Below are 72,089 nucleotides of genomic sequence, written 5' to 3' on the forward strand. Positions count from 1 at the left end.
GGTTGACTTTCATAAAGGAAGATGGGATTCTGGTAAACACTGGAGTCTTTTCTTTAATCAGTTTTCTTGTCTCCTATCTGGTATCACTTACTTCCCTCTGGGTCATTTCAATGAAATTAGACCTCACCATGCCATACTAAATAAAGCAAAAGAAGACTATGAATTAATGACATTTGGGTAATGTAATTCTTTTAATGAAATTCAGGTTTATTGCTTTAAATAACCTACGGTAATTAAAACTGGACTGAGAACTGCTTCATTGAGATTCAAATTTAATAAATAACTAAGCAATATTTGCAATTAGAATACATATCCAGGCACTAGCCCAAGTATTGCCAATCTCTGCTTATTTTGTAAATATATTTTTTATTCATTTATTCATTCATTCTTTCAACACAAACTTATTGAACATGTGTTATTTTCCAGGCAGTATGCTAGCTGGCAGGAATAGAATGGTTAACAGGGGAGAATTACTTCACCTGCTAGCTGCTGGTATACTTAGAAAAACTTTTCTTCTAATTAATCTTTCCCGTTATGATCTTATTTATATTACTCAGTGTATTTGTATAATAACAAACTCACAATTAAGTCTAAATTAATGAGGCTTTTTTCTACTTTTTTTTCCCCAAGGGCAGAAAAGCTGCACAGCAACTGTTTTTCTGCAGCTAAGTGTCTTAAAAGATTAAATGGTTTCTGAATATGTGTTCTTTTTCTCTAACTCTTTGCAGGAAATGGATGCCTTTTGACTAGAAATGACTTATCAGGTCAACCTATTCTTTATTTCTGCAATACAAACATTACAGGAGTTCTAACCAACAGCAAGTTAAGAGAAATATTATGAAGTCAAGCAAATACTGTACAGTAAAAATATGGTAGAAATACATTTTGACGGAAAGAAGCTGAAATCTCCAACAGTTCACAGAAAGACAGTTGCCTTAAGTGGCAAGATGACTTTAGAAAGTTAAGCACAGAAGGAAAAAGGCTTATAGGGCTCAGAAGTACATCTGACCCTGCAGCAGGATGCACTAATCATGAAGGTCACAGAGTCCTGGAAGGAGAACTGAGTCTAGTGGTCCCAGTTCTGCTGGGACCTTGGGTCAGTCCCTTCGACTCTTAGAGATACAGCTTATTCATAAACACTGGTGTTGAAGTCACAAATCGAAGCCTGATCGGATTTGTGACTGTGGCAAAGTTCCTTCTTCAGTGGGCTCTTATGTCAAAATGACAAGGTCAGACCAGAAGTTCTCTAAAGCAACCTCCAGTGTTATCATTCTTTATTTCTAGAATAAGAGTTAATCCTAGAGTTATTTCCCAGGTGGAACATCAAAAAAAATTGTTCTGAATGGCGCCTGTTCTACTCCCAATTCTCCTACACACCGCTCCTTTGGAGACCATCCAAGGGTCCAAGAGAAGGTGGCTACTTCATGTTATGGGTTGAATTGTACCCCCTAAAATTCATACGTTGGATCCTAAACCCCCAGTACCTCAGAATGTGACCTGATTTGAAGATAGAGTAAAAAGAGGTAATCAATTAAAAATGAGGTCATTAGAGTAGAAGGTGATTGAATATGACTGATGTCTTTATAATGGGGGAAATTTGGACACAGAGATAGGAACAGAAGGAAGATAATGTGAAGATGCAGGGAGAAGATGGCCAAGGAGAGAGGCCTGGTGCAGCACATTCCCTCACAGCCCTCAAAAGGACCCAATCCCACCTGGCTGGTTAGCTCCGTTGGTTAGAGCATCGTGCTAATAACACCAAGGTCCAGGGTTCGGTCCCTGCTACCAGCCAGCTGCTGAAAAAATAATAACAAAGCAAAAAATAAATAAAAAATAAATAAAAATTGTTCTGTTATGTACTGGCCAAAGAAAAAGGAAGCAATCCTGCAGATACCTTGATCTCACACTTCCAACCTCTACAACTGTGAAACAATAAGTTTTTGTCTAAGCCATCCAGTTTGAGATACTTTGTTACAGCAAACTAATACACTCCATTGAGCTAATCCCCAGAAAAGAAAAAAAAAAAAAAAAGAAAAAAGAAAAGTTCTATCCCAAATACTAAAAAGCAATGATTTGGATCCTCGACTTCCTGCCCCTTCTAAACACATAGGCCAATTTGCATGTTTCACTTTCATTGCATCTCTACCTCTCACTCCCCCAAGTTGTCCACAGGCACATTTTAAGTAGATATAAATAGGTCAATTTGATGTAGAGCATTTAAAACCTGATTTATCCAGGCTAACCCACCCTACTTCCCTGCCTCAGAATAGGGGAATCTTACCCCTCTCTCGTTTCTGTACTGGCCAAATTATAATAATTTGCCAAAAAAATTAATATTTCAGCTTCTGAAGTTGCCCTTAATCTATATAACAAGAACAATATTAGACTGATCATTAAATTCACACAGCCAATTTAAAGCAAAGCACCACACAATCAGAGTCCATTAAAAACAGCCAATCAACCTTAACAAATTTCGCCATTTGTAAATTATGGATTCCATTTGTATATTCATCCTATAGGACTGATCAAGTTTCTATTTCTTTCCCTGTGTTCTTAGAATTCATTTTATATAATGCATTTTATATAACCTAAAGAATCAGCATAGTCCCTTGCAAAATGAAGAGAAAATAAGCTTCTCATTTCTGGTTTCCTTCAAGTTCATGAAGAAAATAATCCCAAGAACTGTACTTTCTATTAAATTGAGAAGCGAGATGTGTAATGAGGAAAGAATGTTGTTCCACAATAGCAGCAGTGCCACATAGCTGACCAGCTGGCCCCCAGCCTGCTGTGGCTCCGCGGCCCTCCCTTCCAGAGAGAAGCCAGCGTGGCTCACAGAGGCGCCCTCACAGAGGGAGTTTGCTCTCAGACTCCATCCAAGAAGCCAGCCAGAATGAATGCGTTTATAAAACTCTTGTGATCTCTCTCTCATGCACTCTCACTTCCCAACTTCGATCTTTTAAGTCAGTTGTGTGGCTTCCACATGAACATTTGGGGTCTACCCAGGCTATCCTTGGATTTAAATGAAAAATGAGTTGCTTTTATTTCCCTGGGGACATAACTTACTCAAAAGAAGGGGATTACATTCTGACACTTTATCCTCATGAGGAGAGAGAGAGAGAGAGAGGGAGGGAGGAGAGAGAGGGAGGGAGAAGGAGAGAGAGGCAGGCCATTCTGAGACCAGCATTTCAACCTCTCCTTCCTGTTTGCTATTTAAAGCTCTTATTCTGAGTTGGAGAAAATGTAATATATAGTTCCTTAATGTGTTTAGTTAAGGACCTCATGAATCATGTGGATTTCTCCCCAACCTAAGTGGCTATTATGCTGACCCAAGGGTGTGCCGTTTTGTGGACACTTCATCTTTGCGTTCCTGTTTATTTGTAGCAAGCAAGTTCAGTTCTGTAAGACACTGATTAGAGGGACAATGGAAGTTGTTATCCACTGCAAGTTGCATACAGCAGAAAGCTGCCAAAGGTTGTTCACATAATTGAAGATGCTGAGTTTTCAGACTTGATTGTGATTTTTGGTTTGGGGCTTCCAATTCTAGCTCAGGGCTCTCAACAACGCTGAGACTCCTCCTTGCCCTGAATTATTCCTTTTCAGGAACTACACTCCAGCCATGAATCTTGGAGATTGCATACAAAAGAGTGGTTGCATTTAAAACCTTCTCTTTAACTACAACAGTCTTGTCCTTGGTCTTCCCAAAGCTAATGAACCAAAGCTGCTTCCTTTGCTTATCGCTGGATTTCAACTTTGCAAGGAATTTTACAAAGTGGAGAAAGGCAGTGGGGGATGGTATTGGCGGTGAGTTACTCAAACTGTGAGCTGAGCAGGAGGGAGATGCTGTGCCTTCTTTCCAGCTGTTATACATCAGGAAGAGACAGAATTTTGTAACCCTTTTTTGGCATGCCAGTTTTGAAACAAAAGCCAGACACTCCATTTTGATAAAGATTTTCTTGTGAAAAGATACACACAACACTATGAACTAATTCATATCTAAATATGATTAATAAAAGGGGACACTTTTTGTGTCTGTGTTTTGGATTATCACAAGAAAGTGTGAAAACAGAGGCATTAAACTGTTTTGATATCATTGACACCCAAATGCCACTGCTATTTGCTTCTTTCCCAAGGAAAGCCACTCTTTTCCCCTGAGTTGCAGGGAAAGAAAACACCACTCTGAAAAATATAAAGAAAAAGCAAAGGTTTGGACTTGTCCTTTGTCAAAGCCCAGAGTGTACTCAAATATGCTTCCCTTAAGGGTTAAGCACAGGGCACCTCCCAGAAAATGATAAATGGCCCCACAGCCAGCGTTCTGCTCACTCCCCTGCCCCCCATAGCCAGACTTCCAGACATCAAATAGTTAGAAAAAGTGTTTGGTTTGAGATCATTCCTGAGGTTTAGCTTGCCTCACAAACCACATTCTTTTACCCTCCTCCCCCAGCCCAGTGAAAAAAGAGAGAGAGAGAGAAAAGAAGGAAAAGGAAAATGCCTTGGAATGGGATTCTGATGATAGATTTTTGTAAAATTGTCCACGTTGCTTGCTGTGGCAAAAAAAAAGAAAGAAAGAAAAAGAAAATCTATCTAAAGTTACGACTTCTGTAGCTACTAAAACGTTAGTCTTCAATTAGAGATATTTGTCTTCCATTCTTTACATCTTGAATTCTTACCGTAGTTCTTATTTCACAATTTTTCATTCTAACAACTTAATTCCTTTTTAGCCCTACCCACATAAAGACATCAACAATTTTGTGAAGCTCAATGTTCCTGGATATCCCACAACTCCTAAGTCAGTCTGTCAGCATTTTTTAACCTGCAGATGCTTGGGGTCCACCAATTAAAAGCCTCATTCAGTAAGTCTGGTTTGGGGCCTTAGAAAGTGTATTTGGTTCCTCTGGTAATTTTAATGCAGAGCTGGGCTTGGAAAATACTTCTGCATCGTGTACACCTACACACACACACACACACACACACACACACACGTGCGCGTGCACACACACACACACACACAAGCACATAGTACTCCCCTTAATGACTTACATTGGAGAAGAACAGTCATCATTAAGAATTCTGTTTGTAATCCTATTGTAGACGATATCTTATTTTTTTCTTTATTGCTAAACTTCTTGAAAAAGTGGCCTGTCTAACCTCACTATTTCCATTTCCTAACCCCAGGGCCCACTTACACTGGGTACAATCTAGCTTCCTCCTAATAATTCCTAGATCAGTAGTTGATGACCTCAATCATAAAGTTCAATGGGCTTCTTTAGCCCCCTGCTTCTTAAACATATTTTCCGCATTTAACACTTGACCATCTTCATTTTCTTGAAGTTTCCTCCTCTTTTGGATTATGGAGACTAGGTCTCTTCCTATCTCTCTTTTGCTCTTTCTCTAGCTCCTCTACTCTTTCTGCTGCCAATAAATAAACAAAAAATCCCCTCCCCCAAATCTGTCCTTGGCTATTGTTTTGTGTGTTCCATCTGCACAAATTTTCCTCTGGCAAGTTTACTCAACCCCACAGCTTCAACTAGCATCTCCTCACCAGGAGGCACCCAGATCTACCTCTCTAATCCTGACCTCTCTTCCAAACTCCATTCCTCATCCCTTATTGCTTGCAAGACTCCTTTGCCTGGCTCTTTCACCATGCCTCCTGAGTAACATGTTCAAAAGGGAATTAATCTTTTCTCCCAAGCCCACCGTTCATCTGCTGTTTCATGATTCTGTAAATGGTAGCTCAATACTCTCAGCTATCAAGGATCAAGCTACAATATCATCTCTGACTGATTCCTGTCACTAGCCCACAACATCCAAACAAGAATCTAGCCTTGTTAATTATTCCATCCAAATATCTCCAATCCAGTCTCCTCCTTTCTATTTCTACTACCATACTGTAAATGCCATTGTATTTCAAAAATGGGGAAGAGTCTTTGAGGAATAGAGTATTCAAAGAAAGATTAAAATGCTCGAGATGAAACTTGAACAATCCTTGAATGGCAAGTAGGATTTAGGTAAGTCAAAGATGGATGGGATGGAATCTGTGGACAGATCAACATACGTAAAGGTCCAGATACAAGAATAAGCATGGCATGTGTACGTGTAATAAAAATCTGTTTGACTAAAGCCAAGTGTGTCAGCTGATCTTCAAAGGTTGCTCTCTAATGAACAATGCTTCTAGGTAATCACACCCTTGTGTAATCCCATCTTCTTAAATCTCAGTTGGCACTGTGGCTCTCTTTTTTATTATAGAATGTAGTGGCAGTGACACTGCATAATTTCCAAGGCTAAGATAGAAGAAGCTTTGCAGCTTCCTCTTTTCTGTCTTAGAACACTGTCTCTGGGAGCCAAATAAGAAATCTGACTGCTAGAGATGCCAGATGCAGGTGTTTCAGTCAACAGTCCCAGGTGAACCCAGCCTTCCAGTCACCTCTGTTAAGGCAACAAATATGTGAACAAAGCCATCTTGGACCCTGCGAACCAGACCAGCTGCCATCTGAATCCTAAGTGACCTCAATCAATACAAGGCAGAATGGGATAATTACCCAGCTAAGCCCTACTTGAATTCTTAATCCATAAATCAAGAGATATAATAAAATTGTTGTTGTTTAAAGCCATTTAGTTTTAGGGAAGTTTGATAGGCAGCAATAGATAACCAAAACACAAAGGCACATTTTGTTAGGTAGTAGAAAATGAGATTAAATATGTATGGTGGTTCCAAATTACAGATATTCTTGAAAACATCAAGTAAAAAAGCTTTTCTTGCTGATATAGGATAATAGGAAGCCAATGAATGTTTTTGAGCCATAGAATGATAGCTGTAGCATTGTTAGTTTGACAGAAATGCAAAATACACAGACATTTTGGGAGAAGTAAACAAAATAGATAGATGAACAGCAAGCATTCTGCAATTCGATTTAGAATACCTAGGGTCTAAAATTGACTATACGATTGTATTTGTCCATTTCTGTTGCTTGTAACAAAATACTTGGAACTGGGTAATTTATAAAGAAAAAAAAATTATCGTTTACAGTTTGGGAAGATTGGAAGTCCACAGTGCAGGGAACACATCTGGTGAGGGTCGGTGGTGACTGTGACACGGGGGTCTCACATGGCAGAAAATGGTGGAGCAGAGAGAGCAAGAGACTAACCTCTCATGTGCTCTTCTTTTAAAGTCCTCAGCACCATGCCCATCACTACTATTTGTAATCCATTAACCATGGCATGTTCCTACAATCTAATCACCTCTTCAAGGCCCCACCTTTCAATTACCTTAATAGGATTCCCCACCGTCTTAACACTGTCACAGTGAGGGTCAAGTTTTGGAGGGACACTCAATCTAAGGCAATGATATCGAGAAAGTTATTAACTTGAGCCTGCTACTCAAGGGACTACCGAGATTCTTAGATGGATAACATACAAGCCAATGCTCTGAAAACTTATTCTAAATGCTATGCAGAATAAATTCTTGTTAACAGATGAAGGAGAGACTAGAGGGATCAAAAGCAACTAGAAAGTTGGGACAACATTCTGGGTGTGGTGTGATGCATTTCTTGGTTAGGATGATGGATTTGGTCCCTCTCTAGTCTAATTTGCTGCAAATTTCTGCAACACAATTTGTACTCTAGCCATACTACTATGAACAATGGCTTTGGCATGCCATAGATCATGAACTTTTCCTTGATTTTCACAGTTTCGATTAATCACTCTCTCATTGGTGCCTCCACTGTACTTTGTACTTTACAATGATTCCATAGCACATTAAATGGCATTTGTTGGTTTATGTATCTGTCCCTTCACTAGTCTTACGCTCTGAGCACCTTTGATTACCTGGTATGTAGTAAGGTCTTAATACACATTTTCATTTTTTGTCTATTAACTGGAACATTAGGGGTAGCAACATAAAATGGACTGAAACAAGAGGCATCTTGAAGGTGAAGAAAATAGGATTTTATGATTGACTGAATTTGAAGGAAAAAAAACTATAGAAGGATCAGAGATGATCCAGAGGCTTCAGATGTGTGCAACTGTAAGAACGTTAGCGTAATAAGCGACTCAGCAAAAACAATAAGGCTTCTGGACATAATGGAAGAATTTTGGAAAGGTGAGATGTGAGTATGTTGAGTCAAGAAAACGACAAAACATTTAAATAGAAATATCCAGAGACAGTTGTATATATAGGGCTAACAGTGAGTTCACAGAACCATTCAAAATTAGTTGTGGTGCTTACATTAGAGTGATGATATTCACTATCTCTGATTAAAGGTCTTCTCCGAAGGACAGAAAAGAAAGAGAAATGAGGCCCATCTTTAAGGATCAAAAGAAAAAAAGTTATAGAGAGAAACTGAAATAGGTCAACATTAATAAGACTACTAATGGTAATGTCACAGAAGCCAGCAGCCGTTGCCTCCTAGTCAGTATCATGTCCTACAAAACATACCATGTCCAAATCTAAGTTCATATTCAGAAATCTCTTTCCTTTTGCTTTCCCATCTCTGTTAATGACACCATCATCCACTCAGTGTTCCAAAGGAAACTGAGGGATCATTCTCAATTCTTCCCTTGATCTGATATTCTCTCAACACAGTCTATGAACCCATCCCTGAAATATAACTCTCATCTTCCTTCTACCATCCAGCCCACCATGGCCATGCTCATGATGCCATTGCTTTTTAACTGCCTGCAGAAACAGCTCCCTACGGTCCACCCTTCCCACTGCCAGCACAGCTGTTCTAAAACATCAAGCAAACCACAGAAGTGCCCTATGAAGAATCCTTCAGTGATTCTCCTTTCTGTACAAGACACACACTGTCCTCCGTGGTAAGAATGCTGCCTACTTCTCCATTTCTTTTTTGATTCTTTACTGATTAGCCCATGTCTCAGCCGTGGGAAATATGCAGGTGTTTCAAACACAACATGCCTAAAAGAGAATTTATCATTTTTTCAAGCTCTCAAATCCTCTCCTCCACCATGATTCTCTGTTTCAGAAATGCTACCATGACAATGCAGAAGCCTGGTGCTCATATTTGATTTCTTGCTTCTCAGTATTCTCACATCCCAAGTCCACCTAATTCTCTTCATCTCCAATGTTACCACCTCAGATTCTACCACCATTCATCACTCATCTGAAAGAGTTTCTTAAGTGCCATTTGTCCCTCTCCAATCCATTCTCTAGACCCCAGACAGAGTTGTCTTTCTAAACACAAATCCGATCGGGGTTAGTGTCAGAGTGAGGGTTACGGTTGATATTTGGGTTAGGATTTAACACTCCTCAGTGGATTCTCACTGCTGTTAGGACAAACTCCTAAACATGCCTTTCAAGGCCCTCCCTGATTATCCTCTATGGTCTTAATCTCTGCCTCATCCAACTCTCTTCCCTTCACTAACTTGTACCCATTTGTCATGAACCGTATGTTTGTGTCCCCCCCACCACCCCACCCAAAAACTTCATATGTTGAAGCCCTAACCCCCAATGTAATGGTATTTGGAGGTGGGGCTTTTGAGAGGTAATTAGGTTTAGATGAAATCATGAAAATGGGGGCCCCATGATGAGAGAGACACCAGAGCATGTGCGCTCTCTCTCTCTCTCTCTCTCTCTCTCTCTCTCTCTCTCTCTCTCTCTCTCTTTCTCTGCCATATAAGGACATAGAGAGAAGGTGGCATTCTGTAAGCCAGGAAGAGGATGTTCACTGAGAAACGAATCTGCCAGAACTTACCAGCCTCCAGAACTGTGAGAAATGCATGTCTGTTGTTTAAGACACCCAGTCTATGGTATTGTGTTATAGCAGCCTGAGCTAACTAAGACACCATTGTAGTTCTGAGTTTGTCATTTCCTCAGAGTCTTTCCCTGTGTCCCATGGTTAGGTCAAGGCTCCTGCTGTATACTCCCTTAGAACTCTACATAATACCTGTAATAGTTTATTGTGCAGACTTGTTTAATGCCTGCCTTTTCTGTTAGACTATAAGATTATGAGGGCAGGACCACTCTTGTCTTAGATTCCCAAAGCTCATCACAGTTCCTGAGACATAGTATGCATAAAATACATATTTAACAAATGAATGAGTGAATAACTTGATTGCACCCTGCTGCCATGCTTTTGCATATTGTCATTTATTTCCTGGAGTGCCAACCCAACAATTCCTCATCCATCAAGACTTATCATCTCCTCTTGGGGATCCACCTTAATTTCTCAGGCAAAGTTAGATACTTCATTTCTATTTTCCCATGGAAAGACCTCCATCACTAATCTTTTCACATCATCTTTCATACATTTCCACTAAATTATGAGCAACTAGAAGGCGATTATCATCTCAAGCATCCTCCCACCCTCAGTGCCTTTGGTTCAATGCATGTTTGCTGAATGAATGAATAAATGATTCACTTGAGAAAGAGGTAGGTTAGGGCCGGCCCGGTGGCGCACTGGAGAGTGCGCCGCTTGGGAGTGCGGCAGCGCTCCCGCCAAGGGTTCGGATCCCATGTGGAGACTGGTTCCCGCTCACTGGTTGAGCACAGTGCGGGCACAACACCGAGGGTTGCAATCCCGTTACCAGTCAGTAAAAAAGACAAAAAGGAAAAAAAAAAAAAAGAAAGAGGTAGGTTAAGTTATATTTCTACCATTATTGTGGGATGGGGTTATCTTAACTATTCAGTGATTCCAGCTCTTCATTACCATATTTTAAAAGTATTATAAACATACAAGAAGTAATATTTTATTTTTAAAAAGAGATGTAAGAAATAAGGGTGAAAATACAGTCATTTTACATTTGGAAAATACCTTCAGTTAACTGTGAGACCACTCTGCCAGTTCCTTACAGTTCCCTGCAATACATTCAGTACATTTTTAACCCATTCTTTATTTTTAAAAACAACTTAAGTAGGGGAGATTCCTTAACGTTCTTTGAGAAATTCATCTAAAACTTTAAAAACCATACACTTTTGTATTGTGTCATAAATTTCCACTATTCTTCCTTAAACAACTTTTTTATTTGTAATTCTAATTATCACTGCCATTCTCTGACTTTACATTCTGCAAATATTTTGAAGATGAATTCTATAGAAGGAAAAGATGAAAGTTCTAAGAATTGGTGAACTGTTCTATTTCAGACCTCTGCCACTGAGTGGTCACAAGACATTGATGTAACCACTTTATGTCTCTGCAATAACACCATTATACCTCACGTGAAGTGTAGCAATCAGGACGGTAAAAACAGAGCAAATGGTCTCTTAAATCCCTTCCCGCTCCCTGCTCCTGCCATGGGCTTTCGTTGATGCTAAGGCTTTATCTAGACGCTTTCTTTGGCTTGAAGAACATTTTGTATTATTTGAGACAACTAAAGATGATTCACATTGATTTGCTGTACTTTTACTAGTCTTTTTCATGAGATTGTGTGCTACCTTTTTTTAAAAAAAAATTTTTCAGATGAAATTTTCCAGCTGAAACCATCTTATGGCTTATGTTATTTAACATGTAATTAACCAACTTAATGTGCAAAATTCAGTGGCATTTAGTATATTCACAGTGTTGTGCAACCATAACCACTATCTAGTTCCAGAACATTTTCATCATCCTCAAAGGAGACCTTGTGTCCATTAAGCAGACATTCCCCATGGTCCCTTCCCCACAACTCCTGGACTCCGCTAATATGTTTTCTGTCTCTCTGGATTTACCTATTCTGGATATTTCATATACAGTCAGCCCCCCATATTTAATATACGGAGGGTTTCACATCTGCAGATACGGAGGGCCCACTGTACTATATCATTTTATATGAGGGACTTGAGCATCTTCGAGTATCCTTGGTATCCATGGGGTTCCTGAAACTAACCCTCTGAGGATTCTAAGGGATGACTATAAATGAAAGTATACAATATCTTGCCTTTTGTGTCTAGCTTCCTTCACTTAACATAATATTTTCACAGTTCATCCATGTTGTAGTATGTATCTACTTCATTCATTGTTTATGGCTGAATAATTCCATTGTATAGATATACCACATTTTATTTATCCATTCACCTGTTGATGAGCATTTGGGTTGTTTCCCCCTCTTGGCTATTGTGAATGGTGCTGCTATGAGCATGTCAGCTTCTTAAGAATTGTAATTATTTATCTTGACATCCTCAGTGCCTGGGTAATTGGCTAATAAAAAGTCTGTTGAGTATAAATATCCAAAGTCAAGTTCATACACACACACACAAATCCTGCTTCTCCTCCTGTCTTCCTCATCCCAAGTAATGATACCAACAACTACTTGGTAACTCAAGCCAGGAAAACTCATCTACAGTTTTCATATTCAATTGATCACCAAGTCCTATCAACTCTCAGTCCTAAGTATCTCTCAAATCTGTCTGTTCTCTCCATCTTCACTGTTTCCACTTAGATTAGTCTCTCATCATCCATTGCCTGTGCTATCACAATACTTTTCTAAGTGACTGCCCAGTTTCTGGACTCTTTTCTCTGCTACTTGATTGTCTACTAAAACATAATTCAGATGGTATCATTCTCCTTTGTAAAACCCTCCAGTGGTTCTCCATGGACTATATATGAAAGGAATATTCCTTAACATGGCACAAGATGCCCTCCATCATCTCTCTCTATGAAACCACAGCCTTCTTTTCCCACTGCTCTGTAATTGTACCCCAGCTGCTAACTCTGCTGCTCTTCCCTATACATGCTTTTTCTTTCATGCCTCCCTTTACTCAACAAATGTTAGATGAGTTACCAACTGTAACTCCAAACATGCTAGGTCCTGTAGACACATTGGTGAATAAGACGGGCAAAGTCCCAGCCCTGATCAGTCTTACCTTATACAGCAGTGGCAATATTGACATTTGAGGTGAACAGTTCTTTGTTATGGGGTCCATCCTGTGTATTGTAGGATGTTTGGCAGTATCCCTGGCCTTTATGCCCTAAATGCCTGTTGTATACATCTCCTCCTCCAATTCATGACAGTAAAAAATGTCTCCAGATACTGCCAAATGTCCCCTGGGGAACAAAATCACCTTGGATTTAGAATGACTTCTAGAGAGAGATTATTATAACATTAATTATTTAAATATAAATTATGATAAATGCACGTCCCTCTACACATATCCTACAAGCTTCCTCAAAAAGGTTTTCCTCTCCTTTCTACCTGGTGAATTTCTCCATGATTTAGTTCCAATATTCCCTTCTCCTAGAAGCCTCCTCAACTTTCTCAGGCAGAATCAGTTACTTCTTACTCTTTGATCCTCCTTATGAATTCCCTTAGACATTGTTAATACAGTTCACTGCATAAATGCAAAATATCTTTGTTTTAAAGAGCTAATGCATTATTTTCTCAGGTTCGGTAAAGTAATCCCTTCCCATTAGTGAATTGTCCCTACTTCCAATTTTAGTAGATAAGAGATTTCAGTATATACAGATTTAGTTTGTATATTTTTTCCCAACCACAAGAATTTCAGTTTCAGTATAAAAGAATTATGCATCACTCATGTTGGGGATAATTAGAAAAAGAGGAAATTGGGTGTTAGGGATAAAAAAGGAAAGTAAAGCAGATTGCATGGCAGTAACAGGGGGCTTTGCCTTGAGGCTTTAGGAAATAAGAGAATTGGAGGAGACATAAACCAGGACCTTAAAATGGCACTCCCACAGCTGCAAGGAAGGAGGCACGTGATATTTGTGTAAGAGGGGCCTTGATGGCATGTGCTTCAGGGAGTTATCTCTGGGACTGAGGATGCAATAGTCAACAATTCCAAATCATGAAATCAGAAAGGCATTGCACATTTGGATGGAGAACCAGATACAGGGGGAATGATCTTTTCATATGCATATTATCTTCAGTAAAGCAAAGCAAATTTATAGGCATTTCGTTGAACTGGCAGGGGAGAAAGACCCTGAGAAATTTCTATTAAACAAGAGATGGTAAATGGAAAGCAATTGTACCATAACCATTATTAGTAATTTAAGATGTGAAAAATGTCACTAGCACTCTTTTTAGCATGCTGTCTTGATGGTTCTATTTTAAAGATGATATAAAGAAGATTGATAAGAGTTTGCATTTAATCCCTCTATAACTTTATTTTTCCCCTAAAATCTTAAGTACCTCAAATTGCAAAATCTCCTTACCCTCTCAATTGGGGAGAATCTACTGTATTTGTAACGGTCTCCTGAGATTGGAATATCTATCTTATCCCTCAATCTAGCCCCACATCTACACCCAGTACATAATAAGAATTCCATCATTGCCCATTGAACATACAATTCAAAATAAAATGCAGCAAGAGGAACTGGCAAAACTCATCCTCTTCTTTCATTTGGAGATTGTGAGAGAAGTGGAGAATGGGAGCAGGCATGGCAGAAATGGATGCAGCTGCAGGCAATAGCTGGAAGTCAGAAGCAGAGAAAGCACAGAGACAAGCCAGGACTGCCATCAGAGAAGTCCTGCAAGAAGAAATGCAGGTGTTGCAGCAGGTGCTGGAATACAGAGCCCTGGGGAAGCACCATGGGAGATCCAGGCAGGCACGTCTGCAACAGTAACAGATACAAACATAAGAGACATGGCACTGAAGTTTAGGGGCAAGACTCCAGCCTGCAGGATGTCTTGGGGTGGTAAAGGGAGTGTTGCCAAGATCATATCTGAGGCCCAGTTTCTAACATTGTGTTTTGCACAGACAACAGTAGGTTTGTTGAATGAACGAACAAACAAATGAGTGAATAGAGTGATTGGTTTTACCAATCGTAGAGAAAGCAGACACATTATTAAAAGAGAAACTCAAGTGCAAGAAGACACGATATAAGATATGTTACAAGAATGGGCATATAACTTAGTCTAGGTTTCAGAAAAATGAAGCCCAGACAAAAGAAGAGGGCCACAGAGTGAAATACAATGAATGACACTTACAAAATGCTAGAACTGGGAAAGGCGGAGGGGGGTTAGGGAAAAACTATTTAAGGGTTACAAAGATTGATTATGTTTTGTAAACATAAGTATACTAATTATCCTGGTTTGATCACCACATATTGTACACATGTATTGATATTCAATTCTGTACCCCACAAATATATATGATCAATTATCTTTCAATTAAAAAAAATAAAATGCTAGAATTGGAGCTTCTTAAATGCATCTTATACAAGGACAGGGCCTATTTCCAGAGACGGGGCAAGATAAGATCTGCAGGTGTGCATATATGGCCACAGTTGTAAAACGAGGTTCTATCAGAAAGCCAAGCAGGGATTCACAGGCATAAACAGTAACTTCTGGGACTGCTTTAGCCCAGCATCTTGCACATTCTGAAGTTCTAAATGGAAGATCTATTCTCTTACTCTCTTAGGTGCTTCAGAAGGAAAGTCCATTTTTTAAGACTCCAAAGTGCCATTTTTATTCAAGTATCAAACATGACAGAAAACTACGTGGAATAAAAGCAGATGTCCGTGATGTCAATATATAAATAAAATGTTTCAAAACCTCATCTGGGCCTTTGGGGGCATTTTCTAGAATAAGTAATGGATTTGCAGTAAACCGTGAATCTTTCTTGCCTCACCTGATGTGTTTAGTTGCCAAGGAATTATACCCCAGGCCCACAGAGTGGTGAATTCCAAGGTACTGTAACAGGAAGAAGATAATTGGCCCATAGATGAACTAAGGCTATGCCTAGACTTCATTAACATCAGGTTCTAACCATTAGGCAAATCACACTCAGCTCTCTTAAAGAGTTCATGCATATCCTTCAGTACACATTTTTTCCACTGTAAATGTTACACTACCCAAATAATTTTAAATAGAATGGAATGAGAAAAGAAGGATTAAAATGGTCTTCCTCTGACATTACAAAAACTGTAAGTAAAGAACAATAGCCTTTCAGAATGTTGAGCTACCCGTGCCCTAGAACCAAGGAGAATCAAGAAAAGAAGCAAGTCAACACATATACAACTATTAGAGACAAAAACAGATTGAAGGGATTTTTTTTGGAGTGAAGGAAAGTAGAGAAAAGAAGTTAACATCTTCTTAACCAGACTCTCCCACTTTTCCATTTTGTCCTGTTCAAATCTCCCCTCCATGATGCTGTCAGAGTGATTTATCTTAGCTCAAGTTTAACCATAATAGTCACATCACTCAATACTAGCAGTTCTCAAACTGTAGCATAATCAGTATTACGTGGAGGGCTTGTTAAAACACAGAAGGCTGAAAACCCACACCCAGAGTTTCTGATTCAGTGCATCTGAGATGGGGCATGAGAATCTGCATTTCTAACAAGCTCTAAGATGATACCAATATCACTAGTTCAGGGACCATACTTTAAGAATCACTGATCCGCAGAAAATCTTTAAATTTGTTGAGTCTCAATTTTCTCCTTGTAAAATAGTAGCTACTTTTCAGATTATTACAAAATTAATCATTGCAAAATGTTTCAGACAAATGCTAGATGTTATTTAATTTAAAAGAAAGAGCAAGAGACTTGGAATCAGGAGACCAGCCCCTTGGTTACGGGTCTACCTTAAATTGGCTAGTCACATACATCCCTAGGCAGGTTTGCTCATTTATAAAATGTACTAATTCCTGCAAGTAAGACTTACTGAATACCTGTGTATACCAGATACTTGTCAGACATTAGGAATATGGTAGAAAAACAAATCTTGATTCCACATATTTATTATGTTTTTGATTTGGATGATACTTAAATTGCCTTTCAACTCCAAAATTTCATGACTTTAGAATTAATAGAAATCAGATTTTCCTATTCTTCAAGCACTTTGTTTTTTCATAAATTTGACTTAATAAAATAAAATGTTTATGAGATATCAAGGAATAATAATTAGGTGCTTCTATTGGGTGAACTGGCTAAAATACAGTCACATATTATTCAAGTAAATTTCATGTGTTGATTGCCACTCTATCAATACAAAGAAATTTTTAAATGTGTGGGTTAAATAGTAAACCATCAATGAAGAAAATAACTAATATTTGTATTTAAGTTCCTTATTCTCCAGTTATGTCATGCCAAATCAGTCTTCATTTACTGAGTAAATATCTGCTCAGCGTCTATAATTCATCAGGCACTCTGCCGGGACCTGGAGGTAGGAGGGTGAATAAGACAGACATTGTCTTGCTATAAAAGGCCTCACATTTGAGTGAAGCCAGTCAATGAACAATTAACTCCTTTAATTAATTAATCAACTAGGCTTGTGATAGATAGTAGATATCAGAAGTACAAAGCATTTTGAAAATGTACAGCATAGGGATGTGACCCATTCTAGGATATCTAGGAAGCCTTAGACAAGTCACTTCCCCTCTCTATGCCTCAGTTTTCTTATTTGTAAAATTACAGATACTAAAACAGCCCACGAAGATTTAGATAACGGTTGTTGGGGGTTTGAGATAATTTATGTAAAATTCCCACCACAGTACTTAGCACACTATATAATTGGTAGTTACGATGTCACATTAACAAACTGGAAAACTATCCATACAAGTAGAGAATTCCAAAGGTCAAAATCAAATTTTAAACTTTAAGAAGTTCACGAGCAATATTATTAAGTTAATTTGCTAATTATTTTTTAAGTGAAATATAAATTCTATTAATTCTAAATATGGTATCACATAGAATTGTCTTCATAATTCTTTTTCTATATGTAACGTATGAACCAAAGAGTACATATCTTGATTCAACTTAATGGTTGAATCAATTACCAACTCCCAGACTCTCACAACTGAAGTAAAAGACTCCTTATTTCCTCCAGCCACTTGAAAAGAATTGAAAAATATGAGTCTGAAGATCAAGCCAACCAAAGTTCTAATAAGCCAGAGTGGACTTTTGGAATGCATTGGCATTCTGGAGCTCTTCAATAGGATGGATTTGGAACTGGGTGAAGAAATGCAATCAGTATCTTCTCAAAGAAAGAGGCAAACTTAATTGAAAGCTGAAATTTGTGTGCCCCAATACATCCCTCTGAATTATGGGGCTTAGCAGTCAATAGCAAGATACCACAAAACTATCTATTTCCTTACAAGCTGTACACAAGAATACTTAGAATCATGCATAAGTAAACTAGTAGTTGTCTATTTCATATTTCTAAACTTGAAAATGGGGCAGTGAAGATTGAATTGGGATTCATAAAATGTGAGATAAATTGACTCTGTCTACACATTTTAAAGGGACCTCCTACAAAAAAACGTATATAGATAGATCATTCACTACCAAGTTGGAAAAAAAAAAAATCCCTACGCACTTAAATGCTCCTCGCTTCAATACTAAAAAACAAAGAGGAAGGGTATAACATAGGAAACCTGAAGAAGAACATTTCAATGGAAGGCTGGTTATTGAAAATTAGACAGCTATTTCAGATGGTCTTGTTCTAAACATGCATAATTCTCTTGCATATTAATCCTAAAATCATCCCTAAACTATACCCCAGCTCACTCCAAACTCCTTTTTAACAAAACTCTACACTGGATATGTCTATTACCTCACCTCCCTCTATTCCACTCTCTTTTTCCTGGGTTCCATTCCACTGAAACCACCCTCACCAAGGTCACCAGTCACCTCCAAGGTGCTAATTAATACTTAATTTTTAGCCTTTACTTGACCTCTCAGAAAAATGTGAAACTTTTCAGCACCCAAAAAACTATGCTCTCCTCCCCCAAACAACCTGTTTCCTTTCCTTCTGTGAGTAGACATTATGGTTTTTCTTCCATCCAATGTGGCTGCTCCTTCTCAGTCACCTTGATGGGTTTTTGTCTTCTGTCCATCCTTCACATGTTGGAGCTCTGCAGAGTTGTTGTGTCCTAGGTCTCATTATTTTCTACTTCCATACGCATATACAACCTGGGGGATTTCATTCACTCTCATGACATCCATAATCTGATGACTCCCTTATCCACAAATCAAGGCCAAATATAAATTGTAGACTTCGGGTATAAATATCTAATTATCTATAAGACTTATCCTCTTGGATGGTCCAAAATCACCCAAAACTGAACATGAATTGACCTCTTTATTCTCTGCCCCCCCCCAAGCCATCCTCTCAAATCAATGCATGGTACCTCCAGCTAGCAAGTTGCCAAAGCCAGAAACCTTGTAATGCTCCTTAAGTCCTCTCTCTCCCTCACTCTCCACAACCAAACATCAGAGTGGTTTTTTTTTCCTACTTTTAAAATATTCCTAAAGCCCACTAACTTCTCTCAAACTCCACACCTACTACCTAATTCAGGCCACCATCGTTTTCCCTCAGAATTACTGCTGCAGCCTCCCAACTGGTTTCCCTGTCTCTACTGTGTTCCCCTCTAATCATTTCCCCACATAGCAGCCAAAGTCATCTTTTTTTTTCAAAGCACTCTCTGATTACATACTTTCTCAGCTAAAATCACTCAATCACTCCCACAGCACAGTTATGGAAACACAAACACTAGAATACTACTTAAAAGGTCCTTTTTTGATCTGGTCCCTACTAAGTCCACCAATCTCATCTCTATCTCCTCCCTCTATCCTCTCCTCTTTCCTCCACAATTCTGTCATGCTGAGATGCTTTCCATTCTTCAGACTGCCAAATTTTCTAATGCCTCTGTGCCCAGACCACACTTCTACCTCTTTTAAAAATTCTATTCATATTTAAGCATTGAATAAGGATGTTGCATCCTCCAAAAAGCCCTCCTTGATTCCACCCATCTAGATCTAGATTAGATGTTCATCTTAAATCCTCCATAAACACATAGCACTCTGCTAACCCATCTCAGTGCTCACCACAGTCTTCCTGATCCTCCAAAGGACTAGAAGGCCCCCAAGGGCAATGACCATGTCATTCTGTTTCACAATTATATACCCATCAACTAGTACAGTGTCTGTCATTAAACTGAATACTCCTATTACCTGAAGGAATATACATCTGGTCTCATTTAAATAATCAACAGGAACTGAATATCCTTATTTATATGATGTAGAGTGGGAATCTCCATGCCTTCCAAACAAATATCAGGGAGAGAAGTCAGCCCTCAACCCTTTGCAGCTACCACCTTAATTTTCAGCAAATACCTTCTTAGCAATTGTTTGACAAACAATTCAACTAGAACTAAAACTAAAATGAAATAGTGTAATACTGGTGCTTTTCATAGAGTGAATCTTCAATAAATGTTTGAAGGGAGATGTCAATCAGGTGTTTAACTCTGACCAAAGAAAGGAATATAAGACAATATGGCTTTATTGGGCTGTTTTCTTTATTAGTCAGACCCTTAACCATTCTCTTGTCATACAGCAAGGGGTGGTCCAGTTTGTAATCTGTGGGTTGTAGGGAGCTAAAGAGATCATCTTCTCTTTCATCAGAGAACAATTTGGGAATAGGAGCCCAGGTGTTAACTGTCTAGCAGCAAAGCTATAGAAGACTTTGATCTCCTCTGCCTGCCTTCTCCCATCCCTTTACTCTCAATCTCCACCCACCCCACTCCCTTACTCTTTGTTCCTCCTACCCAGTTTCTACCAGGACCCTTAGTTCAGGCTTTGGGTCAACTGATCCAGCTCTCCCAGTCCTACTCCCATTCACACAAAAAGCTTCAAGTTATTTGGAAGACAAAAATATTTAACAGAGATCTAAATGTAAGTATTTAAAAATTAATGCCTCCTTTAAAACAAACACATCATCAACTATATTCTCCAATTAGTGATTGGTAAGAGAAAGTGTCAAATCACATGTAAAAACGGCTGGAATTGGAATCCTCCTCCCACTTTAAAAAGGAAAAATTCTCCTTCAGTTTTCTCCATTTGCATTGTTCCGCCTAGCTGTGGGGCCTCCCACCAAATGCTGACGACTGCCTGCTTCAGACCCTGCCACATCAGCAGGGAGAGAGCCCAGCAGCATTTGGTATTTGCATCAGTTTCCAGGAATGTTTTTCAACTTATTGGTTCACTCCGCTGCCTTTAGCAGAGATGTTTTTCCTCTATGTTTATAAAATATGCCTGAACTTATATTTCTCTAGCTCTCAAAGATTAGCTGAAGATTTTTCTTTTTTTGCTAAAAGGGAAATTATATTCAGACATCTAAAAAATGTTCTACATTTTAAACTATTTTGACAATAGTAACAAAACCCAAAATTAAAAGTTTAAGATCTTGGGTAGCTATTGCAAATACAATGATTTAGCCAACTTGACCCCAGAAGTGATAACCTCACTGAAGAGCATTTATTTGGAGGTTTTCTTTCATAAATCTGTTTCCTTACATACCTGAGTCATTTTGTTTAAAATTACTCTCTGACTTTCAGCAGCATGAGACAAATGCACAATTGATGTTCGGTAAAGGCAATTCAGCAGGGTGGTGAAAAAAGATAAAATAACATTATTACTCTTCTGATTAATGCAGAAAAAATATTTGGCTGTGTAGTATCAAAGTTTTTCTTAAATGTGATCTCCACTTTTAAAGTTTTTGGTTAGTTCCGTAACATCAATATTTTGGGAAAAGGGTAGAAATGTTCTTGGAATATACAATTAAACCTCAGGTATTTTGTTGTTGTTGCTAGAAACTATAAAACTTCAAACATTGTTGCCTAGTTAGGAGCAAATTTGAATGTGGATTCCTCCTTGTAAATACCCTCCCAGGACTAACCAGACACCCTTTCAAATTCTTTCACTCCAAGTTATTTCAAAAAAGCTTCCAAAGTAGTTTCCAAAGCCAGTATCTTCAATTAGAATAAAATAAGAGTTTGTTATAGTTTTTAGTTATTCTCTTTTACCTCCATTAACCTTTGGTTTTTTTCTTTTAAGTTTGGAAAGAACCGCCAGTTTAATAATATTCAGTCCCTTTGGTTTATAGCAGCTGCCTATGGAGTTAACTTAAACAGAATTCTTCCTTAAAGCAAAGCAAAAGGGGAGGGGGGGGGGAAAGGAGGAAAGAACAAACTCCAGGAACTTCAGCCCACTCGTTTCTTTTTCGTAGACACAGAATTGACCTAAATATGACCCTTTTGAGACGACTTCTGGGACAGAATGGTCCCCTGGTTAGTCAATCGCTGCCTCATTGGGGGAGTCAGGTAAGCAGAGGAGAAGCCTGAGACTCATGGCCTTTCTAGCCGTATGACAGCCCAAGAGGCTTTGAAAAAGGGCGCTCAGTATTGCACAATTCTCAGGAGCCTTGACCTCCCACCTCCTATGCCTCTGGGCTAAGGTCCCAGCGCGTCCTCTCCTTGGTAGAGAGTTAGATGGAGGCCGCAGGGAAGAAGGAGGTTGGGGGCTGGGGAGAGTTAAACACGTTGATGTGGGCACTGCTTGGGGCGTTACGAAAGAAGACTTCTGGCACCCCAAACTCAACAGCCCTCTGGCTATAGGTGTGTTTTCCTCGGTGTGGGGGGAGCTGGGATGAAGCAGAGAGGTGCTTTGGCGTTGGCTCTGAGAGAGGGGTCAGTGAATGGACAAGGTCAAGAGGGATCGGGGGCTCACGGGAGGGTTATCTGGGTCCAGGCTCAGGATAGGGCTGGTCAGTCCAGACAAGGAGTCTGTGGAGAAGAGGAGGAGACTGCAAACATGAAGGGAAGGGGGGATTCTCCTCCGCAACCTCAGCAAGGCCCTCGGTCTCCAGGTCAGTTGCAGTCACTTCGCAGGGCCAGATAATCCCAAAGACCCAGTTTAGAATTAGCCTCAGCAGAGGAAAGCCAGGAAGTCCAAGGACTTCCCAGGTGGCTTCGTCTAGTCCAGCTTGGGCAAAGCCTACCCTCCCTCTTGCCGGTGCCACGCTGCCCCTAGCCTGCTCCCCACCCCACCCCCCAGTAGTAGGCGTCCTCGGACTCCAACCCGACCCTCTACAGACAGGACCCCTCTCTCAGCCTTTCCCAGAGTCATACGGGAAACAGAGAGAGCATTACTGCTTTAAAAGTGGGCGCACACACGCCCCAAAGCTAGAGAAAAAGCAGAACCCGACAGGGGGCTGGGGGCGGGGTGGAGGGAGGGAAGCCTCCGGCTGCGCCACGCTGTCGGGTCTCCCTCCCCCCTCCCTGTCCCCTCCGCTCCCGCCCAGCCCCCTCCACCCTGCCGGTGGCCCGCAGGGCACAAGGTGAGGCAGGACTGGACAGCTCCTGCTTTGATCTCCGGGCTCCCGATCCCTCTACAGCTGCCCTGCTGCCCCGAGCTCTGCAAACTCGGCCCACGTCGGTGTCTGCAGAGCGCTCCGACGTGTCCCAAAGTGTTTCCAAACTTGGAAAGGGCGGGGGAGGCGGGTGGATAGGGAGGCGGGTGGATAGGGAGGGCGGAGGTATGCAGACACCGAGTCAGAGTTTCCCCTTGAAAGCCTCAAAAGTGTCCACGTCCTCAAAAAGAATGGAACCAATTTAAGAAGCCAGCCCCGTGGCCACGTCCCTCCCCCCTTCGCTCCCTCCTCTGCGCCCCCGCAGTCCCCTCCCAGCTGTGGCTGCCCGGGCCCCGGCCCCAGCCCTCCCATTGGTGGAGGAGCTTTTGGAGGCACCCTCGGGCCAGGGAAACTTTTGCCATATAAATAGGGCAGATCCGGGCTTTATTATTTTAGCACCACGGCTGCAGGAGGTTTCGGCTCGGTTGGAGGTACTGGCCACGACTGTATGCCTGCGCCCGCCAGGTAATACCTCCGCCGGTGACCCAGGGGCTCTGCGACACAAGGAGTCTGCATGTCTAAGTGGTAGACATGCTCAGCTTTGTGGATACGCGGACTTTGTTGCTGCTTGCAGTAACTTCGTGCCTAGCAACATGCCAATGTAAGTGCCTTCAGCTTGTTTGGGGGAGACGGCGAGAAAGGTTAGATGGGTGGGCACCCTGGTCTGAAAAAGGCAACCCTGAACCTTAATTCCAGGTACAGCTTGGAGGGAAGGCTCTCTGGCATGTGGAGGAACGCCGGAATTGCTAAGACACATGGAGATTACTTTAAAAATGAAAACAAAAGACTCCACTCCCCAAAAGTTAGGGAACTTTTTCTCTTAACTCAGACACAGCTAACTTGATCAGGATCCTTAGGTTAGTGACGTTCAAAGAGAGCGGGAGGTCTTTTCCCTCAAGATGAGCTATTAACAGATGTTGCGAAGGGAGTTAAGGGTTCCCTCCTGACAGGCCCCATAACCGCGCTGATGTCCACCTTGTAAACATTGAGGCCTGCTTTGGAAGGCCCTTTGGTTTAATAATATAAAACTCACCCCCTAAGGGCTTTTATCTTCTGGGCGTGTGAGGCTTGTCTGGATGGTGATGAGTATAAAGCGCCCTCTGTAGGGAAGAAAATGAAAGCACAGGGGACCAGGCCTTAAGCTAATGGAATCCCGTGAAAGACTTTACAGGGTTATACAAAGTGATGGCCGTCATTTCTGGCTGGAGCCACTCTCTATGGCCAAATAGATGCTACTTGGAATGGATACATTCCGAAAAGTAAAATTGGCTTCTCAATTCGTTATGTGGTAGTAAAAACGGAAACATTATTTAACAAAAATTTGCTCTACCTTTTGTTGAGCCTTAGAGGTACCCGTTCAACATGTTCCCAGTGATAATCAGACATTATGAGGACAGCAAGTTGGGAAATATCAACATTCACCTGAGACCCAAGAGACCAGGGTTCTTCCCATGACTTTGTCACTCATTTATCACGTGACCTTGGGCATGTCAAACTGGGCCTTTTCTAAAACGTGGGATGGAAAGGAGATAGACCCCAAGGCCACTTTCCAGCTCTAGGTTTTATGACCAGACTTTCATGTCAAGGTAGAGTGAAGAAAATCTGTACGTTTTCATCTTGAATATGGCTGCCTAATTACTAGACAAAGATATTGACTTGGTGGGGGATAAGGAGTCTCTGGCCACACCCAACACTCCAGAAAGTTGCTCCACCCACATGCCACGGTGTCACATTACCAATTTCATTTTTTGTGAGATCTGAAAAGGGGAGGGGAGGATTGGCTCCTAAAGAAAAAATGAAAACAGACCTAGGGAAGTTTGAGGGTACAATGGGCAACTCACCTTCTGATCAACATCCAAACATGGTCAGGAATAAACGTTACCAAACACACATTCTTCAAAATAGCTGAAGGCTGAGTAATTAAAAGGCAAACTCCCAAAATCTTAAGGACTTCCTTTCCTCAGGTCAGGCATAATTATTCTTACTACCAATGGACACAATGAAGTAAACATATTATTTTTCTAATTTAACAGTAATTTTCATAAATTGCCCTTAAATGTCAATGCTCGATGTGGTCCACCCTCCCAAATTGTGACTGTTGTAACAGATGTTCTCACTCCAGATGACACGCTTCTTGGCCACCTGATTAAAGCAATTTTTAGGGGTGATTCATCCCATATTGCAAGCTTGGCCACACTGTATCCCGTATTAACCTATAATTTTTATACCATAGGAGAGGAATTCAGTCTTCAAGGACTTACAGCAATTATGGCAAAGGGGGGATATTTACTTTATTTTTCCCATCAGTTTTCAATACTTTAATCCACAGTTTTTCCATTTATACAAAGCAATTCTTTCTCAGAAACAAAAGAAGTACATATTGGTAAATGACCTTACCTAATTTAAGTGAATTAATTTAAAGCAAATATTCAGATGTCTGAATTAATTGATTTTCATAGTTACTAATGTGCAAATTAGACCTTTTGAAAAAGGACATTAAGAATGGTACAAACTCAGTGAAGTACTAAGTAACTTCAAAGTTTTATAAAAAAGAAAGCCCACTTTAGGTAACGCACTTTCCTAAATTTTCCTTTTTTAGATTAAGTATTAAAATGATCTGCACCATAAATTATTTCATCATCAATCTACTGGTCTTCTCATATTCAGCGATTCAACTGTGCAATTTACCAGCTTAATTGCTAAGCATTAGAAATATCCTTCAGACACATTAATATTTCACAGCATTTATAAAATAGTAAATAATTAACAATTTAATTCAAAACATATTTACATTTTAATATTGCAAACAAAACATTCAGCTGATCCCTGCCATACTTTTGACCTGCATAATTTCCAAGTGATTAGAATATTCTTAATAAAAAATATAATTGCTCTTTTAATTAGGTAACTCAATTTTATAAACTTGTGTATCTATTTGTTAATTACTGCTACTGGTCAGTGAAATGATACTAATAATTATTTTCTCCTTTTCTCTACAGCTTTACAAGAGGTGAGTAAAATTATTTTTAGAATTTTTTTGTATTTTGATTTCCTTGGTCACAGTGATATCTTTTCTAGGAGGGAAAGGGAAAGGAGAGGCTGTGTTGGTGTTGGCCAACCTGGATTCCCAAGGAAATCATGAACAGTTTTGGTACTCAAAACCTTTCTGGCTGCCTTAAAAAGTAACCACCCCATTTTCCAAAATGGGTGGGGCTACTGAATAAGACTAGCCTCATAAAATACACATAAGAAATAGAGAGTAAATAATCCAGTTGAAGTTTGGGTTTTAGCATCAGCTACTACAAAGCAGAAGATTTCACTGAGCTAGAGAATCTTGTCACTCCTTTAGAATCATTTGCAAAAGTATTATAAACAAATTCTTAGCTCACAAATTGAATTTGAGGCATACTTACAGATAAGTATATATATTTGTTTCTGTACATATTTGTCTTATTGATAAAATTTAAAATGATATTTTGAAATATTAAATTAAGGTAATAGTAATGTATTCTGTAGGTATATTTGTATACTCCTATATCAAAAATGGGAAACATTTTAAAATATATATATACAATTCTCCTTATAATAATCTTTTAACTATTCTTTTCTAGGGAACTGCCAAAAAGGTAAGAGTCCAATATTTCTCTATAAATATCTGAAATTATCAGATATAACTTATAATTTAACTAAATTTCTAGTGGACTATAGAAAGAAAATACTTTGTCAAGATTTTGCCTACATGAATATACATTAGTTAAACCATCAAATAAAGTAGCTTTGATGTTTCAGATAAAGTTTTCTTATTTTTATATTTTATTATATTTTTATTTACTTTATATTATACAAACTGGTGATTTACATACTAAAAAAAAGAATTGTTTTTATTCTGGAAATGGGGTGTGTATTATGTTAATTATAGGTAGTAAATGAAGGTTTATTTTAAAGAACTTTGACTATGTAAATATACTCTTAAAGATGTAACAAAATGGTCATTTTATCTATAATAATCATCTTACTAAAAATACTGTTTATAATATTGGCCTAATGGCTGGAAACTATAGCAGCCTCCAGCATCCCAGTTTTTTAAAATTACGTATAATTATAATAAAAACAATATACTTTTATCTGTGATATTGTGCCAATTTTTTAGCTACTATCTAATAACATTGTGGTTCTATCAGTCTTACTAATTATTATCAAGAATGGTTTCCTTGTTCACTGGAAATTACTTAGACATTTATTATTACATGTATTGTTTGTATTTTCCTTGTAGGGCCCAGCTGGAGATAGAGGACCACGTGGAGAAAGGGTGCGTAATTTTTGAACTGTTGAAGGCCTTTGGCCCATATTTGAATAACTACACATTAGTAACTACAGGAGACTGACAATTTATAAGAATATTACACATCCAGAAAATTGTATCACCTTTTAAACAGATAAAGCCCTACGGAAGAGGTAATGAGCATTATTATGTATAATAGAAATTCTTTTTAGGTCAGGTTATCCTTTTAAAAAGAAAACCTATCACCGACAGTCATACTCTTTGCATGGTCCATCTTTCTTTGTTTTTTATTGACCTGTCCAACATGTACATAATGTACCTACCACCACACAGTTCACTTTTTAACATGTTTTTTTTGCTTTTGAAGTAAGATCTCTAATATAACATGGGAGTAATAGTGAAACAGTAGTCAGTAACATGTTCCTCTGTCTAAATTCATACATGTACAAGTCAGGCTTATATTTTATCTATGTCATTCTTAGATCTCCCCACTGTGCTTATTTAACATTTATAAGTACATGGTTTTGCATTATGTAACACTTTTCCCAGTATGTAAATACTTATACCTTATATCTCTTAGAAAATGCAGACTTACATGTATTCTACACAAATAAATTATTAGAGGTAGAATTTTATCCGTTATTTATTTTAACAACATAAGTAGTATTAATGGTAGGATATCTGCAGGATTTTCTGTCCTATGATAAAATGACTATTAGTTATCATATCAATTAATCTACTATTCACACATAACATACCAAAACAATTGAAAAAGTTCATCACAGTCAGAAACATACATAGTACATCATTGTGCTCTATGAAACATGAAATGCATAGAATCATCAATTTTAGCTGCAATTTCTGTTTTTGAATGCCGGAGCTTCATTAGCAATTAATATTCGATGGTAGAGATTTCTGTAGGAAAATTAGCCTGTGTCATCTTTATATGTCAATTACTAAACCTCCTTTTAAAATAGACCCACATCATAAGTGAATTTCAATCAGTGATAAATATGGCATATTAAATTTCCACCCTACTTGTACATTGAAAGGTCTGAACAACTGATTTTAGCACCAATGTTCTTAGGTCTCCTTTTCACATGCAGGTCTCAGTGGGGACTGTCTCACCCTGACCTAATTCACTTTTTACATAACAGGGTCCACCAGGCTCCCCAGGCAGAGATGGTGAAGATGGTCCCCCAGGCCCTCCAGGTCCACCTGGTCTTCCTGGCCCCCCTGGTCTCGGTGGGGTAAGTTGTCTTAAATATTGATAATTTTTAGCTAACTTTAGTTTCTTATACTCTGTAAAAAGAAAGTCATTGTGGAATTTATTTTTAGCATTTAAGGGAGAAATCTGGCATTTGGAAATTAGTATATTTTAGTTCGTTTCTTCAGTTTCTTCATTCAAGGTTCTGCTTTGCCCGTTCTCTTTGTGAGCCCTTGTCAATTACAGGACTGGTCTTTGTGTGCACTGAAGGTAGCTGCAGCCATCACACTACTATTTAATTTGGGGATTTATATCATTTATCAGTAAGGCACAAATAAGAGGTGTTGCATTATTAAAGAGTTTGATTAGATTGAATTACATAAGTGAAATCTCTGATCTTAAGCAATTTCGCAAACACACTACCCTTTTTATTCTCTTTGGCCTGAAGTCTGCTGAACCAACATTCAAAGCGGTTTTAGGTTTAATTTGCTTGAAACTAATTTGAGAAAAGTACATTTCCCTTTTTCATTAATATCTTCTTTTAGCTTTATGTCTTTAACAATGGTATGAGTGCCAAATGGCCTCACTGCAGGAAAGAAAACATATTTGCTTAATTGGTTAGCACTGTGAATCAGAAGCCTGATTCTAATGCCCAACTGTATGCCAGTAAAATAAGACCTTTGTCCTCCAAAGATCTTATTATGATTGCTTATCTACTGAGTACATTAAAAAGCACCTTCTTTAATAGAGCTACCACTATGAGAGAGATCTTTAACAGTAAAGTTATTACTGTGAACTATTTTTAAAAGTTTAATCTTCTAAGGGGCATTTTAATTTAATTTTCCTCTACACTTGAAAACTCTTTATATCTTTCTGAAACTCCAGAAAGAAAAAGGTCTCTTAGTCATTTTTTGTAGTTCTTGTGGGGAAAAGCAACAGGTGGAAATGCAAAGTTGTCCTCTTGATCTCTGCTTGATTTAATCAGGGGCCCTCAGTGACTTTAAAAGTTTAGAAAGCTTTCCTTCCTCAGTGTAGAGATAGGGGATGGGAGTAGAGGGGACAGGGTTAACAGGGCAGAAAGGCTTGAAAAATAAGGTGAGGAAGCTCTCCACTTCAAGTGAGGTGTGGGCTAAATTTTAAATTTATATTTCTCTTGACTTTTTAGGAATTTATTTCAACATAGGATTAGAAACTAACAGTTATATCAAAAGCATTGCTCCCTTTTAAATAACAATAGAAAAACCTTTATAAATAGAATGAGAGAATGAACTGCATGAACAGTAATTATTTACTTATTTACTTATTTACATATATATGTAATTTTTTTTTTTTAACCACTCTAGAACTTTGCTGCTCAGTATGATGCAAAAGGAGTTGGACTTGGCCCTGGACCAATGGTATGCTTCTCTCTTTTTATCTTACCCAAAAACATCTTAAACAGAGAATTTAGTCTATGTCAAATTTTACAATAACATTTATTTAGCTACCTAGGTTAACACTTAATACTTAGATTAGATAAAAACAACAACTCATTCTATATTCAAATCTATCAAAAGCTCAGCCTAGGTTAGGAGGTTCAATTTTCTTTACAAGCATGTCTCATTAGGACAAGTCAGGTATTTATGTCCAAGAATTAATCTTTGGACATAGTAACCATAACTCAGGCAAATCAATTTTATTCTAAAGAGTAATAATCACTCTAATTTTTTTATATTCTTTTAACACTGCTTAGAATTTTAAGCAACACTTTGAGACATAGAACTATTTACTAAGTTCCCTGAACTTGTTGGAAAGGATCACCAAGTTCTAGTCCAGCCTGTTCATTGTATCATTGAAAGTTTAAGCCCTTTCTCAAGGTCATACAGGTGGTTAATGACAGAACTAACTGCCAGACAAGGAATCTGATACTTGATGACATCATGGCTCATGTATCTAGTCCTCGAATAAAACATGTATTTAGTCAACAAATATTTTTCAGGTGCCTTTAATGGGCCCATTGAGGAGAGAGCAGTCAATATGGCAGATTCTGACCCTCCCTGAAGGAGTTAACAATATAGGAAATATTTTTTCCTTCATTTTTATAAAAATTCCTATTTTAGTGTATTGACTGTAAACCAATATAGAAGAGAATATGAGTCAAATTTCACATTTCTGTCACTCGGCACAAATATTCAGCCACATATCCTATCACTTGAGTAACATTTAGAAAAGTACCCTGTGTGATTACGATGATGATGACCGACCTAACAAATGAAGCTTCTAACAAGCATTAGTGAAATGTGTTAGGAAAACAAACAAACAGATATGAGCATGAGAAATGTATACCAGTATACATGAAGTAGAGGGAAAAATTGCCAGAAGTAAAAGCCTTAGGTTGATTAAGCACTGCAGAATTTAATACACACATACACTCACAATTTAGTGACTCTAATTGTTTACAAACAAAGGTATTTATGTGCCCAAAGTTAACTTGGCCTTTAAAATATAAATTTTACCTGGACAGTTCATTCAGCACTCTATCTTCAAAAGAAGATGTTCTGCTGAAGCTAATGATTTGTAATAAGCTAATATACTCTAAGGGCGAGACAATATTTTCTGTAAATTAAAACTCTCACTTGAGAAGGAATGTACATTTAATTGGTGATTTCCATTTTCCTGATTTTTTCCTGGTAATTTAAAATGTTTATATCTGAAATGAAAAAGTAGAGACTTTTTTTGGCTTTATTTTGGATATTTGAAATTAGCCATTTCAGCTAACGCTGGACATTAGTCAGTTTTAAAGCAGTACCAATATATCAAGAAGAAGAAAAGGGGGGGGGAAGTAAAACGCTAGTAAATGTCATTTAAAAAAAAAAAAAAAAAACCTACGTAAGCCGAGAAAATTAATATGGATTTTGAATTCCCCTGTCTTTGGAACATCTCTCTGGGGGGCATAAAGCAGAGTATTTTACTTTTAAATATCAGTGAAATATAATTTAAGCGTGCACATCCACACACATGCACAGACATATGTAATCAACAGACATGTGTTTCACAAATAGGGAAGATAGACAGCAATAAAGTATTAAAATAATTTTCCATTTTGAAAATCAATATCTATAAAACCCCACAGGGTTCTTCTCTGAATTAATGAGTAATCATAGTCTGTCGCACAGCCTCCACAGAATAAACTACCTTTTATGTAAACGAAATTATTGTGAAGACATAGAAAAATGAAAAAAATATAATTAAAAATTCATGATGTCAAAGAAAATTATTTTTAACGTATACCTAGAAAAATTATTTTAATTGACAAGTGACAGGTTTTTTAATGCTGAAGCAGTTTCTAAAACCAAAAAATAATTCTTCTAATTAAAATGATATGCATTTTAAATAAAATCCATATTATTTCACTTTAGGCATTATTATGATGGGGTAGGCTTGACTGCATAATCCCCACGGTTGATGTGTCATGAACAAATTATTCATGACTTGTACATGAAATATTTTCAGCATTATGAGGAATAGGCTCTCTAGATGAGCTTACTGCAAAGGGGAGTCAGGAATGTTTGTTTAACTCACAAATAGTAACATTCTGTTTACTTTTGCTACAGAATGAAGAACAAAGGGGAAAACAATCTGCTGTCATTTGGGCCATATTTTCAATAATAATATCATATAATAGACTCTTCCAGTAGGCTGTTTCAATATTTTATTTTCGCTTCACCCCTCATTACGTCCACTTTTGTTTGACATTTTCATCAATCACCAACAGCCCTTACAGGAGCTATAAGGTTATACCAAACCTCCCTCTAATCATTAAGAAGGACTTTTGATCCTTTTCAATTTACGCCCCTTGTGGCAATAAAAATATCAATTTCTTAGCTAAGTATGACATGGGGAGATGACATATGATCAAGGGAATCTAAATGGAAATACTTCATCAGCTGCCTAGAAGGCAATTGTATATTTTGCACTTGGGTAAAGACTGATTCACTTCATTGCATTAGAACAATCTCAATATGCCCAATTGTGCACAACTTTTAGGAACTTGTGACAGCCCCATTCAATTCTCATTGAGTTCTGCTAATTTGGGTTGAGAGAAAAAGAAAAGCAAATTGGAGGACACTTGGGTTCTTAAATGCTTCCTTGGGAGGGACAAAAACTATGAAATAAAACCAGGACAATTCTATTTATCTATCATAAAAAGTCTATGTTACTACTAAGCTAGTCCTAGCTAAACCCAGCCAAGACCATGACACTCATCAGTGCTGACTATGTCTGTCTTCTTGACAGGGTTTAATGGGACCTAGAGGCCCTCCTGGTGCAGCTGGAGCCCCTGTAAGTACCAAAACCATGTAAACTCTCATGTAAAAATACAGAGAATTAAAACATAAAGCCTTGGTATATGACATATTTTTTTCTCTTAGGGCCCTCAAGGTTTCCAAGGACCTGCTGGTGAACCTGGTGAACCTGGTCAAACTGTGAGTACAGTTTTCTCCCTTTTTGATAGATATTTTTTTCCCAGGAAGTTTATAAATATAGCCTTAAAAAAATGATGACTCTCCCATTTTCTTAGGGTCCTGCTGGTGCTCGTGGTCCACCTGGCCCTCCTGGCAAAGCTGGTGAAGATGTAAGTGTTTACTCTTAAGCATTTCCAAAACACAATTTAAATACTCCTGCTTCGACCGGAATTTCTAGATCCAAATTAAGTATTCTGCCAAAAGCTGAATGTGCCTGACAAAACTCCCCATATGGGAAATATTATTTTAATGAAATATTAATTAACTTGCTTGTATTTAAGGAAATATAATGGTTAATTAAATATGTGTGTAGATCCACATTTTTATGTGATACCTTTCTCCTCTATTGTAAAAACCAAGATGGTCCACTTTTGTCTGATAGTTGACCAACAAAAGGTTGACCCTGCCATGCTTTCATGTTGTAGGGTCACCCTGGAAAACCTGGACGACCTGGTGAGAGAGGAGTTGTTGGACCACAGGTGAGACTTTTTACAACAGTATATAGCCCAAACATCAGTAGCCACTCAGATATAAGATAGTTGCTAAAACTAGCATCAGTTTAAATGGCAGCATAGATGTCACTCATACTTGCAACACTAATCAAAGGCATCTGACAAATAAAGGAGCTTAGCAAAGAATGCATTTTTTAATTAATGCAAATAATGTAATATTAATGACAGCCAGCAGACTATAAACAATGAATTTGTGTTTTCTACAAATGTCATAGTCTTCATTGCTCACATTAGAGCAAGTTAATTTGTGGCTCTGTGCTTAAAAATACACTATTATTTCAATCCAAGCTGGAACTTTGATGAGAAGAAATACTTTGGAGGGAGGAAATCACTGTCCTTTCATTTATAACAAAACATTATTCATCTTTTTCTGTATTTTTTTCTAAGGGTGCTCGTGGTTTCCCTGGAACTCCTGGACTTCCTGGCTTCAAGGGCATTAGGGTGAGCACATTCTTTACCCAGATGAAAAAAAAAGTGCTGATTATTTTTTGAAAAAAAAAAAAACTCGAGTATATTTGAACTTCCAGGTGGCAAATACTTGCTTCCAAATTCCTGGAGTTTGCTAAAGGGGAGAGAGAGTTAAATAGTAAGATTGCTTAGACGTGTAGTTTTTTCAGTCTGTTCATAGCTACCAAAAAATGGGATTGCTACAGAGAAAATTGTACAGAACATGTATTACTTAATGGGTGTTTACAACCATCTGAAAATCATAAAATTTTTAAGGATTGAAAGGATGTGAGAGCATCTAGTCCTACATCTTTCTCTTCTTAAGTATAGGGAGGTTAAGTGACTTACTGGAGCTGGAACACTGGACTCCACTCTACTGAAGCGGTCACTTGATTCATCCAGGAGATATTAATTGCAAGGATATAAGATTTTGATTTGACGAAGCACTATAATGAAATAGCATTTTAATAATAAGGATTGCCTTTCAGGGACACAATGGTCTGGACGGATTGAAGGGACAGCCTGGTGCAGCAGGTGTGAAGGTAAATACTAAATTAGAAGCATTGTTTTTAAACAATTTATTGAAATTCCCCATCACCATAGAAAAGTACATTTTTACCAAAGACTACCCATATTCTAAAAGGTATCTTATTTCCTCTTCTACACTTCAAATCCCTCAGTGGAGAGGACTATGAGGTTCTGTAACAAAAGGCCAATTATTAATATTTATTTAATCCAATGTCTATTAAATGATTGAGATAAAAAATAATGTCAATAGTTTTCTCCTCCATTTTCTTTCCCCCTTCTATAATTCCAGTCGATCTCTGCAGCCAAAATAAAAGTAAATAAACACGTAATCAGATGTTAGAACACTGTGTGTTATTTTAAACTGTAAATTCTCCTTTGCCATGCACTAATTAGATAGGTACATTCATGTCACAATACACTTTTCAACCTCTTTCCTGTGATTTATCTGTGAACACTCAAAAAATTTTTAATTAGGTAATTAAAGTCTCAGAAGTGTGTTATCTCTTGGCGAGGCTCTTCTCCAACAGCGTTTTCAACTATAAAATGTTCTCTTTCCTATTAAGGAGATAATGTGATATTAAAGTGAATACCAACGTAATTACAAATTAATGAGTAACGAATACTAGAGGGACCAGAAATGAACATGAATATGGAGAATCTGTTCTAACTTCCCAGCTGCCACACAAATGGATAAGGTCAAACTCTTTCTCCCAAGAGCCCAATATAACAGCTCAGACTACTAATCACAGTATCATAAAATGCTAGAGCCGCAAGGAGCTTTGGAGATGCCTCATTTTGTAGATTAGGGAAACGAAGGATGAGCGAGAGTTAGTGACTTGCCCAAAGTCATACATCTAGTGGTTAGAAGGACATAGGCTAGAAATTCTGACTTCCACTCTAGTGCTTATTTTTAAAGACTGTACTTCACATTGAACCCTAGAAATGAAGGGTCCTCATATGGTCTTGTAAACCGTACTTCTATATCTAAGTCAGATTATCTTGAAGAAGTTTTTTTAAATGTGCCATAGTATTAAACTACCCCAACACTACCACTATACCATGGTATTTATACATGATACAGATATAGTTTGGAAATAAATATGATGGCTCTAAAAATACTATGAAGCTTCAAATTTTCATGCATATTTTATGAAAATGATAACATTGAGTGTTCCAAATAACTTTAAAGAGAGTAAATAGGGTCATATTGAAAGCAAATTTATCTTTTTTTATGATCTCATTCCTAGTATATCAGCCTAGTCTAAATGATATCCAGAATCTAAGGAAGAAATTGGAGAGGGGTTACACTCAAATCACCACTTTTCCTCAGTGCATTCTTATTTGGCATTATCTAAATAAAAAACTTATTTTAGCAAATTTTTAAATTTATGTGTCTGGCATAGTTGAGAAATAATTTATATGTGTAAGAAATGTTACCAAATATATGAATGGTTCAAATTGAAATAATAGGGTAAAAACTGCAAGATCAGAAAACAGTAATATATGTAATGAACAAAAGCTCAATCCTTCTTCTCGATGTAGGGTGAGCCTGGTGCCCCTGGTGAAAATGGAACTCCAGGTCAAACAGTAAGTATTGATCACTTTATTATGAATCTAAAAATGTACACTCTTTGGGAGCTGAAACTTCTTTAATGTTCTTGCTAATTACCACTTACCTTGGCATTGTATTCTTTGATATTTTTCTAATAGTCTTCTCCATCCTTAATTGAAATCTACTACTACTTTTTAGTCGGAATTAGAACGATACCTATTTATTTTTAGTGGATTCTTGCACATGTTGGAAATTGGACAAAGGAAATGATGCCTGTGACTTTTTCTAAATTAGCTTTCTGGATTTTATTGAAAATATTTCTGCTTCTAGGGAGCCCGTGGGCTTCCTGGTGAGAGAGGACGTGTTGGTGCCCCTGGCCCAGGTGTAAGTGCTCTCATTTTTGTTCATTTCTTTTTCCTTTATAAGCATTTTCTCATGACTACCATTTAACTTTCCACTTGACTCTTCCTCTTTATTTTCTTCATAGGGTGCTCGTGGCAGTGATGGAAGTGTGGGTCCTGTGGGTCCAGCTGTAAGTGTTGACACTGGGGAATTTGGAAGAGATTGAGAGAGGAGGGTGGGAGCTATCTTCTTTGGTAATTTCCTACAAAATAACATTATTTCAGACACTTTGCCAGAGGTTCTGTGAGGTCTTTTGAAGGTTCCATTTTTAAGTATTATAGGCTATAAGTACCTGGGCTTTTGACTGATGTATAAAGTAAAATCTAGCTTACATTGGATACCTTCAATGTCTTCCGTTTGATAAGATCCTAATGACAACAGACTAGCCGTCACTTTTTTCTTTATTGATACCAGATAAGATCAAGTCTCGCTAAGCCACTACAATCTGTTGTTGTTGTTGTTGCTGTTTTCTTAATTTACTTGAAGTAAATTTCTTACCACATCTGTTTTGATTTCAGGGCCCCATTGGTGCTGCTGGCCCTCCAGGCTTCCCAGGCGCCCCTGGTCCCAAGGTAATAACACTGGTGACCATTGTCACTACCTTGATAAACCTTTTACTGTGATGTGAAATATCAGAACTGTGTTTGCAGATAGAAAGGTAATTACAGAACGTTAATTATTCCCTCCCTCCAAAGTACATATAGAATGACCAGTTCTCTCACTCCGAGTTTGAAATTGATCATCTCTCTGCACTTGCACACTCTGAGCATTGATATAGATGGCAATATGGAAAGTGATTTCATGCGGTCCCTATGGGACATACTCCCAAACTAGTCAGGACTGTCTGAGAACAAGAATCAACCACAGAGAGACAGAGGTTAAGTGAAGGTAGTGATAATAGCCAAGATGGCAGAACTAGGCCAGGAAAATAGGAACTCAAACCAAATCTTGTGGTAACGAACCAGATGAGAGAAATGATTGCAATTCTAAAGAAATTTTATAAAACTTGCTGTCCTAAAAACAGAAATATACTGTCTCATTATTTGCTGGCTAATTCCTCAGTATCATTTCCTCTTTTAGGGTGAAATTGGACCTGTGGGTAACCCTGGCCCCTCTGGTCCCGCGGGTCCCCGTGGTGAAGTGGGTCTTCCAGGTCTGTCTGGCCCTGTGGGACCTCCTGTAAGTAGCCATTGTCATTAACCTTATTAATTCAAGTGGAAGAAAGCGGGGGGTTGGGGGGGAGGAGAACAATGAAGACAAGATCAAAGAAGAACAGAAATATTCCAATTAATGAGTGTCCTCCTTTCCTTTCCCTCACAGGGTAACCCTGGAGCAAATGGCCTTGCTGGTGCCAAGGGTGCTGCTGTGAGTACATCTGGGTAGCTAAATTGTGCTGCTGCAGTTTTAAAGGGATGTAATGGGTGCTGCCTCTGCAACCCATGGCCTCCTAACGCTCTGCGCTGTTTTCCTTCCAGGGCCTTCCTGGTGTGGCTGGGGCTCCTGGCCTCCCTGGACCCCGTGGTATTCCTGGGCCTGTTGGAGCTGCTGGTGCTACTGGTGCCAGAGGACTTGTTGTAAGTGGGCATGGCTGTGGTGTCCATCATCCCGAAACACCAGCTCCACCATCGCCTCATCACTGTCTAGACTTGCTCTTGTAATTTTATTATTCCTGTTTTTCCATTTTTAGTTTGTTTCTTATATTAAGTGTATGTAATACATACATACACTTCCTCCTTCTCACACGCACACAGACACACACTCCCTGCTATCTTAGAACATTACCTAATGGTAAATGAGGCAAAGTTCTGCAATGCCGGTTTTGTCCTTTCAACTGAGACCATTTTCCTGTAGGCCATTTAAATATGAACTGGGCTCATCTCTTACAGTACTCGAGCTTCTCTTTACCTTGACCCATAAATATTCCAAGAGATTTGTGTGTGAGAGAGCTTTGACACCGTCTTTTATTGGATCCTAGGGAGAGCCTGGTCCAGCTGGCTCCAAAGGAGAGAGCGGCAACAAGGGTGAGCCTGTAAGTAGCACTATCATCACAGTTTTACGGAGCTCTCCTTTCAGTCTAGTTTCTGTAGCTGGATATGAAACAAAAATTATTTTTCTACTCCCCCGTCTTTTGTTCTTTTCATTAAACAGGGCTCTGCTGGGCCCCAAGGTCCTCCTGGTCCCAGTGGTGAAGAAGGCAAAAGAGGTCCCAATGGAGAATCTGGATCTGCTGGCCCCACAGGACCTCCTGGGCTGAGAGTAGGTTCCAAATGCTCCTGACACCCAGACACATCAGAGGCAAATGATGGCACCCTTCATTGGGAATTGGTCAAAATTACTGAGTGCATTTTCTAGATGAAGGGAGCATCTGTTTTCCATCTGCTTTATTAAGTCAGCGACTTCTAATTTGGTATGTTATAAAAATGGTCTGGAAACACTATTGACCTACTTTTGCGGGATGCTTATCCACGCATTCCTCTGGGGTTCGAGTGAAGTGTTTTGGCTTGGTTTCTGTCCATATCTTCCCCTTAGGGAGGTCATGCCATGTTTTAATAAACTCTGCCTTGTCAGATTCAAGATTTTTTTTAAATTCTTTTCTGTTCCATGTACTTTCTTGCAGGGCAGTCCTGGTTCTCGTGGTCTTCCTGGAGCTGACGGCAGATCTGGTGTCATGGTGCGTTGTCCGTCGCTCATTTCCTGGGAAAGAATTTGATGCTTCTGGTGGTGGGCATGTCATTAGCTTTAGCATCCTCCTCCCCACCCCTTTCTTTTTAATAGGGCCCTCCTGGTAGTCGTGGTGCAACTGGTCCTGCTGGCGTCCGAGGCCCCAATGGAGATGCTGGTCGTCCTGGGGAGCCTGGTCTCATGGGACCCCGAGTAAGTTTCAGATTGATTCTGAGCAAGTCATATCTGACACTGTTTCCTTTTTTAAAGGGTGGGTTAATGTTAAAGATAACAATAAAAACATTGAAAGTAAATTTGTTAGCAGACTTGCTGATGGTTGCCTTTTTAATTTAACTTTATCAAATCTCAGTATTTTCATATACTTAATTAGCTCATAAATTTCCTATTTATTACTTGATACAATGGCTATGAGGTTTTTGGAAGAATAGATCTATTTTAATATACCCAAATTAGGTTGGTTCTCCTATCAACATGAATCTTTTAATCTTAATTTGTGAGTTTTATATAAGGTGTTCATGAAATGTATTAGAACCATACATTATTAGTTTATTAGATTCATAAGTAAAATCATTTTTCCAGCAATTGAAAAGTGCTATAATGTATTCTACAACATACTACTTATGGAAAAATGACCTTTACATCCATAGATACTCTAATCCATAGAAATAGAGTATTTTTTTCGCCTCCATTATCTCATATGAGTGAATATCAGCTGTAATTGTACGATAAGCAAGTAATAGGGACACCAAATACTGCAATAAAAAAAAATCCACTTTGGAAATTGCTTGCTAAAAGTATTAATTTTTCTATTATGAGTTAAATAATATGGCACATTTTGCCCATACAGCATGTTGCTTAACAGTTTCTTGAGATATCTGTAAATGGATCAGTTGCACTAAAATTCAATAAAAAGAAAGGCACAAAAAATAGAAGAAAAATTTCAGAGCTCTTTTCATACCTCCCGGCTAGCGACTAATATCCCTAATGATTTACCCTAGGCAGGCAACAAACAAAAAGTGGAGGAAAAAGTGCTTTTGTGAGATTTCATTTAATTTGAGGCTCAAGTGTGTGAGTGAAAGTGCCAATCTGAAAGCATCCTCGTTTGTTTTATAGGGTCTTCCCGGTTCCCCTGGAAATGTTGGCCCAGCTGGCAAAGAAGGTCCTGCAGTGAGTACTACTCATTTTCCATTATATTTTCAAGGACACTTATTGCACCCTTAACAATTCTGTTTTGTGGCTTATTTATACATGAATGCATTGAAAATAAATATCAGCCACACACATCATCTGGGAACTCAAAGTAATAGATTGTAATTATGGAGTCCAAATGAACACAGGACTGAAAGCAGAGAAGGGAAAAGAACAACATGGCAGGGAGAATTGAAGCAGGTGACAAGGGTTTGAAAAGAGAGTGGAGAGAGGGAAATTGTGTACATATGAGGTGGAATTGGCTGTGTGTGGACTGACATCCTATTTTAAAAAGGAAAATAGACTCATAATTTATTGACCCTTTATGCAAGAAGCTTTATGCATTCAGAAGACTATTCTGTTTCATCCCATGGCAGCATTGTAAGCTTGAGGTTGTGAGACCATGTTGAAGCTGAGTAAACTTCAAATAAACTCTTCTTTCAGGGCCTCCCTGGTATTGACGGCAGGCCTGGCCCAATCGGCCCCGCTGGTGCAAGAGGAGAACCTGGCAACATCGGATTCCCTGGCCCCAAAGGCCCCAGTGTAAGCATCACCACAACTTCCTCTCCCTCAGCACTTTTTGGCCATGTTTCACCAAAACTGTAGTATTTCTCTCCTGCATATCAGTCCAGTCTACCTCAAGGGGGTTCCTTTCAACCCTGGAAAACTGCAGGCCACTTAACACATAAAACTTTCCCTTTAGTGTGTCCTTACACACCTGCTGAAAATCCCTCTCTTGAGTCACATGCTTCTGCAGACATGCAGGTGCAGCTTACTTTATGGAACTGCATGATGCGGGATCATGCCTTAGAGAACAGAATTCAAGCACCAGGAAGCTCAAGAAAATACAAAAGCAAGGAAGACATTAACATTCATAGTCATCATGGTTAATTTGACATTAAATGTGTAAGGTTGTTTTTGTTTTGTTTTGTTTATTATTTTTATTATAGGGTGAGCCTGGCAAAGTTGGTGATAAAGGTCATCCTGGTCTTGCTGGTCCTCGGGTAGGTGCTAATTTCTGTGCAGATCTATTCACGTAGTATTCACCTAAGAAGCACACATCCTTTGAGGCCATCTGCTATAATTCCATCACTTTTATTCCAAGAAGGCATTCCCAAAGGTCGTTTTACTGTCAGAAAATGTCTTTTTTTTAAACCGCACTTATAAGGCAATGATCTATAACAAATCAGAATATATGTTAAGTCAAAAATACAGAAGCATTTAGGTTTTATTTTATTCATCTTGTGATTAAAAGGATATGACGATGTAGTAGTGTTCTCTGGACCTTATAGATTGCCTTCCATTGTAGACTTCCCTTGAGCCACATCAAAAGTTAGAAGACAGTATTTGGGCCTTGGCAGAAACCCCACAATAAGTTAAATTCACGCTAAAATGACAAACTTGTTATGAGGAGGTAACGCATGAGGATTTGAGGCATCTCAAATTGCTTGGCTTGCGGGTGACCATCAGCTTTTCTGTTAAATATTTTTAGGGTGCTCCAGGTCCTGACGGAAACAATGGTGCTCAGGGACCTCCTGGACTACAAGTGAGTATTTCTCTCACTCTTTGCTTTTCTGCACTAGAATGTTATTTAGTGCCTCAAAATGACCATCTCCAATTTCTAGTCCAAAAGTTACACAGCAATAGTGGAATGCATCACTATTTATGCTATCTTTCCTGTCACTTTCAGGGTGTCCAAGGTGGAAAAGGTGAACAGGGTCCTGCTGGTCCTCCAGGCTTTCAGGTAAGTCAACTAAAACATACTAAATACTGCCTTTGGTCAGATTGCCAAGCTGTAAATCACATATCACTCCCCACCCTCCCCCCCAACAGACCAGGATTTCAGAACTGAAGCAAAGAAAGGTGCATTTTTTTCAGAGCAAAATTGTTAGGTAATGCTTTAATAACACACAGTAGCTCTCAGGCTGATATTAGGTAGTGCCCCCAAACCCAGTTATTAGCAAATCCCCTGAATATAGCCGTAAGGTTGAGATTTGTATTTCTTTTCATTTAGGGTCTGCCTGGCCCTGCAGGTACAACTGGTGAAGCTGGCAAACCAGGAGAAAGGGTGAGTAAAACATTGATAGTAAATTCACCCAAACTTGAGAATTTCCCTGTTTAATACCCTACTGCCGTGCAAATATAATAGGTAAAATGAAATTTCATATTTCATATGTTAATGATAGCATTTTGCATATGTTAGTGTTGATGGAGAGAATGAGCCAAGTTACTTATTTTAGTTCAAATTACTTTGTTTAAGGACTGAGTGAAACATAACGTTATGAAAGTAAAATCTATCACTGAATATTTCATTTGATAGCCTTACTTTTTGTATTGTTCTTGGTAATGTTAAAATACAAATCATTTTCTTCCCCATAGTGAAGAAGTAAATGCACTGATTTTCCATCAAACCAGACCCTGAAAGATTGCTTTTAATGTTTTTCTTGGCATTCAGACATGACACTGCTATCCACAATCAGGGCATGAGTTCTGAGTCATTTTCTCTGTAATTGTGATGAATATGCCTCAATTTAGTTACATTCTGTGGCCTAGTCTCCTTTGTCAACAGTGGGGCACATTAAGGAGACAGCTGGTCAGTAATAAAAGAGATACACTTGGGTATACAATTAACTAGGTAATGTACAGAATATGGTAATTTCTATTAAGAGGGCAGCCTGTTATATAGCTAAAAAAAGGCAATGTCTGATACAGTTCATTATTATTTATCATATTCTCAAAGGAGTTTTGTCACTTTTTTAAAAGCAATAAACTAAATATTGGGAAACTTAAATATTCTGATACCAGGTTTTAGGATAGATACATCTTTGATATCAGTGGAATTCTCTTTCTGTATCTTTCCATACACAACTGAAAGTTCTGTTGTTTTTATCAGTCCATGTACTTAAGCACACATGTAGGTAGAGCCTATCTAGCATTATTTCACTCTTTCAGAACCTTTCAAATATCATAATCATTAGTGAATTTGGGGATCACACATAAATGTCATGCTTTATTTACTCCGTTTTGCCTAGGGCCTCCATGGTGAGTTCGGTCTTCCTGGTCCTGCTGGTCCAAGAGTAAGTGTTATTTAATTAACTTTCATAAATTTCCAACAATGTGTTTTTAAAAGAAGTAGCTTTCTCCTTAAAGCCTCTATAACCTTGCAACAAGTTTCTGATGCTCTTCTGTAACCAAATGTAACCTGTAGAGAGCACTAGATCTCTAAGTTGATTGTAGACTTTTTTATTTAGTTGTTCATATTTCCTATTTGATAACAGTGCAGTTATAAGAAACATAAATGAGCTAATATATGTATTATAATTGGTGATTTATATAGACACAAATGATATATTTATGACTGTAGCTCCACTTGAGCCAAAGAAAAGCAATATCTTACTAAGATCTAAAGTCAATTTTTGCAATGTATGTTGATGTTCAAAGTCTAAAGCTGAACTCATGAGTATGACCTTATAAAGAAAAATAAAATAAATAGATTTGCTTTGTCTGTGGGTATTAGCATAACTGGAACAATTAGTTTGCCCCTAAAGTATCCCATTATGTTGCTAGTTACCATATATCTAGGAAGCTCAAACAAAGTTAGTATCAAAAAACCATAGCACCATAAAACCAAGTTAAAACAAGGTCCTTTGAAACAGTTGCAGTGTGGACCTATGCAATAAATATTTTAGGCCATAGAATGCTATGTTACAGTGATATTTAGATGCAAATTGGGAGATAGATCAATAGAAATATATACATATACATATATATCTTCTGTGGAATATTTTAACTGTTACATTATTATTGGGTGAAGTTATAAAAAGGGATTACAAACATGAGAATATCTAATCTTATCTATACTTGGTATTGCTATTCAGCTAAAATGACACAATCTTTTCCTTTGCATACTATGTATAACTGGCATCTATTTTTACCTATGGATCTATCACAGAAAAGACAAAAACAGGAAATGAATTCTAATAGTTTGACATCATATTCAAGAAGCAACAAATCGTGGAGTTGTAGTCATAAAACATTAGAACCAAATAAGACTTTAGAGAATATCTCATCCTGTCCCTTCATTTTACTAGTGGAGAAATTAGGAAAAAAAGAAATTTTAATGTGCTAATAAATGGCAGAATCAGGACTCAAAATCTAATCTCGTGCGAACAGCATCTCTGAAAGTGATGAACAGTGCAACCCTCTAATCCCTTTTTACAGGGGGAACGTGGTCCCCCAGGCCAGAGTGGTGCTGCTGGTCCTCCTGGTCCTATTGGAAGCCGAGGTCCTTCTGGACCCCCAGGGCCTGATGGAAACAAGGTAAAACCTTATGTTTATATATTGCTGGTTTGGCCCAGTCTACCCTAGAATAAGTAGACCCTTTACAAAGGAAGAATTGTTTCTCAGATTTGTATTTATTTCTGGTTCTGTGATGATTCCCATCTCAATAAATAGCCATCTGATTCCAGTGGACCTGAATTATAAAAGAAAACTGGGTGGGGGTGGGCTGGGGCTCTCAGTGTTCTACAAACATAAATGAATTGGTATGTGTTTTCATCCTTTTCTCATCACACTGTTGATGCTTTTGTTTTAATCTGGAAACATAATATACATTTAGACATTAGTTTTAGAGAGAAAACTTTTACCTTTTCAATTCTGTAGAGTAAAATTTTTAAAAGTAGTCTAAATTTTAATAATCAGAGACTTGATGATGATGAAAATTAAGCCACCCCCAAAAATACAAGTCTGAAAATTTGTGTTCCAAAATAGAATCTGTGGTTTAGATTTTGAAATAGGTGGAATTATACATTTCTGAAAGACAGATTGTTTTAACCACAATAAAAAGAAGGCAACTCATATTAGTTCTGATTCTTACCTTTAAGGAAAAAAACATAAAGATTAGTTGCAAAACTCTATTGTAGTATGTGGAAGAACATTATTAAGAAAAAAATTAAAAGATATGAGGGAGAGAGGAAATAAGAAAAGAGATATGGTTCTGTGAGGTCCTACTTTCAAAGGGATCTATTTATCTCAGAAAGTAGGCAACACGTTTTAAGTGTGTAGAATTGTAAGGCTTTGTATAAAAATGGAAGCTATAGTCTCCACTCTTAAAGAGATTAAAACGCAAACATCTCCCCAGTTGATGAGGTCTCTTGCCATGTTTCCTATCTGGGCTAAGAGACTTACCCTTGAAATGTGTTTGTGAGCAAACATTCTTCACTCTCTACTTGCCATTGTCCTATCCTTTTATTATTTTCTGTACCCTCCTTCCTTAAGAGGATTGGGAGCAGATTATTGAGGAATCACAGCCACCCACTCCTACTACCCTCTTCTCTTTAGTGACCGTGTCATTAATAGCATCTCCCTCCTTTCAGTAGCTCTCCTTTGTGTCTCTAAGCAGACAAGAATGCTGTCTATTAAATGTTTAAATTGGAGTCCTTCAAGAGTTTGAGTCTTCATTTTCTTCTTTCACCACTGAAATAATTGACTTCACGTGTGTTAAATTCCAGGGTGAACCTGGTGTGGTTGGTGCTGCGGGCACTGCCGGTCCCTCTGGTCCTAGTGGACTCCCAGGAGAGAGGGGTGCTGCAGGTGTACCTGGAGGCAAGGGAGAAAAGGTACTTGCCCAGTGTTGGGACTTAATACATATTGTTAATAAACTCTAGCAAAAAAAAAGGATGCACTAGGGTGTCCAATTGTTTACGATGCTTGGCAGGTGGTCAGGTAGCATTTTGGTATCAATCTATGTACATTTTGCTCTGCCATCTAGCACCTATGCATTTCTAAACTCTCTAATCTGGCAAAATTGCTTGCTACCATGGAATTTCACGCAAACAGATGGTGTTGAGTAATACATGAGGCTCATTTTAATGCCACTAACAATAATGTTTCATCCTGCCCTAATTAATGGGAAGAAGCTATATTGAACAGCTGTCAACCGTGCTGCTGCATTAGTTATGTGATAAGAGTGATCGGGCACTGCTGCCCACTGTGATGTTGCCTTATAATTCTGTCCACACCAATTTGTACCTTGCTTGATTATGCTTCAGGAGCGTGTATGGAAATTAGAAAAGAATGTTTGGCAATAATCTAGAAAGGGCCTTGAATTATTTTTTTCCTTTTTTTTTTTTTTCTCATTCAACAACCTGTAGAATGGTAGGGAATCAAGACATTACTAGAAGTCTCAAATGACTGAAGATATTATAGCATCTTCTATAAAAACACTTTGGATTAATTTTGATTCAAAAATTTGGTTGGAAAATAAAAAGCTGCTCTTTCTTTCTACTTTCAGGGTGAAACTGGTCTCAGAGGTGAAGTTGGTAACCCTGGCAGAGATGGTGCTCGTGTGAGTGAATTTTGTTTGAATGTTTGTTTGTACTTAAATTAAAAAATATATATATATTACTCAATTCGAATTGAGAAGATTTCCAAAATACAACTATGAGAAAAAGACTCAAGTTCAGTAAAATAGTATTTCATTCCTTTCTGGATCTACAACTAATAATATCACTTTTCATGCTCCAAAAGAAAAATTCAATAGAAATTACCCCTTTAAAAATCAAATCTTCAAACCTTCCCTGGTATTAACTATACCACCTACAAACTACAGACCAAAAGCTATAGGTTTAATAAAACTTAAATGAATGTTTTAAGTGATAATATGTCCTTAAAATTTTAAATCAAAAACAATAATTCTCTTACATTTGAAGAAGTCAGAACCTCTAACAAGGTCCTACAGTTATTCCGCTGTATGCTTTAGGAATTTATCGCTCAAAGACCAGCCCCAAAAGTCAGCTGTTAATGCCATGGAGATGCCAAAGATAACCTCATAAAGATATAATTACCCTACCTAGGGCAGAAGAGTATCATGGCCCCTCCACGCCACAGTCTGCCTTGGTTCTTTCTTCTCACCTCTCCCTCAGAGCTGATAACTCACTGTAGCACATTCGTGACAGTCCTGCCTTTGAATCACACAGTTCTAGCAGTTCCAAACAAGCCTACTCATTTGCTTCTCTCCAGGGAATTTCACAAGAGCAGAGAGTTCAGCTCTTCCAAATTCCTAAATTTCCCCGGACTTACACATTTCCATAACCTTTATTACTGGGGTACTCTTCTCTTGAGAGTAGCATCTATTAGTCTTGATAATCAGAACTGAAATGCATCAGAGGCTTTCTTGATATACAACCAGAGCATGCCATAAAAGTGTTCAGTGACTGTATAATCACAACAAAGAGGAATGAAAAGGTTCGCATTTGATGGAATGGAGTATTATTAAGAAGACATGTTTTCTTTTCTGGTCCTAGGGTGCTCCTGGGGCTGTAGGTGCCCCTGGTCCTGCTGGAGCCACAGGTGACCGGGTAAGCATGCATTTTCACTGAGTTGTAACTGTCTGAGTCGATAACAGTATCTAAAATTTCCTTCCTACCCTATGCCCAAAGAGCCTCAGCAATTCATTTTCATGGCCTGGTATAAAGCCCACTTATTTAGAAACCTAGCTGTTGTGATACGGCAGCAGGAAACAAATGCTGTCTGTTTAAACTTCTGTTTCCCTTCCTATAAATGTGCCAGCTATCTGATCTATACTTTAATCCCTATCATTTGTTTTAAAGTCTTTCCCTGTTGCCCATTAACAATATCCTATAGCATCGAGCCTTCTCAAAGCCTTCAATTGTAAAAAATCAATAAAATACATAGTGTGTCCATTTCACATTGAACAGTTCACTTAAAATAGACCTTATTTATTGTATTGCAAAGATTGCAGCAAATAGATCAGTCCTGTGTCCATCTAAAAATTAAAATGTTCTCCTGCTGGTATTGTGGGCACTGATTTATAGTGTTTTTGCAAGTGCACAACCAATATTACTTCAACCCCAAAAATGAATATGGCATTAAGTAGAGTGAGAATCCGGTTCATTTTTCTCGGTGAGATGTACGTTAGTTATCTCTTTCAAAGCAACTGCAGACTCTAACTATAGCCCACTGTCTACCACTGTTCTCTCTCCCTCTCGCTTCTTTGAGCATCTCTGTGAGGCACATTAACAAACTTCTCTTTGGCCCCATTATAGGGTGAAGCTGGTGCTGCTGGTCCTTCTGGTCCTGCTGGTCCTCGGGGTAGCCCTGTAAGTAGAAACCTGGTCATTTTGGACAATCACACCTCACAACTTTTAGACACTGATGAACCTGGGATTGCTAAGACATTTTTAAATTCCTTTTCCTACCTAGGGTGAACGTGGTGAGGTTGGTCCTGCTGGCCCCAATGGATTTGCTGGTCCCGCTGTGAGTATCACACATGATAAACATTATTCTGAAAACATCCCAAATTGGGGAGTAGACTGAGTCAGAATATCAGAGCTATAACTACCTTCTCCTTTCCAACAGGGTGCTGCTGGTCAACCTGGTGCTAAAGGAGAGAGAGGAGCCAAAGGGCCTAAGGGTGAAAATGGCGTGGTTGGTCCCACAGGCCCCGTTGGAGCTGCTGGCCCATCTGTAAGTTGAGTTCACTATGAACAGCCTGTATAGTTGTTCATGAGATCTTATAATTCAACATACATCAGTCAAGTGCGTAGTATACACCAGGAAATAAACCAGATAGCAGATGATAAAAAATAATAAGAATTAACACTTGCACACTGCTTTACAATCCATAGAAGTTTCATAAATATTGTCTTATTATTTTAATTCTTTGATAACCCCAGAAGGGTGCTAATACTGAAGTAAGAACATTTATTTCATATGACACAGATAATCATTTTTCACTTATAAATTTTCATCTAATAGATATGGGAATGATCCCTTTGAAGAAAAGGGTAACATGTGTAAGAGTTGTTTGTTTTGTGATTTGACCCCATCTTTTTGTTTGCACTTAGGGTCCAAATGGCCCCCCTGGTCCTGCTGGAATTCGTGGTGATGGAGGTCCTCCTGTGAGTATTTAAAATAGACTGTGATCACTTTTCTTTCTTCAGAATCTACTAGGGACAACTCGAAAGTTTTTAAAATTTTGGTAAACTTGGACTATAATACGGAGACTCTTGTGGTTCAAGTTCATTCAATTCAGGGCAATTTTGATATTAAAGTTAAGGTCAGCTACATGGGTTGTTAACTTAATCCCAGCTGGAACTCAGTACAGTATATGTTACTACTGCCTCATTTGACCCCAGGCAGTCTAATTATGAAATGGGTAAAATATTTTTCTGGTGCCCCTTATGTCTTTGTTGATGTACCCTTCTTCTCCCTGACCAAGTCCTTCCCGTTTTCATCCGGTGCTACCACACTGACTGTAGAGACCCAGAGTTCCCGAGGAATTAACTCCACTGACGCCTCTCACTAGACAGTACTTAATGCTCTATGTCATTTGTTGTACCTTCCTCTGTAAGCAACACTATGAGTACTTATTCCCTTAGCACGCAACCATGTAGTTAAGATTGATTAATGTATAGAAAGTGTCTTGTCTTCTTGCTTTTACAACCATTAGATAATATATTAGCATTTCAAAAAAGACCATCAAAGTCTTAATGCAAAATAGAGGGATTGCAACTGGTGGCATGCTGGTAAGCAAGGTGTGGGGAGGAAGGCCTTCAGGGTACTGGTTAATTAATACCCTAAATGAAGCTGCCTACTACCTCCTCCATGGTCCATCCCTGGTCACGTGTTCTGAGGATTCGCCAAAGGAGAAATTCCCATCTTACCCAAATCCCTGGAGTTGGTGTTGACTGGAATTTTAATGTGCTTGGTTCTTAGGGTGTTACTGGCTTCCCTGGTGCTGCTGGACGGACTGGTCCTCCTGGACCTAGTGTAAGTAAATCACTCCAAACACGTGTCTTCATTTACTCTAGCCAAAAGACATGGTCTCTGGTAGAAAACTGGTAAGAAACTCTCTTTGAAAACACATCACTAATATTTGCTATTACTTTCCCAGTCTAAAATCAGTTTTTCTGAGCCATTAAGGCAAAACCATCACAAATTATATTTTATAATATCAGTTTAAGAGGCTTTTATTCATTCAAACACCAGTCCCCTTTCAGGGACGTGGTATCTTTGTTAAAAATAAAAAAACAGAACAGTTCTAGTCACATATCCGATATTTCTATATCTAATTACCCTTTATGGCTAACATTCTGCCTCCGTTGTTAAGATATAATTGTTCCTGAATTTAAAGGTGGTTTGCCCTCTAATTTAATTCTGATTCAGACTCTCCTGTCAGGACTCAAGAGAATTTAATTAATTACCAAGGATTAAGTCTTCCGGTTAACGTTTCAGGGGGAAAAAAAAAAAGTAAAGATGTTGATTTCTTGGAATCCTTTTATAGGTTCATAACAGAAAAATCTTCATCCCCTGTAGGCATTTAATTAAACTTAGTTGAGAGCATATGTGATTCCTCAATTATGAACAAAATACCGTATTGGCTTTCTTCAAAAAGAAATGAGCAGAGTCCTCCAAAACCCGAAGTTCCATTCATTTACAACTAACTCTTGTAACTGTACATAGTTCTGATTCTGATTGCTTCTTCTCACAGAAATTTGCCCTAGACTCTGCCTCAATTATTTGCTTTGTTACAGCCTTAGGAGAAGGAAGATAGGAGTTGCTTCTTTCCTCAAGAAAGAATGTTAAAAAGTCTAAACATTTCTCCCACATGGCCAGGGTGTTATTTTGGTGCATCACACTGTTTACATCTTGGTATCTGGAACCTCTGATACTCTCTTCCAGGTCTCTGATGATTAACAAAAAGTAAACAACCTTGTACATTTGCTCACAGGGTATTACTGGTCCTCCTGGTCCCCCTGGTGCTGCTGGTAAAGAAGGGCTTCGTGGTCCTCGTGGTGACCAAGGTCCAGTTGGCCGAACTGGAGAAACAGGCGCAGTTGGCCTCCCTGGTTTTGCTGGTGAAAAGGGTCCCTCTGGAGAGCCTGGTACTGCTGTAAGTTCAAATTCCACTTTCTTAATACCTTGTGTTGAATTAAAGTAAAGTCCCCACAGACGTCTTCAAGGGGCATATATTTTTTTATGAGTATTGTAGGCTCTCAAATAGAGCTCAGTTGAGCCAGGAAATCTGTCTAGCACACATTAGGTGCCATGTCTTCAGCAGATGTTCAGAAAGCACATAATAGGGATGACGATACATGAGGGAACTCACTGTTTTATCATAACAGCCTCTTAAGCTGTTGAGAGCAATTTACTGGTATCAGATTGGAATAGAATCCCATTGCTGTGGACATCCTACTGTAAAGTAATCAATCTCAGTAAGCTATCAATTCCTTAAGCATGCACTATCCAGTGTTATTGCTACTCTGAAAGGTGGCTTTATTAGACCTTAAAAGCCAAGGTCAAAATTTGGTTCCCTGCATAGATTCTATGAAAACTCTATTCCCAAGTGGCTTCATTAATCTCAACCACATATTTTTACATGTTGTGCCATTGGTCTCAAGGAGGAACTAGGTACAAAAATTATACATGCCAAGATGTAATAAACTCATTGTCATCACTAGAGAAAAGATATCCAAGGATGTGTTCTACTAATAGATCACTAGCCTTTTTCTAAACTGAGGACAGCTCATTCTGACAATCCTCAAGCCAACCTGTGTTATCACCTAGAGTCTTACCAGCAATACTAAGTATTTTACCTCTTGTTTAGGGACCTCCTGGTACCCCAGGTCCTCAGGGTCAACTTGGCACTCCTGGTATTCTGGGTCTCCCTGGCTCTCGAGGTGAACGTGGTCTACCTGGTGTTGCTGGTGCTGTGGTGAGTGTTTGACACCATTCTGATTCTCCTTAACATAATAAAAGATTTTAAAAGCTGCCAATTCAGATGTGACAGATTGATCACTGAATAATTCCACTTAAGATTTTTATTCATGGCATTTTCTTTATACAGATCACATGTCACTTATCTAAGAAGCTTTAATACCACCTTATTCAGACACACACTATACACAGCTTAACATTATGCAGAATGATTTTTGTTCTTTCTACACACTTAAGAACGATATAAGCTCTAATTGCATTTACTCTGCAACATGAATTGTTGGCATCATTTATCCTCTAGGAAGGATGAAACTCTGGAAGTTCTGAATCATTCCGTTAAACCTTATATGTGACAGCAACTAGGAACCATCTCATCTCCATAGACTCTATCAACTGTATGAATTCATTTCATTTGGGATATTGGATGAAACAAGGCTCAGCCTTTTACAGAGCAACAGTCCATAATTATATAAAGCTGACCATTTAAGTGTGTAGAAGGAGGGCAGGATGACACTAATGATACCTCTTAACATTTTCTGTCCCATTCAAATTCAATTTACCTTCTCTCTTCAAACTAAAATCTCCTGGCTAGGGTTGTTTTTGGAGGGTAAGGTTAGCATTCCATGACATGAGAGGAATGTTGTTTTATCTTTTCTGCCTCTTTAGGGTGAACCTGGTCCTCTTGGCATCTCAGGCCCTCCTGGGGCCCGTGGTCCCCCTGGAGCTGTGGGTAGTCCTGGAGTCAATGGTGCTCCTGGTGAAGCTGGTCGTGATGTGAGTCTAACACTTGATTTGTAAAATTAAAACAAGGAGGATTTCATTATGTGTGACTTTAGGTCCACTTGTTCCAAGTTTCTGAACAAGATGGTCTGTTTCTGCATACTATCTAAATGTAATGACTGCTTCGAGTATTGAAAATGTGAAAAACTATCTGGGCTGGGGAATGGGCCTTTAACTAGCACTCTTTAAAACTGGGACCAAATATTAAAAACATCTCTTAAAAAATATATAGATTGTCAGATTCTTCTTACTTTTTAGCAGTCTGAAAGGGGGTTCACTCTTGAGTACTGGGAGGGAAGAAGGCTGAGTAGCCAAAACATAGGGGCTGCTGGATAGCACAGCCTCACAGGGGCCTTAACTTGCATGGTGTCTTCACAGGGCAACCCTGGGAGTGATGGTCCCCCAGGTCGTGATGGTCAACCTGGACACAAGGTCAGTATACTTCGTCATCTTTCTCTAATTTATTTTTATTTTCTTTTCTTGTTTGGGGTTTTTGTTTGTTTGTTTTGTTTTGGGTGGCTGGTGCCGGGATCCGAACCCTTGACCTTGATGTTATAACACCATGCTCTAACCAACTGAGCTAACTGGCCAGCCATATTTCTCTAATTTAAAAGCGATTAAAATTCAAGCCAAATTGATGCTAAGTTTCATTTTGCCTTGGGTAGGGAGAACGTGGCTACCCTGGCAACATTGGTCCCACTGGCACTGTGGGTGCACCTGGTCCTCAAGGCTCTGTGGGTCCTGCTGGCAAACATGGAAACCGTGGTGAACCTGTAAGTTTGTGAACATAAGTCCCTTGATGCTGTTATCCTCATGGGCTTCACTTCTGACTTCCCCATACTTGGTGATGGTCGGGGCTAGGGGAGAGGGATAGTGGGCTTGGCTGATGAGTTGTGTTTTTCTTTTCTAATTCACAGGGTCCTGTGGGTCCCGTTGGTCCTGTCGGTTCTGTTGGTCCAAGAGGTCCTAGTGTATGTACATGGAGAAGATTTCTTACAAATTAGCATTTTGGGAGAATCATTCAAAACTGTCAGTTAAGAAAATAAATAATATATAGGCTAGACTCCGTACTTCTTTAAAATTTTAGTCCCTGGTCAGAATTGATACAAATGACTTCATCTATTTTATGTCTTTTCTGCTTGTTTGTTTTAAATAATCATAAGGATCTAGCCACTTTATAGACAACTCAACTAAAGCAGATTACTGGAAGAGGCGAAAGCCCATCTAGACCTTTGCATGGCTTGAGTTATCTTTGGAAATGGATTAAACGCTATTTGTGGAGAAGTGAGAGCCATTTTTAAAAAGGGTAAATGTCCTATCCCTTCTTCTTTTTCTTTACAGGGCCCACAAGGCATTCGAGGTGATAAGGGAGAGCCTGGTGACAAGGGGCCCAGAGGTCTTCCTGGCTTAAAAGGACACGGCGGATTGCAGGGTCTTCCCGGTCTCGCTGTAAGTAAAACGTGGCCATCCCACGTGTGTACCCACCTTCAAGGCCTTCAGCTCAGAAGGATCCTCTTCAAATGTTCGCTGTTCTTGTTCTCAAATGTCCTGCCTCATATTCATTTTCCATTTCTCTGGCTAACTCCATCTCTCTCGGAGATGAAGCTATTTCATCCCAGCATGAAAAGGTGAGGGTTAAGGGAGACAGAAATATACATATATTAAAATCTCCTGGCAACAATGTCCTTCAACCCAACTTAAAATAAATATAATTAGAGGAATGACTAATATTCACTTCTGAAATAGCTTGTGAAAAAATAATTGAATATAATAGACATAATGGGAGAAAAGAGCCCCACTTTACATTTTCAATTTTCTCAATCTGGAGTCCATTGAAACTAAAGTTTTCCATTCAATTTGGAAAAAAAAAACAATCTATTGACACATGTTCTGAAAGTGTGATTTTTTCCTGTCCTCTCTTTAAAGGGTCAGCATGGTGATCAAGGTCCTCCTGGCACTGTGGGTCCCGCTGGTCCTAGGGTAGGTGATTTCAAAAGATGATTCACCTCTGAATCAAGGCAAATGCTGGCAGTGAGCCCCAGGCGGCTGCTGTTCTGCAGGGCTTCACTGGTTCACACACACTGGTGTCCTTCTTCCTTAGGGCCCTGCCGGTCCTTCTGGCCCTGCTGGCAAAGATGGTCGCACTGGACATCCCGGCGCAGTTGGACCTGCTGGCATTCGAGGCTCTCAGGGTAACCAAGGTCCTGCTGTAAGTATGATTTGGGGAAATAACAAAGAACATCACTGACCTAAGGAACATTTTCTTCAGACTAAATCAAGACAATTACGGCAACACATTACAATAGCCCCACTTCAATATACCTTCTAAAATACCTGAAAATTGTCTGTATGCAACATGCTTTTAAGTCCATCACTGCAAGTGTACCTGGGAGCAAGTTATTTAATTACACTACTTACTAGAACATGCTTTTGTATGAAGCTCAACTAAAATCTGATTTGAATTTCTCTGCATTGATGTCTCTTACTGTAACCAAATTCAAAGCCTCTGTTCTCTCACTTTCACCTTTGCAGGGCCCTCCTGGTCCCCCTGGCCCTCCTGGGCCTCCCGGTGTCAGTGGTGGCGGTTACGACTTTGGTTATGATGGAGACTTCTACAGGGCTGACCAGCCTCGCTCACCACCTTCTCTCAGACCCAAGGATTATGAAGTTGATGCAACTCTGAAATCTCTCAACAACCAGATTGAGACCCTTCTTACTCCTGAAGGCTCTAGGAAGAACCCAGCTCGCACATGCCGTGACTTGAGACTCAGCCACCCAGAGTGGAGCAGCGGTAGGTTGAGATGTCCTAACCAGACTGACCCTTCTCACAAGTTGAGCTTTTCAAAACCAGTTCCCACTGGCATTTAAAATGAAAATGTATTTGGGTAAAAATTACATGATATGAGATCATATCCAATTAATGAAGCATCTTTTTTTTTATTCCAACCAGGACCCATACTCAAGCTTTTCTTAATATATATTTTTGCCCTTTTTATGGTAATAAGTTCCCTGATTTGATTTTCCATGGAGGAGAGGAGAGAAGGAATTGACTAATCTTGAAAATAGCAAACCTCTTCCTGTTAAATGTGGGGTAGATAATATAACTGTACAATGTTACTTATAGGAATCAATTTCTTTAACTAGTTATTATTAGAATCTATGTTCTTCTCAGTAAGAAGTTTTATGATCTGGGTCTTGTTTTTTTAAAAGGTTACTACTGGATTGACCCTAACCAAGGATGCACTATGGATGCTATCAAAGTATACTGTGATTTCTCTACTGGTGAAACCTGCATCCGAGCCCAACCTGAAAACATCCCAGCCAAGAACTGGTACAGGAGCTCCAAGGCCAACAAATACGTCTGGTTAGGAGAAACTATTAATGGTGGTACCCAGGTGAGGAATCCTGCAAACATTTCTTCTACTAAATAATATTTTGTTAGGATTGTTTGCTTTTTAATTATTTTTTAAACCCTTACCAAAATGGGCTTATTAAAAGAAACTGCTCTTTCTTCACATTCCAATTCTGTCCTAGATTGCACATTAAAAGGTGGATTGATTGTATACAGCCATATAATTCAAAGTTATTATTTAAATTTGACTTAATTGATAATCTTTGGAGAAACTGACTAATGTCATTTAATGTGAAGGAGCATTAGCCAGCCCATAGCTCCATACCATTACATATGCATTTTCAGAGCATGAGCAGCTTTGTTGAATTTTTAATCGAACTTTTTCACCAACTTTATTGAATGCCTACTGGAATTCAGCAAATTACAGAATTAAAGGAAAAGGTCTGAATCTGTATCTCCTTGTTCTTATTCTAAAGAAGAAACATACACATGAAAGCTTTACTGAACAGGTACCTTTTTTAGATGACTTTGCCTCAGCCTGGTAGGTCTTATGTCCATCTAGGTAACTGATGCTTCAAAGACAAGTGAATTGAGTTTCCTTACAAAGTACCCTCTTCCTTAGGCTTGGATCTGAGTCCATTATTTCTCCCTCTACCAGACTTTTTTCTTTAATTTGACTCTTAGCATTTGAGTTCTTCCCCAGTGAACTGGAATTTCCATCTTATTCTTTGTAGTTTGAATATAATGTAGAAGGAGTGAGCTCCAAGGAAATGGCTACCCAACTTGCCTTCATGCGCCTGCTGGCCAACCATGCCTCTCAAAACATCACCTACCACTGCAAGAACAGCATTGCATACATGGATGAGGAGACTGGCAACCTGAAGAAGGCTGTCATTCTGCAAGGCTCCAATGATGTTGAACTTGTTGCCGAGGGCAACAGCAGGTTCACTTACACCGTTCTTGTAGATGGCTGCTCTGTAAGTAACAGTGAAATACTGGAATAGCATTTACTCTGGGACGTGAGGTGGGAGGGGTTCTAGCTTAGACCATTAGATGAACAGATGAATGCAAGACCTCATTTGTTCTCTTTTTTCATAAATGTATTTATTTAAATTCACAAGATAAATTCAGAGTGTTCTTATCAGATGTTGCCTTTTGAAATACTGAAATATATACTATGTATGTGTATTAGTTATTTTTTCTTTAATATGAGTTTCTTAAATGGTGATATATGCCCAGAACTTAAAATTTCTGGAAGTTTAAAGGGCTTAAGCTATAATTTATAGTTATGTTTATTTATTTACTTATTTAACTTTCTCTTTATGCTTTCTTTATAATACGCTATAAATAGGAGAAAAATTAAATTTACTAATAGCAATACCGCATACTTACCCGACCCACCCCACCCCCTGCCCCGCCCAGACACACCAATCCTAAAAATTATATTGTAGAAATAAGCATTTGGAATGTGTGTTGAAATGTTTTTTAAAAATTAGACTGAGAGGAAATCCTTCCCCCTAAAGACACTCTTGATGCTGCTGTTTAAAAGATGAGCTTGTTGATTTGGAACACACTTCTTCAGAATAACACAAACAAGCTAAAAAAAAATGGTTCCTATAAAACCTAACATTCAGATGGTATCGGATTCAGAAATAGTGATATTTTATGTACCTTTTTTCTTCTCTCTTTTAAACAGAAAAAGACAAATGAATGGGGAAAGACAATCATCGAATACAAAACAAATAAGCCATCTCGCCTGCCCTTCCTTGATATTGCAACCTTGGACATTGGCGGTGCTGACCAAGAATTCATTGTGGACGTTGGCCCAGCCTGTTTCAAATAAATGAACTCAACCTAAATTAAAAAAAAATAAGAAATCCGAAAAAACGTTCTCTCTTTGCCATTTCTTCTTCTTTTTTAACTGAAAGCTGAATCCTTCCATTTCTTCTGCACATCTACTTGCTTAAATTGTGGGCAAAAGAGAAGGGGAAGGATTGATCAGAGCATTGTGCAATACGATTGAAATCACTCCCTCTCCCTCCCCCTTCCCCAAAAGATTTGAAATTTTTTCCAACACTCTTACATTTGTTGTGGAAAATGTCAACCTTTGTAAGAAATCCAGAATAAAAATTGAAAAATAAAATAAAAACCATGAACATGTGCACCACTTGTGGCTTCTGAATATCTTCCACTGAGGGAAGTTTAAATCCCAAACTTCCAAAGGTTTAAACTACCTCAAAACACTTTTCTGTGAGTGTGATCCACATCATTAGGTGCTGACCTAGACAGAGACGAACTGAGGTACTTGTCTTTCTTGTTCTAATACAAAGGTGCTAATTAATAGTATTTCAGATACTTGAAGAATGTCAATGGTGCTAGAAGAATTTGAGAAGAAATACTGCTCTGTATTGAGTTGTATTGTGTGTTTTTTCATTTGATTTAGCATCAGTATTTTCCATCTTACCGCCAATAAAAAATATGCAGATCATTTGCCCAAAGTTGTCCTCTTCTTCAGATTCAGTATTTGTTCTTTGCCAGTCTCATTTTCATTCTCTTCCATGGTTCCAAAAAAGCCCTGTTTCTTGGACAAGCCAAAAAATTAAATTGTACCTATTTTGTATATGTGAGATGTTTAAATAAATTGTGGAAAAAAAATGAAATAAAGCATGTTTGGTTTTCCAAAAGAAAATATTGAGTAAAATTCCTTGCTTCAATGCTCTTTGCAACATATATATGCATCTCTAACAGCCGTTAGATCAAGTGCCTCTCATTAGAAAGAAATTATGCAAAAAGGGCAGTTTTGTACAGTAGAAAGAGCAGAGAACGAGGACCCAGGAGATCTGAGCTCCAATTCTGGTCGTGCTCCTTGTGGCTGAATAACCTTGAGCCTCTGAGTCTCTGTGTTTCAGTTTCCATATATATAAAATGGGGAAGACTCCTTCTCTGCACTATTAAAACATTTGCCCTACTCAAAATATATAACACTTAAGCAACATGGCACTGTTGGCCTAAGTTTACCATAAGCAAAGGTCCAAAATGGTTTTCTATCCATTAAGCACTTTGTAACAGTGGCTGAAAGTTGGTCTATGCACAATTAATACTATTAACTAAAACAATTTCAAATATTCAGTAAAAACGCCATACACTTAAATCTGATGCAACTAAGTACAATGCCTGTTAGGAGGTAAATTTGTGCTGTCAATCAGCATAGACAGTTGTGGATAATAGTACCACGAACACCTACCTGCCAAATAAAGTTCATTTTCCTCCCCTGCACCTTTCAATGACATCTGTAATACACTTAAACATAGTAATGTGTCAAGTAAAATGTTAAGATTCATTTAGAACTTATTTCCTGTTGCAGAACATAATTGTGATTGTAATATTTTCCTCCTGCTATAAGTCATCTCAAGATTCAATTAGTTTTAGAAGCAAAAGACTGAACATGATGATTCTAAAGAGTTAGCAAGGTATATTAACCAAATGGTAACCTCAAATTATGGTCCTTCCACCACCTGAATCCGAACACTGGGATGCTTGTTCAAATGTGGATTCCCAGTCCTTGCCCACCAAATTCAGATTTAGTAAGGAAACAGTATTCTCAAGCACTCTGTGAAATTCTGATGTGCACCAATTGGAGAACCACTGGATAAGATTATTTCCACAGTCCTTTGTAGCTCTGACATTCTTTGGCAATAAAGAATCAATATACCTCACCAGATGATATAAAGAAAACTGTACCCCTGAAACTGAATGCTAGTACTCCCTACAAATTAGCAATTGAAATGGCCAGGGCAAACTTCCGTGATAAAGCAGTTAAAAATCTCAGGATTAATTATAAACTATGCCCTCAGGCTCATAATACAAGGAAGAAAACCAACATTTATTGAGTACCAACTATGGACCAAATGTTATGCTAAATAGTAATAATGACCTCTGTCAAACTGAATCCAAATCAGCAGATTTCCCAAGCCAAAAGTCACTTAATCACTTAATCATCACTGTGATACAACAGAGAAATAGTTAAATAAATAAGGTATATCTAATGGATAACAATGAGGAAACCAGCTATGGCATATCCAATAAATAACGATGAAGAAAGAAATTATGATATATGTAATAGACAACAAGATAAATTAGTGAATTAAACGTTGGTATCCTCTAATAACATTTATGAGGATGATTGAACAAAAGAAAAAGGGCTTGGAATCAAATCTTTAAAATATAATATTCAAGTACACTGTTATTAGAAATATATTAAACATACATGTAAAAAAAATGCTGAATGTATTTGTGTAGTAAGGTTAGGGATGATTTTTCCCCTAAATTTTTCAAATTTGCTTTAATGTAGTTTTATTACTTTTATCATTCACAACAAATTTACTTTTAAAATATTATGAAAAGAAATACACAATCAACAAGTGAAAACAATCCTGGTTGACGAGTGGCTATCTCCAGGGAAAGGGTGGTCAGTCTCCCATCCACCTATTTCCTGAAAGAGAAGCAAAAGCCTGGGCTAAGAGTCATTATCCACCAGGGACCAGCCACCCTGAGAAGCACTGGGAGGGTGGGCAAAGCTGTGCCAGGCAGCAACATCCTCAGGGATCTCACATTTCAATAGCAGAAACAGAATAAAATAATGTATGAACAGAATATAAACAAGCGTCCTCTGAGGATAGCAGAGGGCACTATTAATTAATTAGAGGGAATCTCAGGAAATTAACCTTAGTCTCATGCAGTAACAGTGACATTTGGATTGCACTGGCCTCTCTTGCTAGAGATCTCATTTCACCTTCAAGCCCTCTGTCTGGCTAAATGATTCTTCTATGGAAGCCACATATCAGAACAATCTGGTACTTACCATGCCAGGAGGTCCACCCAGAGTGTTCCCAGATGGGCCCAAAAGTGGACATAGGGCAATGTACTAAAACCTTGACACTTCCATGAACAGCCCCCTCTTTAGAAACTAATCATCAGGCCCAGTGGATACTCCTCACATTACTTGACCCTTGGTCAAGTGAAGGTCACTCGCCTCTAACTTGTGTGAGTTATGAGAGGAAGAAGATTGCACATGAGAGACACAAGGAGCAGGTAGCCAGGCTCTATGGAGGGGATATTAATCAAGCCTGGTAAAAAGGGTCATTTAAAATTCTAAAATCAATATGGCTAATGCACTGGCAAAAAGCAAAGACACCTGAGCAATGCTCAACACATTTATTATGTTTAATGCCAAAAGACTTTTTTATGCTATTCCACTTAATATCACTGAAAAGGAAGTTCAGAAATTGGATTATATATAAGAAAAGTTGGAAATGTCATTCTGGGTCAGAATAACAATCCATCTAGATGAGTACTTTGCCTTTGACAGTGGCACCAGGGGAAATTTGGGAGAAAGAGCGGTTGGCACTTCTCATGGAGCCAGCCTTAGAACTCCCATTTAATAATCCATTGTAAATCTTTTTTGTACCTAGATGTATCTAAACCCTTCCAGAGCCTTCATCTGTTTTGAAATATGCTGGTATTATAGTACCAACAGGAGAGAGCTAATGCCGAATTGTTAGCTCAGCTTCCTAGCCCTCTGATCAAGTAGCCAAAATATGTTTTCTGTTCCTGTGCCTGGATCGGCCAGGGATTCAACAACTCTGGATCCTCAGGGAGCACCAGTAACTGCAGCAATGGGGCCATAGACACCCCATCATGATTGACTTATCCCTGCAATTCAGCAAAATGAGCACATAATTTGTGGTCAGCAGCCAAGGTATGAGCACCAGCTTTATCATTGACTAGCTGAGGGCCTTTGGGAGTCTCTGAAGTCATCTGAGAATTTGATTAACAGACCTACTTTCAGAAATAGCTATTAACATGGCTACTCTACCTATTTCACAGAACCATGGGGGGGGGGGGCAATGGGGCCCGTGTGGAAGCCCTGTGTAAAGTATGGGCAAATGTTACTTGTCATCATTAGGTCCAAAGCTTCCAGTCACTGGCAGTAACCTCTTGATGTAATTCTTTATCACTGGCCCTTGTATTTAGGGAGAGAAGAGCAATGAATTTGAATTTAGTTAGCAGTCTATGAAGTTTGAGTTGTGCTTCCCTAAGAATAAAAAATTGAGCTCTTACAACTAATTTTCTCTATCTGTACATAAATGTTATGCATGTACTATGATACGAATCTATTATACGCAATATAAAACCTCTACGGAAAAAAAATTTTTATTTTTGTTTTGGCAGCTGGCCAGAGTGGGGGATCCGAACCCCTGACCTTGATGTTATAACACCATGCTCTAGCCAACTGAATAACTGGCCAGCACCGCCCCCTCCCCCCAAATTTTTAAGAAAGAAAATTAATACAAATAGAAGAGTCCATACTCCAGTGGATCATTCTGCACACTCCCTGGGATGTAACCTTCCCCCCACCACACACACATCGTTTTAGAGACTACTGCTTTAAACAAGGACTCATGATGGGCTTCAGGGGAGGAGGACTATCAATGAACTCCCAAAATAGCATGTTAAATTTTGGTGTATGGACATTTTTTTTTGGAAGAAGGCCCACAACTTTTTTCAGATAATTCAAGGGGCCCATGAGCCAAAAAGATGTTATGGACCTCCGCGTAGAAGTATTACTCATTTCATTAAAACCTGGACTTTTCTTTCTTTCTTTTTTTTTTTGTCTTTTTTCGTGACCGGTAACGGGATCGCAACCCTCGGTGTCGTGCCCGCACCGCGCTCAACGAGTGAGCAGACCGGTCTCTATATGGGATCCGAACCCTCGGCGGGAGCGCCGCCACACTCTACCAAGTGCACCACCGGGCCGGCCCAAAACCTGGACTTTTCTTTTTTTGTCTTTTTTCGTTTCCGGCAACGGTTCGCAACCCTCAGTGTCGCGCCCGTACCGGACCGGGACCGGCAACGGGATCGCAACCCTCGGCATTGCTCCCACACCCCGCTCAGCCAGTGAGCGGGAACCGGTCTGTATGTGGGATCCGAACCCTCGGGCGGGAGCGCCGCCGCACTCCCAAGCGGCGCACTGTAGCAGTGCACCACTGGGCCGGCCCAAAACCTGGACTTTTCTGAACCATGACTTTCATATCTCATCTCGGGTGTCTTACTCAGAACACGCTACTTCTCCTATCCTAACACCTGAGAAAACGGACCGACAACAGACCAAATAAAGATTTGTCTTTAATTCTTCCATGTCCCTGTTATGAGCCCTCTGTCCTATGCTTTAACAAGGCTTGACACATATGTTGTGACACAGCCTTGTCCTTTGCTACATCAAAATGTACCTGTTCACAGAACCTTTTTAAAGAACAGACAAAACTCAATAATGGAGATTGATTAATAAGCTATTCCTTTCAAGTAAAACATGTATTTGTTAGTTATTTAATTTTTTTAAAAAAAAGAGTGACAGGGTTTAACCTCAAAGGTGTTGCTCTTCCTGGCACCACAAAAGGTTGTAAGGACAATAATTGCTTATCAGGAACCCTCAAATCACCTCATAGAATCAAGTCTCCTTATCCGGCTGCTCCAAAGCAAACCTGTTATTCTGGGCCCAAGATATAGGAGTAATTTTGGCCTGAATTAACAATCCTACTGGAACCTGGAAAGACATCTTTAAAACTGCAATTCACCACATATTTAAAGAAATTCATAAACAAAAAATGCATTTTACCACCAAAGTAGACTTTTTTCTAGTACAGTATTGTTCTTGGTGTCCAATGGCTTAATTAACTATAAAAAATGTTTTTTAAAAAAAGCAATTTTTTAAAAATGGCATCTATTGATGCCAGGCAGGATAAGAATACCTACTCATAAACCACTGTGCTGAGTGGATGACCCTTCTCTCCCTACAGGATGTCACTTCACATTCACTGCTCCCCCTGCTGGCTGGATCATAGAACACCCCAGTCCTTTAACCGCTATCTGCACACCATCAGAGAATGAAAATTCAAATTCAGGAGGAGAAAACAGAACAGCTTTCTGTGCTTATTTCCTATTTGCCTCAGACACACCACCTTCTCTTGAGCTTCCACAGTGGTCTATCTTCATATACTCAGTTCTCTATCTTTTACTTGTCCTCTCTGACCTATCTTTAATCTGTCTCCCATGGAGCTAATAAATGGAAGTCTCAAAGAGGCGAACATAAGTTCAAACACAGAATGGCCTTTGGGGTGAGTAGAGCTGTCCAACATGACAGATGCCCCAAGATGCAATGAGCAACCCTTGAGCATTTAAGCAAAGGGTTGGTGAGCACATTTCAGAGATTACATGGAACAGAGATGTGGTAGAAAGAACAGGGGCTTAGGAAGCAGAGCTATCTGGATTTGAATCCTGCCCACCATTCCCTCTCGGTAAAATGGGGGTAATGATAACACTACCCATGGGACTGTTGAGATCAGAGACAGGCATACACCGCAGCTTGTAAGCTTGGTAGGTAGTAGGTTCTCAGGGCCAGTAGGACTATTGCTATTATAAACCTCACAAGCTCAAGTGAGTCCTCCCTACAAAACTTTAACTCTATCACCAGGAAAAGTAACCACGTTTCCCTGAGTATGATCATCTCTGACAACAGAGACCTAAAATGACAGCACATCTACAATTCAATTGCACCTTAATTTCTCCTACCACAAATAGATACCAGCAAACTTTCAGACCCTGACAATTTTGGTGAGTCCTTCTCCACAACCCAATAAAAAAGTACCTAGCTATTATTAAAAGTATGAAAATCTTTTCAATTTTCACAAAAGTAAACCAATAATTCCACTTTCACACAGGGAAAAAAAACGTGAAATTGCTGACAAAAAGAATCAATTTGCATGTAGCTTGTCTCTGCCCGTGCCATCAGGTGTAGCCAATCTTGGAGAGAAAGGTTTCTGAGCTTAGAAACAGACTCTTTGCTTACTTTGAAATCAGTTATTCTACACAAATGGACTATAACTCACACATGTCGAATTTGCCAAACTTCTGACACCTAATTTTTAAAATTTGATTTTCTAAAACTTTGTCTCTGGCAGTGGAAATCCTAATTCAAGAGTTATCAGCACAAGAAATGATCATAATTATTAAATTCATGTCCTCAGGGAATTTTCTGGGCCTGCATGAATTTACTCAAGGGCTTTAAACATATTAAATCACCTATTATTACTAGTGCTTTGAATATCTATATGAGTAATATTATAAGTGGATCCACTTCAAAGAAACACAGAAGAAGCTTTGATTATAGCTACTTCCAACATGGTTTTCTATCACTGATTATAGATCTACTTTCCCTTATAATACAGAAGTCTGAAATAATTTCTAAAACTTTATTAATATAACTAAATTAAACTTTCCATCTACTACTTTGTTCAACATGGTTAGATTTTTTCCTAATCAAAAGAAAAAGAAAAAAAATACTTCACATAACATCCAGAAAATTGCCCATTTAACCATTCCTCTGGGCTATTCATAATGAATATTTACTTTTAGTTACTGCTGGGCATGCTATTAAAATATAGTGAACTTATGATCAATTTTAAGGTCCACATGTTTTGTTAGACTTTCTTCAACTAAAATATCCCAATAAATAGTCGCCTTGCCCCCATAAATTATAAAAAAAGCTTTGCTTTGCTTCTCTCAAACTTGGGAGAGCTATCTATTAAACACAGTACAAAGTCCACTAAATCCTTTGAATCTTTGAAGAGAGAAAGACAAATCAATGCCAAAAATGATGTGTCTTCTACCCAATACACAAATTAAAACTATGTATTTTGTAAGATTTATAGGGTTACTGGACTTCTTTTTATTACCACTTTTGCGAGGTATCTGCCAAGTAAGTCTAATTCAGTAAAATAAATTGATACATTGGGGAAAAGTCTCTAGTCTCCATTTTGGGTTGGGGGAAAAAACATGCAGACAGTTTATTCACACTATGCCATCTATATTATGATTTAATTGGTCTGAAATATTGTTTAAAACTCCCTTGGTGATTGTCATTTGCAGCAAGTCTTGAGAAAACTGTACTAGACTAAAGCCAAAGGACTTTGAAACCCTCCCTTAAAATGACTGGCAAAGTTGGAAGCATATGCATATGTTCCTTTTTCTAGGAAGACATAGCATAGTACTTCTCAGAGTTTTTCCAGACCTCACACAATATCCACCAAACCAGTACTGATGGGGGTGGAGCCAAAATATCTACATGTTTAATTAGTACACCACGGTGATTCTCATGTACTCTAACAGTTTGGGAACCACTGGTTTATTGCTATCTATATTTTTGGATGATTCTGTGTCTCCCTCCCCAAAATGTCTAGGACCACAGCTCTCAAATTGTGGGCTCTCTAAGCTGCTTTAAAAGAGAACATGTAATGGCTCGTTGAACACGTGAGCAATTAATTTGGGAACAGTCGCAGTATTACAAATGTGATTACTTATTGCAAACCCAATTAATCCAGTCAGAAAGAATGTTAATTACAAAGGAGTATGGAAATTAGCATGGTGCATGACTAAATGCCTAAATTCTGACCTCTTATATCGTCTGTCTGGTAATTTATTTTAAAATACTTCTACAGGAGGTCTTATATATATCTGTGCCTGTGCACAGTAAGGTAACATTAGTCCACACTCTAGGGTTGAGTAAGTAACCTTGGAAATACCCTAATTATGAAAATTCACAGCTTTAGAGGTGGCTATTCTAGCATTTCAAATAGCATTATTGAAATCTATACCAGAGTGTAGGTCAATTAACACAAAAGATGTTAAAAATAATTTTTCATTGTTGAAATAATGTTCTTGAAGATATATGGTTAGCAAATAAATATTTAACAAAATTTGGACTATGTCTTGCTCTACTTGTAGCATACCACGTGGTAGCAAAATTGACAAGAAAAGACACATGGTCCTATCTATCTTCCACCACCAGAGGCTACTTTATTTACCAAAAACTCTCAAATCACTAAATTGGCTAAGATCAGTTCACAAAATGACTCCAAAAAAAAAAAAAAAATGGGGGAAATAGCAGAAGACAGCCAAAAAAATGGCACACAAAGCAAACTATATTTAATGGATTTTTAAAAAGAATTGGGCCAGCCCCGTGGCTCACTCGGGAGAGTGCGGCGCTGGTAGCACCGAGGCCATGGGTTTGGATCCTATATAGGGATCGCCAGTGCGCTCACTGGCTGAGCGTGGTGCGGATGACACCAAGCCAAGGGTTGCGATCCCCTTACCGGTCAGGAAAAGAAAAAAAATGAAATAATGCTCACAATAACTGTATTTCTCTTATGAGCAATGGGATATCAATCAAAATGAATCCAGATATAATAGAAAGCAATTGGAAAGGCTTCCAAAGCTCCCAAGAAACCATCCCTCCTTCTATGGGAACAGCCAAGATTTACTAGGTCTGTGCTTTTATGGCTCTTCCCCCTGGGCGTAACTGAAAAGCTGGAAGAACGTTAGCCACGCGGGGCCACTCAACTCCTCTCTTTTGAGAATTTAAAACTTGGAGTGGAGAATAACAGAATGATGGAGGCGGGCGAATGACAGCACTCTAGAGACAGCTATAAACTTCTGCCAGTGAATCCCAGAACACTACTGGGATTGTGGTTGTTCTTTGAATTATTTTTTAAAAATCCAGTATCCTTCCACTAACTTTCCTTTTTGCTTAAGTTATAGAAAGTTAGTTTCTGTTAAATAAAACAAAAACACTTTTAGCTAATACACTTAGTAAACAGAAGATGACAGAAAAGAAGGAATACAGTACAACCTTAGAGTAAGTAGATACCTAGTGTAAGAAGTAATAAGAGCCAAAATTTTGAAGGATTTAAAAAAGCACCCAGAGAAAGAACACTGTTGATAGACAATACTCCATTGACGTTTGGTGTTTCTGCATGTCTTGCAAGAAGAGGCACTGACGACCTTTGTTCTGGACTATCTGTTCAAGGATTTGTGCATAATGAAGTCAACAACCTCAGAAGAGAGACATAGTGTTTCCTTCTAGAGCAGAAGGAAGGTTACTGTCCAGTATAATAAAGATAATGTCTCCTCGTAGGGCTAATGTCAGGCAGGTTTGCTTAGAGCTCACTGGAAAAGATTTGGGTTCCTTATGCTGGGTGTTCCTCAGTTGTAATACGTCCACTTGGGCTGCTCTGCATTGCCCCCATGGGACTTGGGGGCCTGAAGCAAAAATAAAGCTTATGATCCTTGCCTTGCTGTAATAAAGTCCTTTGTCTCTGTGACCCAGAAGTCACATGTCTTGTGCCAGCATCTATTAAACTGCGGCAGACTAACATCTTAGCTTTAAAGTAGAGAAAATTTCAGATCCTTCTCAGTTCTTGACAAACATTTCAAAGAAGAATTCATATCAGAATGAAGCTGCATCAGTTCTGTATCCCTGTCTTTCAAGTTGCCTAGCAACTAGTTGGTCACCATTGATCTGACAATCTGCAGTAATGAACAACCATGCTATGTAGAAAAGTCTGATCGAACTATATGTATCTAGATGACACAGATAATCTGATTCATCTCTGTATCTCTGCCACCTAGCCCAATACAGACTGTATACTCAATGATTTTATGTTGAACAATTGTTCAACAAAAGAACTAACTGTAAAAATGACTCTGCTGGGATACATATATACACTTATAGTAACTAAGATAGCTGTAAATCTGTATTATAGGTACGTTACCTTAGAATCATCCTATTTCTTCAGGTTCATTTAATGGTAAATAACAGAGATCCACTTAAGGAAGCTCAAGTGACAGCAACATACATAGAGAAATAAGAACAGAAAATGAGGGCTGCTGAAACTGGAGCTGTAACGTGGCTGGCTCTCTACTTACGGCGGCTTCAGAAATCTCAGGAGCAGGAGTTTGTGACTCTTTCTACTCTTTTTTCTACAGTTCCACCACTACTCTGGTTCATTCTCATGTTGCGTGTTTGTTCTTTCAGATCTATTAATTGGCAATCTTTTTCTTTTTTTTTTTTTTAACTGTCTGCCATAATTCCTAAGAGACATTCTGGCACAGTTCATAAATCCCTTGGCTACATATTAACTGGTGACCTTTGAGTAAACAACCCATCAAGAGAGTCACGTGATTTAAAACATGGCCATTGAGGCATTAGAAGCCATGGGTGGGGCAATTTTTAAAGGGGCAAGTGTACAAAAGGCTATAAGTAACTTCTCTATTACAAGCTACATCACAAAAGCAATAATGCTCTGGGTAAAACAGAAACGTAATTCAAATACTTTGTATTTGAATGTTTGTTGCCTATCTATCTTTCTCATATGCTTCCCACCACTTCTTTCTCCTGAAAAACATACGTCTTACTTCATGTGGTTTGTACAGTGTATCAGTGTATCTAAAGTACAAAAAGGTCTTAGACATAAAATTTTTTTAAAAAAATGCCTACACCAGAAAAAAAAAGGGGTGGGGAGACAACATGAATAACAAAAGACAAAAGGTCATTAAAATGCAAAAAAAAAAATTCGACCTCTTTAGTAATTGCAAAAGCACAAAGTAAAACCTCACATCATCCATGACTATGCTTCTTTTACAAATAATAGTGTTGATAAGGATTTAGCCAAAAGATCACTCTCATATACAGTTGATATGAATATAAGTTGGTACGAAATTTCTGGAGAGGAATTTATCAGTATATACCAAAAGCCTTAAAAATGTTTATACTTTTGTCTAGCTGTTATTCCACACCAGGGAATGTTTCCTAGGAAACGAATCTTTGATTTTTCTAAAGACTTTCAAACACGGAGAGTCCATCTGAAGGGTTTCTCCTAAAACTGTTCCCTCCACTGCCTAACTCAGAACAGCACATAACTGTCCTCTGACACAGCTGTCCAGGGCAACCTAAACTTGGAGGAAAAGCTATACTGGTCTGAAGAACAAGCACGTGAATCAGAAGTCTTCCAACTTTGGGAAATGCCATGAGTGTTTGCAGTATAAAACTGACAGAAGGAACTAGAACACTGAAGCTCTCAAAAAGCCACAGCAAATACATGCTTTGAACTGGCTCACAATCCAACACTCTGAACAGGTGTCAAGGCAAGGAGTCTGCAAAAAACACCAAAAGCTTGTATAAAAAAATTTATGTTTTACTGACTCCTGTTCATTGAAGGCAACCCTCAATTGGTTATTGTAATGTTACATTCTTTTCCATCCTTTATCTTATTGGCATGAGAGTGGGAAAAATGCCTGTAAGAAAGACATTAAAACAGTATCAAGTACATGTGCAAAAATAATGACTGACACTCATATCATATCTCAGGCACAACAGTTGTCATGGACTTATTTATAACAAAACATTGGAAATTAACCAAAGGTCTAATAGTAGTGGATTAAAGTAGATACTGCACATCCATATGATGGATTGCTGCAGTTATTTAAAATGTTCTCAAGGTACACAATGATATAGAAAAAAGTTAATAACTGTATACCAAAATAAACAAGTACATTACATTAGAGTGGCATCTCATGCAGATGTTAGGTTTAAAATCAGCATGTGATGGAAAATAATCTTGTCTAGTCACTGTTACCCTTGAAAATCTCCAGGTTGAAGACCAAATACCATAAATTCAACACACTTTTCCTTTTAGTATTAGAATAGGTAGCTGCTTCTATGGTTGAGCAACAAAGTAGTTGACTTGAGCTTAGACCATGTTGTAAGAAAAATAGTATTTTTACCATCAAAATCATACTCACTGTAGCAAGATGCACATGCTATGAGAGACACACAGAAACTGGAACTGACTGAGGAAACAGCAAATACCTATTCCCCAGAGCATACACTCATGAACAAAATTAAGTGGGGATTTGAAAAATCTCCCATACAAGTACTAACCAGGCCCAACCCTTCTTAGCTTCTGAGATTAGGTAATTTTTAAAATCTACTTAAATTGTTCTCTCTCTCTTTCACACACACACACAGAGTAAAATTCACCTAAGTTAAATGTGTATAATAATTATCTGTACAAATCATTTTATACGATATGTCCAAATTTGTTTTAAATATTTTATTTCAAACAGATATTCATAAAAATCCAGAAAGGATATTTTCAAAAAGAGTAATAACCATCATCTCAAATGAGATGATGGGTATTTTTAGGTTTTTTTCTTTTATCTTTCAGTATTTTTTTTAAAAAATAAGGTAAACATATATGACTTTCATTATCAGAAAAAAACAGTGATTTTTTAAAAATGCTACTCGCAAAACATAGACATTATTTTTAAAACTAAGCCTTTTTATTACAAATGCTTAACAACATATAGTTTTGGTGTGCAACTTCTGCATCAAAAGAACAAGCACTTGATTAAACAAATCACTGCTAAACACAACAAAAACATGAGAATACATCTATGATGCAGGATGTTTCAATCAACAGAATTCTATTAATTTACCTTGGTAAAGCAGTGTTAATAGGGACTATTGAACAGGACCTGGAAACAGCCTTAAAATGTACTCATCAAGGAAAAAAAGGTTCTATCTAGATGTGGATTATATAAATATACATAGAGTGTATAGAAAATTGCCTTAGAAGGTGCTTTATGAACTTCCATAAATTCTCACCCTTTATGAGCTTCCCTGAAATATTGTTAAAATACCTATTATAGCAATACTTTCTCTGCTTCATTCATAAAAGATGCATAGAAGCATTCATGTAATGAAGGAAATTTCTTATTGAAACACATGTATCATTGTAGTAAGTCTGTTTTAATGACTGAAAAAAAAAATGTCTCATATGAGAAGGATTTAAAAGGCAGGTCAGTTAAAATAGTTCTTTGATTATGTAAAATCGTGGGTGGTTGATCAATTGTGTCAGATGTGAAATAAGATTAAATTTTAAGAGTCAGT

At 38.5% G+C, this 72,089-nt stretch overlaps 1 protein-coding gene across 1 annotated transcript; it reads left to right on the top strand.

Moving 5' to 3' along the window:
• The first annotated feature begins 23,498 nt into the window (after window positions 1-23,498).
• Window positions 23,499-58,934, top strand: COL1A2 (collagen, type I, alpha 2). Its single transcript, XM_008571649.1, has 52 exons — window positions 23,499-23,673; window positions 26,072-26,082; window positions 26,684-26,698; window positions 27,346-27,381; window positions 28,512-28,604; window positions 29,905-29,958; window positions 32,837-32,881; window positions 32,971-33,024; window positions 33,120-33,173; window positions 33,489-33,542; window positions 33,963-34,016; window positions 34,511-34,564; window positions 36,093-36,137; window positions 36,433-36,486; window positions 36,590-36,634; window positions 37,023-37,076; window positions 37,585-37,683; window positions 37,825-37,869; window positions 37,980-38,078; window positions 38,480-38,533; window positions 38,653-38,760; window positions 39,122-39,175; window positions 39,280-39,378; window positions 40,300-40,353; window positions 40,819-40,917; window positions 41,325-41,378; window positions 41,867-41,920; window positions 42,065-42,118; window positions 42,389-42,442; window positions 43,407-43,451; window positions 44,596-44,694; window positions 45,885-45,992; window positions 46,667-46,720; window positions 47,679-47,732; window positions 48,441-48,494; window positions 48,598-48,651; window positions 48,754-48,861; window positions 49,242-49,295; window positions 50,113-50,166; window positions 51,128-51,289; window positions 52,004-52,111; window positions 52,780-52,887; window positions 53,272-53,325; window positions 53,559-53,666; window positions 53,811-53,864; window positions 54,235-54,342; window positions 54,820-54,873; window positions 54,995-55,102; window positions 55,426-55,684; window positions 56,104-56,288; window positions 56,980-57,222; window positions 57,942-58,934. The coding sequence occupies exons 1-52, from the start codon at window positions 23,604-23,606 to the stop codon at window positions 58,086-58,088; spliced, it is 4,101 nt and encodes a 1,366-aa protein (XP_008569871.1). The 5' UTR covers window positions 23,499-23,603; the 3' UTR covers window positions 58,089-58,934.
• The last annotated feature ends 13,155 nt before the right edge of the window (window positions 58,935-72,089 follow it).

Source organism: Galeopterus variegatus, unplaced genomic scaffold, assembly GCF_000696425.1.
Source record: "Galeopterus variegatus unplaced genomic scaffold, G_variegatus-3.0.2 Scaffold43, whole genome shotgun sequence".
NCBI lineage: Eukaryota > Metazoa > Chordata > Mammalia > Dermoptera > Cynocephalidae > Galeopterus > Galeopterus variegatus.

Bases quoted from the DNA above. Each gene is read 5' to 3' on its own strand.
- COL1A2 (XM_008571649.1), top strand. From the start codon at position 23,604: ATGCTCAGCTTTGTGGATACGCGGACTTTGTTGCTGCTTGCAGTAACT. The intron at 54,874-54,994 runs GTAGGTGATTTC...CTTCTTCCTTAG, and splicing joins TGGGTCCCGCTGGTCCTAGG to GGCCCTGCCGGTCCTTCTGG. The intron at 55,103-55,425 runs GTAAGTATGATT...TCACCTTTGCAG, and splicing joins AGGGTAACCAAGGTCCTGCT to GGCCCTCCTGGTCCCCCTGG.